General features: G+C 46.8%; 2 protein-coding genes across 2 annotated transcripts in view; one reads left to right on the top strand and one right to left on the bottom strand.

Annotated features, from left to right (window-relative positions):
- The window catches only part of WNT16 (Wnt family member 16), a 9525-nt gene extending 7836 nt beyond the window's left edge, over positions 1–1689 (top strand). Inside the window, exon 4 of the mRNA XM_077855944.1 lies at positions 1141–1689. Coding sequence (XP_077712070.1) covers positions 1141–1605 — 465 coding nt within the window. The 3' untranslated portion in view covers positions 1606–1689. The remainder of the gene's footprint in view (positions 1–1140) is intronic.
- Positions 1690–11673: 9984 nt separating this feature from the next.
- On the bottom strand, positions 11674–64299 carry FAM3C (FAM3 metabolism regulating signaling molecule C). The gene is made up of 10 exons (XM_077855989.1): positions 64172–64299; positions 50937–50991; positions 46786–46890; positions 39007–39036; positions 37680–37803; positions 27495–27553; positions 26321–26371; positions 24032–24116; positions 14883–15009; positions 11674–14090 (listed from the first exon to the last, which is right to left on the bottom strand). The coding sequence occupies exons 2-10, from the start codon at positions 50947–50949 to the stop codon at positions 14001–14003; spliced, it is 684 nt and encodes a 227-aa protein (XP_077712115.1). The 5' UTR covers positions 50950–50991; positions 64172–64299; the 3' UTR covers positions 11674–14000.
- Between the last annotated feature and the right edge of the window lie 7790 nt (positions 64300–72089).

Genomic DNA, 72089 nt, shown 5'->3' with positions numbered 1-72089 from the left:
CTGGGGATTGAAGGAAGCTGTGCTCACCAGCCTGGTGCGTAACAGATGAGAACCTTGAAATTCTTGAAACCTCTGTATTGCTTTTGCCCTGTTAGCCCCCTTTTACAATTTTCTCTCTGCTCTTCCTCTACCTTCTTCTTCAGGGAGAGGGGACATTTATTCAGACTCGGATGTGGGCCAGGCAGGGGGCTCCTACAGATCTATGTAATTTCATTTAATTCCTGAGTCTGAATAAACCAAAGTCAGCGCTTGGAATTGAAAAATTACATACATCTATTATCCCTCTTCTAGGTTAGGGTGGTGCTACTGATCCATCAAGAGTAGGACATATGTTTCGAATTAATTTTCCAGAAGAGGGGAAGAATGTGCTGGGAGCAACCACACTCTCCAGCCCCTTCTCCTTTTGACCAACTTAAGTTGATTAGTCAGGGTTTCTCACGTGGCCTGTGACCAGAGGATAACATGGTCCCCCCCACCCCCAGGCCCACGGTAGACTGTGATGAACCTGAGAGTGCTCAGTTCCACAGATGTCATGCTCGGATGCCCACCGGGGTCATCTGAGACCCCGGACGGAGGGGCCACGGCCTGGACCCCGCCTCGGCCTATTCAATCAGACTCTTGGGGGTTGGAGCATCAGTTATTGGTAAAGCTACCCACCCAGATGCTTCTATATCGCACTTGTGCGTCCGGGGCGACTGTCCTCCCATTGCCCCCCAAATCTTCACGTGCATACGAGTCACCCCGGAGTCTCCTTTTAACGCAGAGTCTGGGGTGGGGCCTGGGAATCTGCCTTTCTCCCAAGTGAGGTTGGTGCTGCTGGTCGGTGAGTCACACCCCGAGTGCAGGTGATGGCCTCGGGAGCACAGAGGTCGCACGAACATCCTCTCACAGCCAAAATTAAACGAAAAGGAATAAACGCGGCCTCCCTGGGCTGCCTCTGATACTCCCTGATGACAGGAGCCGCCTGGCCCACCCTAGGCCGGGGGCTGCGAGCCGCGGGGGTCAGCGCAGGGCAGGGCGGGAGCACCCTGAGCACCTGCGGAGGCCCTTCCCCGCCCGGGCGGCCGCAGGGGTGAGGGTGAGGGGCGAGGCCCCGCCAGTGCCCCGCGAGTGACCCCTGTCCATTCCCGCCGCTTGCAGGCTGTCGCCAAGCTCATGTCGGTGGACTGCCGCTGTCACGGGGTCTCGGGCTCCTGCGCCGTGAAGACCTGCTGGAAAACCATGTCCTCGTTCGAGAAGATCGGCCGGCTGCTGAAGGACAAGTACGAAAACAGTATCCAGATCTCAGACAAAATGCAGCGGAAGATGCGCAGGAGAGACAAAGACCAGAGGCGGATCCCCATTCGCAAGGACGACCTGCTGTACGTCAACAAGTCCCCCAATTACTGCGTGGAGGACAAGAAGCTGGGCATCCCGGGCACGCGGGGCCGCGAGTGCAACCGCACCTCCCAGGGCGCCGGCGGCTGCAACCTGCTGTGCTGCGGCCGCGGCTACAACACGCACGTGGTCAGGCACGTGGAGAGGTGCGAGTGCAAGTTCATCTGGTGCTGCTACGTTCGCTGCCGGCGCTGTGAGAGCATGACCGACGTGCACACCTGCAAGTAGCCGCCCGCAGCCTGCAGCCCGCAGCCCGCGCCCTGGGCCCCGCGGGGAGGGGGGGACGCGCGGCCGCCGGCGGGGCTGGGAGAGCCCCGCCCCCGCCCCCGCTGGCTGCCCGGGCCCCGCCCTCGGCCCCGCCCCCGGCCCCCGCTGGCTGCCCAGGCCCCGCCCCTGGCCCCGCCCCCGGCCCCTGCTGGCTGCCCAGGCCCCGCCCTCGGCCACGCCCCCGGCTCCTGCTGGCTGCCCAGGCCCCGCCCCCGGCCACGCCCCCGGCCCCTGCTGGCTGCCCAGGCCCCGCCCTCGGCCACGCCCCCGGCCCCTGCTGGCTGCCCAGGCCCCGCCCCCGGCCCCCGCTGGCTGCCCGGGCCCCGCCCTCGGCCCCGCCCCCGCCCGCCGCTGGCTGCCCGAGCCCCGCCCTCGGCCACGCCCCGGCCCCTGCTGGCTGCCCAGGCCCCGCCCCCGGCCACGCCCCCGGCCCCTGCTGGCTGCCCAGGCCCCGCCCCTGGCCACGCCCCCGGCCCCTGCTGGCTGCCCAAGCCCCGCCCTCGGCCACGCCCCCCGGCCCCTGCTGGCTGCCCAGGCCCCGGCCACGCCCCCGGCCCCTGCTGGCTGCCCAAGCCCCGCCCCCGGCCCCCGCTGGCTGCCCGGGCCCCGCCCTCGGCCACGCCCCCGCCCACCGCTGGCTGCCCGGGCCCCGCCCTCGGCCCCGCCCCCGCCCACCGCTGGCTGCCCAGGCCCCGCCCTCGGCCACGCCCCCGGCCCCTGCTGGCTGCCCAAGCTCCGCCCCCGGCTCCCTCTGGCTGCCCGGGCCCCGCCCTCGGCCCCGCCCCCGGCCCCCGCTGGCTGCCCGGGCCCCGCCCTCGGCCACGCCCCCGCCCCCACTGGCTGCCCAGGCCCCGCCCCGGCCCTGCCCCGCTGCCCAGGCCCAGGCTGAGCATGCGCAGTCCGGGGCGTGCCCCCGCTGAGGACCTGTGGGTTCCTCACTTGCTGGTTTGGAGGCATCGATCGACCTTCGGGACGCTAATCCGGCTCCTGAACAAGCCAAGCCAGGAAGGAGCCTCGGCGCAGGACACCTGGTCCAGACTCAGGATGAGGCCCTGGGCTGTGGGCCTGGGCTTGGAACCCTAGTGCTGGGCGGCTAGCAGGCATCTTAAAGACACCTCCTGTAGCAGCGAGGAGCAGCAAACACGAGCTCATGTAGTCTCTCGGTATCTTAGATGCAGAAACCGTACTGCTCGTGCGTACAGAGGATGAAGGGTTAACAGAAGTGGTGGATGCTTACTTTCATGCATTTCAGAAGAAAGGCGATTAAAAAGAATTTCCGTAAGTGATGCAGGATCCCTATAAAGTGTTTCCTAGAGATGTTCAGAGACAAAAGGGAAGACTCCAGACATAAAAAGTGAAATGTATGATTTGGATTTTAAGTGCCTTTTCACTAGGAACATTTATCTAGAAAAATCTCAGTAAGACATACAGCAATCTTCTTATCTTTGGTTTCATTGTTAAGATGTAAATTCAAGTTAGTTCATGTACGGCGTAGTTGGCTTCATTCTTCAGAGGTCGGCCAGTTTCTACTAGGAAAACCCCAGCTCGGAAATAATGGGGAGGAGAGGGATCTTGAAAGCAGGTGGGAAAATTAAAGGTAACAACACAAAGGGCTCTCATACATTGTAAGGTGAAGCACCCTTTAAATGTGTAAAGACAGTATTTTGTATAGTATTTTGCTAAAAAGAAGTTATATATTTTGTAAATACAGTATTTAAGTTATATGATATATATTAAAACTGAAGACATTTATTGCCAAAGCCCAAGAACTAAGGCAATAAAATTATCTCAGAAATAAGATTAGCTTCTGTTTCTTTTCATACTATTAACTCTGACTTTTTTTAAACATTGAAAAAGAAGTTGAGTAGTTAGTTATATGAACGTGTTTTTCTTGTCAAAATGACAGTTTTACATGTTATAGATTAAAATATGCTGCAGACTATCGAGAAATTGTGTTATTTCAGCAGATCAGTTAAGCTCTGCTTTTAATTAGTTATGTTTAACTTGTAAGGTTATTATAATAAATTATGCAGTAAAAGTGTTAACTGGATAAAAGAATCTAAATCAAAATAACGATCAATTTGTGGATCTGATATCCCGGATATTTATTATATTGTATGTAATGCTGCATTTCCATGTGAATGTTGAACGGGCTTTCTGAGTTTGGTATTCATGCATGTATATTCATCATATTTTACAAGGTTCCTGGTAAAAATTACCGGGCTATATTTAAGGTTGTGTTTTAATGTAAACACTTATGTTTTTTTTTAATGAATTGTTAAATATTTCAGTATTATATAGGAAAAAAATGTTTAAATTCAGAAAGGACAAAGGAAGAATATTCCTTTTCTTATAATGAGCTAAAGAAATGTTTCCTTGCCCAAAGGTCTCATTCTGTTGCCTTTCCATTTTTATTTACCAGGGCAGAGCAATTGTTTGTGAAAAAAAAAAAAAGAGCAAACCCATGGGAAATGTCTCAGGCCTGCCTAATCTTAAATTCAAGGCAAAACATTTCATTGTGACTCTTAAAGTTTAACCAGAAAGATATTATTTATAAACGAGACACTCAGAAGTGACAACTGAATAAATACAGCGCTTATTTAAGAGAGTAGTTTGCCAATCTTTAGCATCCGTTGATCAGAATGACCTGAGAGACACTTGTTTTCATGTCTTTTTGTGTGTGTGCAGTAAATCTACTCTGTGCATTGAAAATAAGCACTTTTTTTTGTAAAGGTAAAGAAGAGTTCCCATTGGCAACCAATTGTGTCTACTAACTAGAAGTGGCTTTGTGATTACCTTGCCAGCGCGTGGGGAGAACCCGGCGGCCTGCCGGCTCCGAGCGGGTGGCCCAGGCCGTGCTGATGTCCGGGCCGCCAGGCCGTGTGTCCGGCTTCTCCTTGTCCACCCCCGGCCCCCCACCAGCACCAGCGCCCGAGCCATCCTTGAGCTGGCCCTGCACCTGCCCTGCCCGTCGCCGCACAGGCCCCCGGGGCCACCAGCGAGAGCCCCGGCCTGCGCCGCCTGGGGCCCCGACCGCAGCCCGGCTCAGCGGCGTTGGAGGGACCGAGCCTTGGGGGGCCCTGGGGGGGCCCGAGCCGTGGCTGGCTGCAAGGGGGCTCCGCCGAGAGCTCGCGCTGGGTCCCCCGCCTCAGCCGCCAGCTGCACCTGCAGTGTCCCCCGCCCTGGCCGGCCGGCTCCCCTGCTCCCTGAGCCCCATGCCCCGTCCTGAGGACACGGCCACGTGTCCCTTCCCGGGCGCTCCCGGAGGAGACATGGAAAGCTGCTTGGGTTTTGTGGTTTTGCGGCCTCACCCCGTGCCCAGCGAAGGCCGTTCTGGGTCTCCCTGGCCCGGCTGGTGACTGTGTCGGTCACTAGGGCCCTGGAGGCCGGGCTCGGGGGCCAGAACATGAGCCCCGGGAAGGAAGCACGGGGCAAGGCTGACTAAACCCCACAGCCGGAGAGGAGGGAAGGGTGATCCACGGGGGAAACGGGGGGGCAGCGTCGAAGGGCGCCTGGGTGCTGGGCCGCATAGACGTGGCACGTCCCCCTCTGGCCATGTGCTTGACACCGGCCCCTGGGTTGTGCTTCCAGCCAGACGAGTTATGTACGACGGCGTGTACACCGCGGCTTCATCTGCTTAAATGCCCCTTGTGACAGGACAGGGGTCGAAGGGGAGGGCAGGTGCTCCGCTGTACTAACTCTCCACCTGGGAGTCCAGCTGTTTGCGAGCTGGGAACCGCCTCATACGGGCCGGGCTAAGAGGCGGGGATGCTGAGCTGAGCGCGGGCCGCCCCGGGAGAAACACCGAATGGCCTGTCACCTCCGGAGAGAGAGAGAAGTTTCCTAATTAACACATGTCGCTGACGGGCGTGTTTTACAAAACGTTAAAAACACTTTAACGTCTGGCTGGGGATCCCTGGGTGCCTCAGCGCCTGCCTTCAGCCCGGGGCGTGATCCTGGAGACCCGGGATCGAGTCCCGCGTCGGGCTCCCTGCATGGAGCCTGCTTCTCCCACTACCTGCGTCTCTGCCTCTCTCTCTCTTTCTCTCTCTCTCATGAGTAAATAAATTCTTAAAAAAAACACACACACAACACTTTAATCTGTCTGAATATAAACATTTGCATTATTTCCTTATTCACAATCTGGATGATAGTTGTTTTGTTTCTGTTTTGAAAGACACCAGTTATATTTACAACAACAGTAGAATTCAATGATTTCAGTTAGATGCTATGACCCTGTGTGTTTTTGCAGCTTCGTAGCCGTGTGACATTCACAGTAGGTATCTTAGAAACGCACTTGAACGTTGTGAAACTAGCACTGGTATGTTCGGTTTTTACTTAGTTTAAAATCTGGAACCAGGAAAGCTTTCCATCACAATATTTGTTTATAGGCAATTTGAGGAGCTGCTGGTACTTGTTGCATCACATCCCGAAGGCCCCCGGAGACTGCAGAGTCCCAGCCACCATTCGGAGTCACTTAGTGGTACAAGCACGAGGATCCACTTAGTTGCCTCCAAGAAGAAAACTCCAAATCCTATCTCCGGGAGCCCCGAATCCTCCTCAAGAGGAGTCCTTCTTAAGGAAAGTTGGCGAGGGGGCCTTGTTTCAGTCTTTGTTTTTTTTTAATTTCAGTTTCACTACAGACCAGATGTGATAAAGTCATAACATTTCTTGGAGTCAGGGTATGAGGTGAGCTGAGGAGGACAAATGCAAGTGGCCCAGCATCAAAGGGGGACACGGTGGTCCACCGGGGACTCATTTCCTTTGCAAAAGAAAATAACAGCAAACACTTTGCTGGCGCTCAGTGTTTGCCAGGCACTCCCCCAAGTGACTGCTACGTAGGAATCGGAGTCTAGAACTCACCGGGAACTAGAAGGGAGAGAGCTGCCTCTTGACTTCTAAGCTCCAAGGGATTTAAGATTCCCGGTGGCTCACAGTTGGTTTATGCGGGAGCCCAACCATCATCCCAAAAGGAAATGACGAGGGGTGAAGATCAAACTAATGTAGTGCGACATTAAATAAATGCCTACATCCTTTTTATTGTCGTGCTTACAGCCAATTGTTACATAAGGTGTCATTTTTAATACACCATGAAATTCACCGCGGGTGACGATTTACATTCAAATCCAAAGCAAAACCATTAGAGGTGGTTTGCATGATTAAGGGCAAAAAAAAAAAAAAAAAAAAAAAAAAAAACCTCTCGAAACAAAATTGAGATCGAAAAGACAGCCTCTGCCCTTGACTGTAAAGGGAAAGTAATAATAAATGTGGACCAAGGCAACACAGGCTGTAGTTCTATATGTGACTTCCTTTTTTTTTAAAAAAAATATTTATTTATTTATGATAGACAGAGAGAGAGAGAGAGAGAGAGAGAGGCAGAGACACAGGAGGAGGGAGAAGCAGGCTCCATGCTGGGAGCCCGACGTGATAGCCAGATGTGGGACTCGATCCCGGGACTCCAGGATCCTGCCCTGGGCCAAAGGCAGGTGCTAAACCGCTGAGCCACCCAGGGATCCCCCATATGTGACTTCCTAATTCGCAGAGTAAGTGAAAGCATCTGATGGACGTGTGAGAATGGAAAAACAGGAGAAGTGGGGGGTGGAGGGCTTCGGGGGCCCCTCAGTCCCACTGCCGTTCAGCCTCAGGGAGGCTCACCTCCATAGGGGCCAAGGAGCCTCCCCTTCACACGCTGGTAAATCAAACCGTCCTAAATATGCCCATAACCACTCGGTCCTGTTTAGCTAAGAAGAAGGGTGGCCTCTTGTCACCAATTTTCCTTTGATAAAAGAGGAGTCACCAGACGTACCTGCCCACCTGCTTTGCCTGCTGACCTAAGCCCCCCTGGCTGTGGCCCCCCGGCCTTCTGTCTTATTGGCTTCCAGCTGGCAGTGCTGCCCAGGTCCCCTGTCACCTCCTCCCAACTGTACCCACTCTGCCCCTGGCCCCTCTAACTCTGTCTATAGGACACTGACTGTGCTTAAAAGAAAAAAAAAATACACCTCCCACTCTTCACTAACTAAGGAAAGGTGTGAATGTACAAAGTGATGTCAGTAATTACCTATTTGTTTCCAGTACATAATCCATAGTTTTATTTTTTGGTGAGTTGTATGGTCTCTGTATCCCCCCAACTTTACTGAGGTATAACTGACATATAACATCGTGTGCGTGTAAGCGTCTGTCCGTTGAGGTTCATCTCAAGCTCCCGGGAAGACACCGCCCACGTGCTCCTAGTGGGTTTGTACCCGGCAAGCCAGCAAAATGGAAAACCTGAAAAAGTGCATATGATGAGGCCTCTTCAGCGTGCCCCCTACTTAAGGGTCCGGGCTAAATACCTTCACAAGCCCGAAGATACGTCTCACTGGCTCAGAATGAGAAGAAGTTCTCTGCTGTGGGCGTCAACCCTTTTTCTTTCCCCAGATGCCCACTTCATCATTTCTTGAGAAACCAAACTTTGTAGCTGGAGAACTGCAATGTCCAACGTTCAACTGTCACAACTGTAATTGTGTCCTTGCCTGACACACCGGATGCTCTAGAATTACAGGGAACTTCCCCCACACAGACGATTTCCATGACCGAATGTGAACATGCCCTTGTAAGGTGTTCACAAGTTCCGCAAGAACTGGCTTCCAACCTCACTCCTGGGTCACAAGTTTCCAATTTCTGTAGAAGTACGAGCTCACTGACTGATGTGAAGCCTCGGGGCCTGTCCCTCGGAGGCGAGGGGAAGCCCCGCGGGGCAGGCTGCACACCCACACCGGGGGGAAGGGGCCCGGTGCTGGCTCACCAGGCCTGAGGAAATTCTCACCAGTGACCCTCCCACGTCTGCTCCGCAGGCCCCACCGCCACCACCACCCCCACCGAGAGCGCAGCTCGGCACCACGGCCTTCTCCTCCGGCCCCGCTTCTAACTCTGTCAGCATCATTTGCTCCTAAACCTCCCCTCTGCTCAGAGCGGGGACTTCCAAGGCCTTTCCCTCACAGGCCCTCTCTGTTCTGGCCAAATAAGGCTCAGGGCACTTCTCTAATCAGGCTCTCGGTACTCGTGGGGACGCAGGAGCTAAACGTCTTTGGAAGCTGGAACTGAAAACAATCCTCAAGATTTCTACGTGAGGATGAGCATCTGGACGTGGTCGAACAAGCTGAGAAATTCACGTGCCGTTTTAGGATAAGAGAACGCCTCAGGCGCAGACTGGGCTCTGGAGCACAGGGTGGGCGTTTACTCTCCTCAGCTCTGAGGGCGTCCCCGCAGGAAGCAGAGCAATTCCGCTCGCATTCGGCTACGGGCACTGAGGCAAAGACGTGGGGGAATCACCGGCTCCGGTACCGAGCTCGTCCACCGGGCATGCCGCAGCCGAGGGGCAGCGACAGCAGCGCACCAGCAGGACAGCACACGGCGGCCCGAGGCGCTGCTGGAAACATGTTTGAAAGCCAAGTGTACAAAGTTCAAAGAGTGGATTTACTGTTAGAGGGAAAGTGTTGATCTCAGAAAAGCAAAAACGTTTCCAGACACCCGAGACATCCTTCTCTTCCCTGCCACACGCTGGTGGGTAAGAGCCTCGCGGCCCCTCCGTGCGGGAGGGCGCCTGCCGGGCCCCAGCGTCTCCTCCGACCCGAGGGCTGTCCCGCCTGGGCCCGCAGCGGGACTGGGCTGCACGGGAGCAGCCGCTTAGGAGCAGGGTCCCGGGTCTTATGTTCCGTGCTCTCCCAGATGGGGGCTTCTCCCCTGTGTGCCCCCCCATGAGGCTCATCGACCAGCGGCCTCCGCGAGAGGGAATCGGAACACACTCCCCGCCGCTGGCCCAAGTCACGCGCTTTTGCACACCTTGCCCTCCAGCTGGCACGGCAGGCGCAGCTCTTTCATGGGATCGTTTGGATTGGCAGCTGCCTGGAGCCGACAGAAGCCCCGACCCTGCGTGTGAGAAGGAGTCGGTGTGGGTGCGGGTTCAATGAGCGCAGGGGGGCAGGGTCAGAGGCTTAGGGCGGGGAGAAGCTCGGGCGAGGAGCGGCATCCTCGTGTGGCCTTCCCGCCCCAGTCATCCCGTGGCTCCTTTCGGGTGGGCGACCCAGTCTGTTCAGGTTGCTAGAATGAGCAAGCCCCCAAACTCGGGGGCTCATAAACAACAAGAAATTCAGTTCTCATGATCCTAGAGGTTGGAGTCCAAGATCAAGGTGGTCGCGGGTTGAGCGTCTGGCTTCTTGGTTCACGTGTCTTCCTGCTGTCGCCTCACATGGCACAAGGGGCAGGGAGCCTCTGGGGTGTCTCTGATGAAGGCTCTACCCTCCGCCCCCGATCACCTCCCAAGGGCCCCTCCACGCTGGGCGTTGGCAGGACACAAACATTCAGGCCGTAGCCTTTGGAAGATGGGATTGGGAAGCTTACGGAGGCTGCTTCACCTTTTGGCTGCAACATCACTAGCGTCCGAGAGGCGAGGGCAGCAGCAGTCCCAGCAGCGCAGCGGGCGAGCGTGTGCCAGGCACCCGGCGGGGGGAGGACGCGCTTCCGCCAGTTCCTCGTGGACTCGACGGCCAGAGGGCCACGCAGGCAGGCAGGTCTGTTCTCTCACCAGCCCCGCCACCGTCTCCGCACACAGCACACTCCTCTTCGTGCTTTGAGGCCTCTTTTCTCTGGCGACCGAGTAAAAGACGGGCTACTGACCTGGAACGTCAGGAGCTTGCAGGTTCATCCCTTTCCCCGAGCACAGGGCCACCTCTACCCACGTGGTCTAGCTTCCTTCCAGGCTCAGTGTGCCCCAGGGATGAGTACTTCATGCAGAGCTCAAGCGAGCTCTGTTTTCTGCTTTTTAAGTAATCCCTACGCCCAATGGGGGGCTCGAGCTCACAACCCCAAGGTCACGAGCCACTTGCTCTACTGACTGGGCCAGTCAGGCGCCCTGAACAGCGGTGAGTAAGGGCAGCCAGTTGTACCTCGAGCCAGCTGCTGGGAGGGTGGCCTCCCCGTGGGGAGTGTTTATGAAGTGCCCGGACACGAGGCAGGAGGAACCTTTCTTGCGTCTCTAACCGACGGCCAGCCAGTCGTTTTCCCTTCCCAGAGGAGACATCCTAGCGTTAAAAGCATTTCCTCCATGGAGGTGCCCTCCAGCCGTCGGTCACGCTCCCTGGATTGCAGGAAGGTTCTGGCCGAAGCAGCCCCAGGTTGCTGGATGGGGCCTCCCCGGGCCACTCCAGGCCAGGCCTGCAGCTGCGGCTCTAGCTAGCTCTGCCGTGCCGGGAAGCCCAAGAAAGGGGGTGGGGGAGAGGGGACACAAGCCGCGGGGTGGGCCTAGGGACACGGCGGTGGGGGGGTGGCTTTGAGAGGGCTGGGGATTAGCTATTGGCATGTGACGGTCAAAAACCAAGTGTGTGAGAGAAAAATCAGCCCACGTGAGGCAGCCAAAGCATTCCGAGGGGCGCGTTAGAAAAGGTAAAAGTTGGCATTTTATCCCGCTACTGTTATCTACAGTACGACTGCGGCCCACAGCCTCACTCAAGAGGTTAGGGGGCAAATCTTTTCCCTGAGCAACATGAGCATTTTTTTTCCCTTTTTTAAATTTTAAATTAAAAAAAAATTTTTTTTCCTTTTATACTCATTTTAAAAAGTATTCTAAATTTCTAGTCTTAATTGTTTTTAAAAGATTTTATTTATTCATTCATGAGAGACAGAGAGAGCGAGGCAGAGACCCAGGCAGAGGGAGAAGCAGGCCCCATGCAGGGAGCCCGACGCAGGACTCGATCCCGGGACTCCAGGATCAGGCCCTGGGCCCAAGACAGGCTCTCAACTGCTGAGCCACCCAGGGATCCCACTACTCTTAATTTTCTAACTGAACACACTTCTCATTCCTTCAATTAAAAATGGGGGTATGTCAACTGAATTGAAATTGCCATATTTTGGGGGGGGGGTTCAAATTATAAACTATAAAAAGTGTTAAAGTATCAAGGGCAATACAGGCTAAATGCTTTGAGCTTCACCTGCAATAAAACATTAAAATATTAGCTGATCCACTTCAAGACAAATACAAAAGGTAGACAGAACAATGATAAATTTTACTTTAATCAAATTAAAGTCAGGAATATAAAGACTCTGGCTCAATTTTTCTTTAATTTCCCAAATATCACTTATTTTCCTACTGTCATAGCTTAATTGTAATAGGCATACTATAATACATTTGTTCCAGAAAAAAAAAAATTGTGATTACAAATAAAAAATGCATCCAAAAGTCCTTATACACCATTTAATATACCAAAATGTCAATGCCAAATTTCTGATTTTAATGAAGAAAAGTCTTATCATTAAAGGAACATTGCTTCATTTATACTGTGGACTTTTAAAAGATATCTGAATATGAAAAGTAGTATAATTATTGCTTCCAAAGTTGGCACAATCTATACAAGACAGAACTGAAAGAGGAGCAAACTGCACCGAAGCTGCCACGGGATCCGTCCTTATCCCTTCTGACATTTTGTACAGCTTCACAAAGCTATCGTTTTGTAGTTTTTACCTTGAAAGGGATGTCTTGCCATCTGGATACTTAAATTCTATACATGTTAAGATATATCCTGAGGATATTAGTGTGTTTAAACACAGGAATGTCTTAAATTTTCCGTATTAACCAGTACAATAAATGCTTGACAGACGTTACTGTGAAGTTCCGTAGGTATATTACTTTGCCAGACAATACAAAACAATTCGCAATGCAAAACCGAGAGTATTTTAATCATTAAAAAAAAAAAATGCAAAAAAAAGCAACATTTATTTCACCATCCCTGGAACTGGAAAATAGCTATTCTTTTAATTTACAGAATCTAGGGAAGTATTTTAAATGTCAAAATGCACGCGCGGAATGTGGGTTAGCATATAAGCACCAGGAGTCTGAAAAGTTCACAAAAATTCTTTTAAATGTGTAAGGTGCATTTATCCTTGAATTACATTCAGTTTGAGAGAAGAACCAGTACCCCAAAGTTCATTAATATTTAAGAAATAGCTGAACAGCTTCCAAGTTGGTTTACAGCAAAATAAAAATACTGCCTTTAGGTTTTTTTATACAAGTTTTCTAAAATTTAGATTCAAAATTTAAGTGCTGCCTTTTATGGTGAGTAGTTTGATCATTAATTTATGTTCCAGTTTAAGATACTTCATACACCGTAGGTATTTAATGCCCCAACAATAAAACAAAACAAAAACAAAATAAACTAGAGTCATTTAGTGAACATCTCAAATGAACAAAATTTTATGCAGAACTGGGTATGAAGTCATCTGGAGTCAAACAAAATCACTTTTTTAAATGTTATCAGTCCACTCAGTAATGAAGACTTTCCTACATACGTCGTCGTATCTTCAGGCAAAAACTATTACGAAATTAGATGAAGTAACTACAGAATTGTGTTTCTTGGTTTACCATCAAAATGATGGTGATATTAAAGCATGCCTCTTTCCAAACCGCTTGGCCAATGCTGATAACAAGCAGGCAAGGAGACATCTGCCAGCGTTGCCCCACGGCCCCCGCCGCGACTGTCCCCCAGCAGCCGGTCCGGACGGGGAAGCCAGGCGGCCGCTTCCCAGGGGGGTCCTGGGGGCCGCGCACTACGCAGGTCTGTAAAATCCAGTTACTCACGCTGCCCACTCAAAACCCAGACTGCGCCAGCCCTGAACACCAGCTACCTCTACAGAGTTCCTTTTTTACTGGGTACGTTAAAAAAAAAAAAAAAAAGAAAAGAAAAACAACAACAAAAAAAACATGTTGTTGTGCTTTTCACACATCTGATACAGGTTTTCATATCATTTACTCTTAGGTTTTTGGGAAGAGAAGAGAAACACTAAGAAAATAGGTATGCCAGAGAGTCAGACTGCAAAATAACGCCGCACACACGCAACTAGCCAAGCATCTTTTTAATTTAAAAGATACTATCATTAAAAGGCAACATACATATATATATATATACATATCTATACACGAACGTATATATATATATACATATAGAAAAGAAAGTCTCCTCCTCAAAATCCTTATTACTCGACGATAGGTTTTCACAGCAACCAGTCTATGTATCAGTATGTTTTTCACCCTCTGTTCAGGTGGCACCGGGTACGCCTCCAGAATAAAGGCCGTCGTTCCTGCAGGCGTCTAACACTCTACTATTATTAGGGAAATGTGCTTAGAAATGGTTCAGTGATTTGCTCATTATGATGACTATTTACAAAGGCATCTATTTACGTCAGCAATAAATAATCCTGATATCAAAAGGGATGATGCTCATGCACACATCGAGATGGCCGCATGCTCCGGGAGTATTTACACGTGGCTTCTCCGTCTCAGCTCTGCCAGGAATAGTGAAAGTGCGTTTCCCTCAGCGTCCCCGGCGTTAGTCTTGCTTCTGGGGGATGCATCCTTCCATTTCGACCACCTCGGGCCATCCTTCGTATTTGTTTGTGTCCTTGTTGTTCTTTATGTGCTGTTGGAATACAGTAATACACACGGTTTAAAATTTTTTTTTTAATTTTTATTTATTTATGATAGTCACACACAGAGAGAGAGAGAGAGAGAGGCAGAAACATAGGCAGAGGGAGAAGCGGGCTCCATGCACCGGGAGCCCCATGTGGGATTCGATCCCGGGTCTCCAGGATCGCGCCCTGGGCCAAAGGCAGGCGCCAAACTGCTGCGCCACCCAGGGTTCCCAATACACACGGTTTAAAGGAAGAAAACGCTTTATGAACAGTTTGCCTCCCGTCACCGGCTTTGGCGAACTCGCTTCTGCGACACCCGTGGCCGCGAGGAGGCCACACATGTTACGGCGCCAGACAGGCAACGAGAACCCTCGGGCCGGGCAGGCTTCCGAGGAACAGCCCAAAGAACAACACAGCGGTCAGGCCTACATTCGACCGCATTCTGGAATATTTCTAAACTTAGCAGATTATAGAGTCAAAAGCCCGATTGGAATCGTTAGTGACGAACGCTTCCTAAATGGCCCGTGACAGCAGCAAACATATATGCCGGGAACTGTGTCACAGAAGGGAAAAATTTCCCATGCAGAACAGAATCAGACTATTTTTCAGGTTTGATTTTAAAACAGGGCCATGGGCATTCCAAATACCTGATTACCAGGAGCTTCCGAAAAATACGTGAACACACTTAATGGCTGCTTTGTCAAAGGGCCAAATAACCAGGAGAGGAATATACACGCCACACAGTTTCACGCAATTTCCTTTTGTCCGTTAATTCTGAAAGTCTAAGAGAAGACACTAACCTGTTCAAAGGGGCTCTTTGTCTTGATGCCTTTCCCACCACAGAAGACCCAGTTGTCTCTAAAACCAAGGTTAGTAATAGACGTACTCCCCAACTCAGCAATGAGCCGTCGTGCCTCATCGTTGAGTCTTGAAGAGGAAGAAAAAAAAATCATCAACACAGAGCACTGTATATTATCTAAGTAATACTGACGCACCAGTAGGTTAACATGCACCATGAGATAAAATGAGAAAATACCAGCTTAAATAAAGAAGAGAACATTAAAAAATACGGAATTTCTTTTCAGAGCACCATTCCTATTTGAGTTCTCTAGTGACAAAAGACGTGAAATCGAGCATTTCCTTTTAAGTTTATTCTATCAGGAAACACCTTTTGGATGTCTTTGTCTTACAATGATTCACTTTCATCTACATCCACCAAAAGATAAGGGATGCCGCAGCTAGTAGGTGCCTACCTCGGCGAATACAAGGTCTTAAAGCCACCACTGCCTTCTTCATGACATTAAAAATCACTTTGAATTTCCACTAATCCCTTGGTAAGTTACATTTGAATAAAGGTAGACGCTGGCAGAAATACAGGTGTTTCTAATACTATGTTTTATTTACATGAGCCTTGAGAATAGGTATATAAATTATACTTCAGTAATAACTGTCGAGTGGTTACTTAATAAAAATGAACGGAAACCAGACAGCGGTGAGGTACCTGCCAACGAGGAAGGGCAGTGGCTAAAGTCATGTGGCGAGGAAAGAGCTAATGAAAAATGGCATGAAGACATTTTGTGGGGACGCCTGGGGGGCTCAGCGGTTGAGCACCTGCCGTTGGCTCAGGTCATGACCCCGGGGTCCCGGGATCGAGTCCCGCATCGGGCTCCCTGCATGGAGCCTGCTTCTCCCTCTGCCTGTGTCTCTGCCTCTCTCTCTGTGTCTCTCATGAATCAATCAATAAAATTTAAAAAAGAAAAAAAAAAGAAATCTGCGTCGGTTATTATCCTAATGCAAGTATTCTCAATCTCCCCTCTGTGTCACTCACAAAAGAGAAGTTCAGCAGATACATGCTAGATGGAGAGGGGGGAAAAAAAAGGCAGTAAATCCTATGTATCTCCCAAAAGACGGCAGTTACAGGTCACTTAGGTTTATTCTGCTAAAATCTGAGGCAAGGTAAGTTTTATATTTGCAAACAGCTGGGGGATCGTTAAATGCAAACAGCACGAGGGTCGGCGAGGCAGGCGCTCCTTATCTGAGACAGCTCACGCTAACGTCAGTCTGCCCCCTTCCTCGTGAAAGAAAGAAATGCTACACGTAAGAGTTCTCATTTAAGCAACTTAAAGATGAACAAAATAATTTATATTTAAAAAAAAAAAAACTTCATAAAGCAAGAAAGAACAGGCTACGTGGTAGACTTCCACAATTCATGCGAATCACATCCACAGGCAGTGGAGCTGCTTTTGAAAAATCTTTTAATTTTAATTCCAGTACAGATACCATACAGTGTTCTAGTAGTTTCGGGTGTAGATATAGTGATTAACACTCCCTACGCCCCCCCCCCCCCGCGCCTCCTCCATCCTCATCGTCCAGCTCCCCATGGAGCCGCCCCTCTGGTGACCAGTGGCTTGTTCTCTATAGTGAAGACTCTGTTTCTTGGTGTCTCTGTCTCTCCCCTTCCTGCGTGTGTTTCCTAAATTCCACCTGAGTGAGATCATACAGCACTTGTCGCCTCGACTGACTTAGCACTGTACTCTCTAGCTCCACCGACGTCGTTGCAAATGGCCAGATTTCATTCTTTTTTTCTGGCTGAGCACTATTCCAGTGCATGCATGTGCACACACAGATACACCACCTCTTCTTAATCCGTCCATCGCCGGATGGACACGCGGGCGGCCTCCGTAGCTTGGCTATTGCAAATAGTGCCGCAGTTATAACCACAGGGGTGCGCGTGCCCCTTTGAATTAGCGTTTCTGTGTTTTTGAGGGTAAGCACCCGGTCGCGGAGCTGCTGTAACCCCAGCCGGGCGCTGCTGTCCTCCTGGACCAAACTCCCTAGGATCGCTGAGAAAACCAGCTCCAACCCTAGAACACTTAGACCTGACTCAGACTCAAGTCTATATAAAGTGATGCACTTATGACCTGGTGAAATAAAAAGAAACAAAATGGTTGTGCAAAAGGACCCTTGAAGTCCTGGCCTCTGAAGATTTTGAGTCCCCCGAGAGTCCCGTGTACCCGCTTCCCGCGCTCTCCCCGCAGTCGGGGGCAGGGTTTCCCCGCGCCGCGCTCACACGCAGTAGCCGCCGCTCTTCACCTGTCGGCTCACTCGGTAAGCGACCTGGGTGTGAGAGGGACACCCCTGAACGCGCTGCCTGGCCCGACTTCTTGTTTCCAAACGGTGTTTGCATGTCGAGGATCTGGAAGGTGGTCAAATCCCAGTCTTCAGTTGATCCAAATGTTCTGTTTCCTGGATACGTTCTTACAATATTTTATTTGCATCATCAACACTACCAGGTGAGTCACGCTGCTATCAGGGGAGTAAAGCCAAAGCGCCATCCAGGTGGGCGGCAGGGTCACCGGGCAGCCGGCCGAGGCTCTGCGGCTCCGAGCGGAGGGGAGCAGGGCTGCAGGCTGCGTGCGTCCCGAAGTCCTAGCGAACCGTCAGACCTGGGGTGGTGTGGGGCACCCCGCCTCCTGGCCCTAGGTGCATCTCACTACAGTTTTATAACAAGACAAGTTTCTCAACACTTTCTACAGTTGTCTGCTCCGCTTATGTAGAATTTGGAGGATTTCATTATTCCTTTTCGACATCGTTAAGTAAAAAAACGATTTGCTTCAAAAAGAGGTTTAGAATCATGCAACGCGGCCAGTACTTTCAATATTTTCATCATTCAATACACATTCGATATCAAAATATCCTCCTTTCTTTAAAAGCCAGTGTAACTAATGTACACAGGGTATAAATTCTAAAGACACAAGCTTTTATTCTACATAGGAGCACGTTAAGTTTGTTACATATACTTTAATCTCTATTAACGGTCTTAACTAGCTGAGATGCTGGGGCGCCTGGGTGGCTTAGTTAGTTAAATGTCCGACTCTTGATTTCAGCTCAGGTCGGCCCTCGGGCTCCACACTGGGCCGTGCAGCCTGCTTAAGACTCTCTCACTCCCTCTGCCCATCACCCCCGCCTTGTGTGCACTCGCTCACTCTCAAATAAATAAATAAATAAACAAATAAATAAAATGCTATTTATAAACTAGCTGAGACGATAAAAATTTCTATGGAATAAATTCTTTTAGCTAAGAATTTTCTTTAAAACGAATCAAAAATTATCCTGTGACAAACAAGAAAGCAGACAGGGACCAAGTCTTCCTAGAAGAGATTCTACAACTGCACGGAGGCCATCTGCAGCAGCGACGGGGGACGTGGGAGCGGGAGGGGGGTGGGGGGCGAGTCAGAGATCTGCCTCCAACTTTGCGGCGGAAGGTGCAGCATCTGAGAGCCCCACCGCCACGCCACCACGACGGGCCGATGCTCCCTTTCTTGAAAGCCAACACGGGAGGATTAATAGTCTGATTAACAGGGGAGGACCGCTTGGGGAGTAGAAGCAGAGGTGTCAACAGCTTTGGAAGGAAACTGCCTTATTAATTACTCCAGGACACTGAAGAATAAGCAACGCTAGGCACAGGTGACCATGTAGCCTAGACCTTAACGAGAGCACATTACAGATAGTTCAGGTTAGAAACTGAGAATAGGACTCTTAAAAAACAACCCAAAACCCCTAATAAGTCTCACTATGCAATTGCTAACGACCCCAGGAAAGAGGAGGATAGGTTCTGAACCAGTGCTGCTGGAGGAGTGCTCTGTGTCGGGCTCCAACTGAGAAAAGTGTCCAAAGATCTACAGCAAATCAGATTACTCGCGAGGAAACTCTGACTACTACTACCGGCGGGGCTCAGGGTAACACGAGACTCCCTAAAACTAGTACAGGCCACACAGGGAACTTTCGCTGCTACGCGGAAACGGCGAAGGGAGCCGCTGTTTCACAAGGACGGTCTGAGATCAGAGCACGCCTGCCTTTTCCAGGGAGGCAAACACTCTGATGGACATAAAAAGGGAAGAGTAGCTCAGGAACGTCCACACAACCGCTTGCAAGTAAACCGAAGCCTCCGGGCCCACACACATCACACAGTGAAATTCTAAGGAACTCTAGTAAAATCTTCAAGGTGGTGTCTGCTAGTTTAGAAACACGGAAAATGAAGAGGATGCTAAGTCATTAAACGGAATAGTCCACGCTCCAAAAACGTCAAGGAAATTTTTAGAAACGTTGGGTCGATAAAGCTACCTCCAGTTCTCAGCGAATTCTAGAACGGATCACACCACGGAGATCCTGTGAACAACAACGACCACCACGGGTGGGAGGAGGAAAAGAGGAGGAAAGGGAGGGAGTAGTGAGAAGGAGGGAGGAATGAATCACGCCACGTTGCGGTCATGTCAGCTACTTCAGCATCTGGAGAGGTCTGTGGGCAGGACATCGGGGCACTGCAATTAGCAGAGCCCATGGATTTCTTTTTTTTTTTTTTTTTTAATAAATTAATTTTTTATTGGTGTTCAATCTACCAACATACAGAATAACACCCAGTAGAGCCCATGGACTTCAAGTGAGCATCTGAGAGTCTCAGAAAACAGCCTCCATGAATAAAATAATGCCACCGCAGCTGGACGGCATGCCTATCAGGGAACGTTGGCAGCTGTTTAAAAAAACAGTTTCCGTAGTTGATTAATAGAGGACTCCCTTGGAAGAGGCTCCTGGTGAGGGTGGCACGCTGCCCCGGGGGAACATTTTTATCAATGTCTTCGATTTGGACACAAGAGAGACTTTGGAGACACTACAAAGCCTGGATCATGGAAATCTTGTAGGACGAATGTCAGAATCATGACCTAATGGGCCCAAATCAGCAAAATTAAATTTAACGAGGATAACAAGGATAAATGACTATAAAGTCCTTCATTTAGATTAGACAAAATCAAGTCCTGAAAGAGGAGGAAGACCTGACTTGGCAGTGGTTAAAAACAAAAGGGAGGGGGGGGGAAGAAAAAAAAAAAGTCTGAGATCAAACGCAACGATCTGAGAATCTAACTCAACCAAAAATTCAAGAGCCAAAAACGTGATGTCACCTTTTAAAGAAAACTAATACAATACCAGTCTGTATAAATGTCTAGAGAAGCGTGTCTCCAGGCTGCCTAAGAGCTCGCGTCCGCACTGCACCGTGACGTGGCCAGGCCGCCTCGGGAGCCCTGCGGGCCACTGGGCACTCACGTTAGGAGCCGACGGTCAGGCAGGGAAGCAGGGGCCAAGAGGTGCGGCCGGGAGGGTGCGCGCACCCACAAGCTGACCGCCGCCGAGGGTGACGGAGCCCTGCGTACTGGCAGGGAGGGGGAAAGAAGGAGAAATGCTACTTCTTAGTTCCAAACACGTCGAGCATCACCTGCCCCGGGGAGCGGATCCATGGTTCCCGCTAAGACGATGAGGCCTGGCAGGTGGCGGGGTGGGGGACCAGCGGAGAACAGGGGGTTCACCTGAGGATGGCTCTGGCCCTGTGCCGTGTCACCCGGAGAAACGGCGAGCCACTGGCGCCCTGTGAGGTGGCACATATGCGACACTCCGTGCACTTCTGCCCCCGGCAGGCGTCCGGGATGCCTCACCTGGGGCCACCCACCCTCCCACCTGTCCGCAGCCCGAGGCGACCCGCCCACCGTGCTGTGACCAGAGGCAGGACACTGGAGCAAGGCGGCCGGCTCGCTCGGTGATCATCCTCCCGCCTTGGGGGAACGACAACCAACTTCCTTAGCAGGCTCTGGCTGGAAGGGAGGCACCGTCGGACACCTGCCCTCTCCAATACTTAGGTTCTCTTCAATACAGTTTGTGGTTTTGTTTCTAGAACAGGTTTCCAGGGGCACCTGGGCGGCACAGCTGGTAAGCGTCAGACTCCTGACTTCAGCTCAGATCCTGAGATCCTGAGATACTCGTCGGGCTCCACACTCCACGGGGAGTCTCTTCTCTCCTCCTCCCTCTCCCTCTGGCCCTCCCCCTGCGTGCTTGCTCGCTCACTCTCAAATAACTATATTTCAAAAATAATACATTAAAATGGGCTTCCTTGTTAAGATCAAGAAGTCCTGGAATAAACAAAGGTAAAGAGGTTTCCCAAGAACCAAACTTCAGGGCCGTGCGCTGTGAATCCCCGGAAGAGGCGAAACGCAAGGTGCCGTCTCCAAACTTCTTCACCCAGCACAGGCCCGGAGGACTGGCATCCCCCAGAACACACGGAGACCAATCCCAGACACGCGCTGAGGGTCAGAGCACAGCCAAGGGGCTCACTGCAGGCAGCAGTGACCGGGACCAGACCGAGTAACTCCGGGGAGCCCATACCAGCTCCCTGTCAAGGAGAAAGCAGGCGCATGCGTTTCGTATTCTAAACTCTCCTGGGTGTAAGTGGGAGGACAAACCACTCCTTAGGAGGTGAGCAGCCTTATGTAAAGAAACCCCCAATGCATCAGTCGCAGCAGAGCTTCTGTTCCCCTATAAGCCTACGTCTCCCGCAGCTGAGGCGTCCTTTCAAACGTTCCACGACCAGATACCTGCCAAGGTGTACGCTTATATTTTGTCACATTTGATAGATGCCGATGGCCGTTTATAATGACCGTTTGTCCATTTTGTATAAAGGATATGACACAATTTATTTCACGAGTGTTTAGATGAAGGAAGCATTCGACATACAAATCTGTGTGCCCCAAACTGAAAAATGCAGACAACTGAATTCGTTTTAAATGCACAGAAATTGAAACACATACTGACCAAGTGTAAAGACGTCGAAGTTTGGGGTTTCTATTTTGCCTTACAGGTTGGACATCTTCTGAAGCTACTTTTGGTATATGTGATGGGCACTAACACACAGCAGTTAAAGAATAAACATCTTGCCTTAGTTCTTAGATTTGGTCACAATCTATTATTAGAAGAAGGGAAACAGGGGTGAAGCCAAGAAGGTATAATAATGAAACAACATGATGCAAAAAAGAGGTCCTGTGTGGCTATTCAGAAAAGCAGGGTGCTTTAAAATTTTAAAACCTCAAATTATACATGTAATATCCTATTCTATCAGCAAAAGCAAATAGCAAGTTACTTGTTTTTTTTGAAAATGAAAGCCTAATTACCCTGTTTAGTTCTACCCAGCTAAACGGCAATGGAGGCCTTTGCCAGTCTTATTTAACCCCCAATCTGTGGATTCAACACATCCTTAGCTGAACCAGGTAAAATGCATGTCAAAGAAAATACTTCACTTTAAAACATTTACAAAATAGCACTGTTTTCTTAGTGCAAATCTGCAATAAGGTAGTTACACATTAAATATGTGTGGGAAAAAAATCAATAAATAGAAAGACATGCCATATTCCTAGGTAGAACTTCAAGCCTTTTCAATTAAAATCTGTAGAGAATGCTTTCATTCTTGATAAAAGTATCAAACGTTTCATCTGGATAAAATATCATAGAAAGGATTTGAGAAACACTACAAAGGGGGTCTTAGCCACCCCAGAAAGACAGTAAACTTAATTTTTATAAAATACTTATAAAAAATTGTAATAGTGTCTTGTTGGGGCAGGAAAAAAATCGATGAATGGAACAAAACTTCTAAAAACAAAGTCAAATATACTTAAAAATTGGCATTATAAATCACTGAAGAAAAAATGAATGTATTTTTTAAAATACATGAAAACAGTAAAATCACTGGAAGAGTAAAATCAACTAAGTATTCAATTTGGAGATGAGAAAATACTTCTCAGGTACAGAAGTAGAAAAAACTAAAATGAAATACATAAATAAGAATTAGTCTAAACTTGTAAAAGTCAAAAAGCACCAGAAATTAACAAAAATAAATGCAAAATAAGGTATTTTTACGTGAGAAATGATTAATATCCTTAACAAACCAAGGGCCCTTCCTTACACATTGTCTGTCCTCTGTTGAGTCAACCTAGGAGTCAACCTAAATGGTCAAAAGACACTTTACAAGAGAAAGAGCCAAGAACACTTGTGAAAAGAAATGCAATCTCACCAGTAACCAAACAAAGGCACATTAATAAAATCCCTTTCCAAAATCTTTAGAATTAGTAAACTTCTTAACAACAGTCAGCGTCCTGGAACTTCTGAGAGTCATGTTAAATTGGTACAAACTTAAAAAATCCTTTTTAAAAAAACATACACATCCTTTAATTAAAATAAAATTGTCCTAAGGAAACAGAGACGATTGTTCAAAAACTTTTAAGACAGTACATTTTTGCTAAGTATGAAAATTTGGAAATAGCCTGAGGGTCCAGCAGTAGGTATTAAGTAAATTTTAAATTATGACACATGTTTGAGAACTATACGAGGCAGACATGAACAATTTTGTTATGAAAACTATTTATTGTTATGGGAAAATATTCACCACATAAATAAGTAAAAGAAACGCTATAAATACTAGTATTCCAAATGTTTAAGATGAAGAAAATACGTGTATTAAGAAAACCGGAGATGGAAACCAAATTATCAATGGTTATCACTGAGTAGATGAACTATAACTGGTCGTCTTCTTTGTGCTTTTCTCTATTTTCCAAATTTTACAACATAGACAATTTGAAGAAAAAAAGTTTTAAATTACCGTGTATTAAATATTATGAACAACATATCACTTATTCTTTCACAGTTAACTCCACTTCTAGGAACTTACCTACCCTAAGGACATAAGCAAAAGTGCTAAAACATCCATGGAAAAGGCTGTTTATCAAAATGTTATTTATAATACAAAACATGCGGCAATAATAGGGAACTGTTAAATAATGGGGGGGGCATACGGTCAACTGTTGGTGGGCCATGAAAAATGCTACTGAAGAATAGCAATGTCAGAGAAAACAAGGTTGTTAAAAAAAGAAGAGTATAACAAACTTCAGGTATGTGGCTCTAATTTTATGACAAGAGATGTATGATAACTAGAAGGAAGCAAATTAAAAAAATTTTAATAGTGTGTATCTGGAATGTGATTACTTGGCTCTATTTTATAAATTTTTTCATTGAAAGTGAATTGCTTTTATAATTAATCATAGTTCCAAGAATAATACAAACTTTTAAGTTTACGTACTTGGTCGCTCCATCATCATATGTTCCCATTAAGACTATTGTTCCATCTTGTATGGACTTGAGAAACTCAATAAACGGGGCCACATCTGGAAAAAAAGAAAAGATTGATGGGTTTGGGGATAACTAAATAGCTGTCATGATAATTTTTTACAGGTTCATATTAATGAAAATAGAAAGTATTTGCAAATCAGTAATGATTTACTGATCAGTAATCAGTAAAAGGAGACAAATCCTATAAATAGGTCAAGAATGAAGTTTGTCCCTTACTAGGATCCCATCATCAACTTAGAACTTCCCAATCCTTTCATCCTACGTGTCTTTTGTCCTGATACTGCAGGGGCTAAGGGAAAAAACCATAGCAAAGCTGTATTAAAAGTAGGACTTAATGATGTGAAGAATGAAACTTGACAGGGATGGGGAAGGGGGCAGAAGAAAGGCTCACGGAGTCTCTGAGCGGATGTAAAATTGTTTGTGTGGGTACTTATCTAAGAGGAGGAGACAGAGCCTTTAATTCATAAAAGGTTCTGTAAATTCTTAAAAAGTTAAATATATACACGCGCGCACACACACACGTATACACTCTGATTTAAGGGATCCGGCGGGCACGTCTAATCACTGTAACCTGGGGGAAGGAATGGAGGTTCTTCTCTAATTACGGCAAACCCGGCTCTGTGTGCTTCACCTGGTGAACCAAGACGCACAGGAGCTGACAAGAGACCATTGCGGGGACTACGGGCTGGCACTGCCAGAGGCACGCACGTGTCACCCATTATTTGACGTCTCGGACTCTGACGTCAGGTCTGCCTGTAGTCCCCACATCTAACCACTGCAGAGCTGGATCACTTCGAATTTACTCAGGTTCTTTCCACAGCAAAAATTCCAAAGCTGTGCCCAACTGAATTCTGTTTTACGCAAATAGCACTTCCAATTCTGAGAACAACGCAACAGAGCAGCTAATGAGTCTCCTCCTTCCCAACGCAAAGAGGGACGTCAGCTGCAACGCTCTTCACTGGAGGAGACTTTTGGCCTAATTAATCAACCGGTGATGAGGCAACAGAGCTTCTGGTCACGTGGCTGATTTCCACAAGGGTCGTGCGAGAGTATTTCCACGTAACAGGTGCTGGGAGGGCCGCCGACGCCGCTACAGTCTCAGGGTGACGGCAGCATTTAAGTTTACGCTGTCTGACCGCCACGAGAAGTCCTCCGAGCCTCAGGTGAAAACTAAATAAAACACTGCATCTCATTACAAGCTGAAGAAATATTAGAAAAGCTGAATGGTCTGAAAACTTGGGCAGCCTGGGTGGCTCAGCGGTTTAGTGCCGCCTTCCGCCCAGGGCCTGATCCCGGAGACCCCGGATCGAGTCCCACGTCGGGCTCACTGCATGGAGCCTGCTTCTGCCTGTTTCTCTCTCTGTATCTCTCATGAATAACTTAATAAAATCTTAAAAAAAAGAGGAATATAAAAAGAAAAATGAATGGTCTGAAAACTTGACAAAAATTTCAAGAACAGCAGCTATTGGCTTCCAGGAACTATATAAAGGGGATGGAAATGGGGAGGTGCAGGGGACAGCCTCATGCTGATAAATATCCCCAACCGGCAACTGAGAAAAGAATCCAAAGATAAATCAGTGTTGGCCTTGCTCAGATTTGAGGAAGGAATTTTTTCCAGACACACTCTTGTTTAAGATGCTAGGTCCTTGTTTCTGTCTGTGGGCGACGGACTCACATCTGTTCCTCCAGGAACATCACATGAGGAAGAGACCTGCGAATTGCTCTAAGTGCCCCAAACTATAAAGAAAACTCCTTCTCTCAAATATTCATGTATTTTAATATTAATCCTAGTTATATTTTACTTTTGAGATGAACAAATCATATGCAAAAAAATCATTTAAGTTAAAAATGCTTAAATGGCTTACATCCTTCTCCAAATGACTTATTTATTTTTATTTATTTATTTATTTATTTATTTATTTTTTTTTACAAAATTTCAGTTAATGACTTAAAGGATCCAAGGCTTTCAATTAGTTGTCCTGCAGAAAACAGGACTTGGATTTTTAAGATCTCAATTTTGATATTATTGCTCTTAATTACACACAAAATTTCTACAATAAAGCAAAGCACATGCAATATGACCAATGACTTAAATATAGCTGGATGTTCAGTGGAAAAGAGAAAATGAACTAACACAAATACACTATCGATCTCTCATTAATGGGCCACATTATATTGAAGAGGCTTAAAAAGTAAGTTGGCGCTGGCAACAGAACAGTTATGAGTTATTCACACTTACCTCCTCCCCACATGTCAAAATATTTGGTGTCCAATACTTCTCCTGTTTTTCCTGAAAGGGATGGAATTCATGTCAGAATATGCAATTGAAATATACAGCGTATATGACAAGTGATCTTATCCAATGATGGATGTAGATCCCTTAGCAGAGAATTATTTTAAGACTTAAAATCTGAATTGTATAAAATCTAAAATATATTTCTAAGAGTAATTTTTAGAAAAATTAAAATTTTTGACTTTCTCACGAATCTTTGAATCTTAAAACTGAGTGTAGACCACTCAAATTCAGTTAGGTTTCATCCTTTCATGTTACCACGTTTTCTAATTTAAGAATTACCAAAAAACACGTAAACCTTTTACAGAAACATGAACTGATCTTTTTTTTTTGAATTGATCTTTTAAAATGTTTTCACTTACTTCTCTTTTAAAATGTATTTTTTTTTGCTATCAATTAGAAAAATATGTAAAGAACCTTTTACTTAAGAAAACAAAGAAAGCAAAAATGCAGAAGCTTATTTTTTGTTGTGAAAGAAATAAAACACATTTTCCTACACTGTGAACTGGGTAAGGTGGCTGTGGTCCCTAATCGCACTATACAGCCTTACAGGGTTATTGTACCAGGAGGAAAAGACAAGCATGCATGCAGTTAGGCCTTATTTCACGGGTTCATATGTTCAGATTTGATTCTGCAAGAATACTTGAGACCTTCAGGATTTGATAAACTTATTTTCACTAATGAACTTGGGTGACAAATGCAGACGATACTGAAAAGTTACAATTAATTCTTATCCTTTAATCCTCTCCCTACTCCTTTCATAGTCTATCACCCTTTGTCATTTACACACCCTCATGTCATTCTATCTTTCTATTGTTAGACTCTAACATCTTCAGAATTCATCAATTTAATGTTAGGCTGGTTTTATCCTCACGACCTCATGGGAAACTCTCCACACACTACACACGTGGGAGGCTTTCAAGAAAGGATGCTATAATATGTAGACACCCAAGTTTCCACCTCCAGTTAGTTTTTAGGAGGATGTGAAGAAGTTGGACAGAGGGGTTTAGTGTCAAGCATAGCACTTTCTGACCTGATCCCTTGATATCAGAGTGCATTTTACTTTGGGCCACATGAGTATCCACTGACCACATCTGTAAGCTAAAATAATTATTCTTACCATTTACCAAGGCAACATTGATCCCTCTTCCAACATTATTCTTAACTCCACTCATTAAACTGAAAGGGAAAAGTCAAGACAAATTTAGAATTAGATTTTGTGCATATACATGTATCAGACCAATAAAGCTATGCCCCCCCCCAAAAAAAGTTGGGAATATTATATATACACACGATTGTTTAAGAACTGCAGTGGAGATTAAAAGATTTGTACCACATCACAGAAGACAGTCTACTATTAAATAACTTTAAAGCAATGTCCTTAAGTAAGATTTCACAAATCAATATATTTAAAAACATCAGGGCCCAAACGTCAGACTATTTTTAGCTACTCCTCTGTGTCAGGTTATAAAATACCATTTTAGAAAATCCGTAAAACATGTAGACATTATGCACATATACCGTCTGCACTGTTCTCAAAGGATCAAACAACTGATCATCTCTTTTACTTTCTGTGATATCCATCTGACATGAAACAGAAGTGAGACGCTCTTATAATCTGAAAGCAAGAAACGTCTCACCTACTTCACCTGTGAACATTCTCTCAGTGATTATCAATGTAAAATTCCTCTATACTCAGAAAAAGGAATCTTGTATTCATTTAATTGCTGCATCTAAGCACCATCACTTGTACTGTTACACCTGAGGTAATGACCATCCAGTGGCAGCTTACAGACCACTATGATTCTGTGAAATAGAAGGTATGAGGGGAATATTTGCTTCTTTCGGTTCAGTTTGTTGAACCAGAATTGTAGGTACCTACAATTCTAAAAATGCAAGGTCAGTAAAGTTCTTCTATAAAGAGTCAGATGAATGAATAACATCAAGAGCAACCACCAAAGAAAGCTATACACGAAATACACTCAAAAAACAATATGAATAAATCAAAAAAGAATTTTTTTTCTTTAAAGATTTATTTGAAAGAGAGAGAATGAGTCAGGGGGAAAAGGGGAAGGGCAGAGGGAGAGGGAGAAGCAGACTCCATACCGAGTGGGGAGCAGGATGAGGGACTCAAAACAAGAACCCCGAGATCATGGCCTGAGCCAAAGTCAGATGTTTTAATGGACTGAGCCACCCAGGTATCCTCAAAAATAAATTGTTAAAAATGTTCATGAACTCACAGATGCCAGTAAAAGAAAACGGGGGGGAAAAACAAAAACAGAAAGAACAAAAAATAATAAAATGGCAGGCTTAAGCCCTACCATATCAGTAATTACAACAAATGTAAATAGTGTAAACATATCAAATAAAGACAGAAATTGACACAGTGGATTAAAATATGACCCAACTATGTGGTGTCTACAAGACATTCTTTCTTTTATTGAGGATATTAACATATAGGTACACTAAAGTGTATCTTTAATCACAAAATCTGTATATATTTAAGTGTATATTTGATATACATTGTGAAACAATCACAAACTAATTAACACATCTATCACCTTAGTTACTAATATTGTGTGTTTTTATAGTAAGAGCATTAAGAGCTACCCTCTTAGCAAGTTTCAAGTATATAATAAAGTACTGTAATACAGTCAAATCATCACATATTAGATTTCAAGAATATAATCATCTTGTGTAACTAATATTTAGCACCCAGTCACCTGTATCTTCTCCATCTACTCCTCCCCTAAGCCCCTGGGACCCACTGTTCTACTCTCTGTTTCTATGAATTTGAATATATAAGATTCCACATAAGTGAAATCATGTAGTATTTGTTTTTCTACAGGTGGCTTATTTCACTTGGCCTAACACCTTCCAGGTTCACCCATGTTGTCCAGATGGCAGTCTCCTTTTAGTTGGCTCAATCATATCCCACTGCACATATATATACACATATACCACGTTTTCTTTATCCATTCATCCACTGATGGACATTTAAATTGTTTCCATCTTATCTACTGTGAATAATGCTACAATATACATGGGAGTAGATAGTTCTGTAAGATCCTGGTTTTAATTCCTTTGGATATACACCCAGAAGTGGGATTACTGGATACGATAGTTTTATTTCTCATTTTTTGAATAAACTCCACACTGTTTTTCATAACGGCTGTATCAATTTATAGGCCCACCAACAGTGTATAAGGGCTCCCTTGTCTCCACATCTTCAACACTTGTTCTCTTTCATCTCTCTGAACACTGCCATTCTACCAGGTGTGATGTGAGGGGATTATCTTATGGTGGCTTTGATTTGCATTTCTCCAGTGATTAATGACATTGAGAACCTCTTCATATACCTGTTGGTCATTTGTATTTCTCTTTTGAGAAATGTCTGTTTAGGCTTTCTTCTCATTTTTTAGTCAGGTTATTTTATTTTATATTTTTTTTGCTAGAGTTGAAGGAGGTTCCTTATCTATTCTGGATATTAATCTATCACATACATGGTTTGCAAATTTTTTTCCCCATTCAGTAGGTTGACTTTCCATTCTCTTGATTGTTTCCTTTCCTGTGCAAAAGCTTTCTAGTTTGATGTAATTCCATTTGTCTACTTTTACTTTTGTTGTCTTGGTTTTGGTGTCTTATCCAAAAAACCCATTGCCCAGACCAATGTCACAAAGCTTTTTTCCCTAGATTTTCTTGTGGTTTTATGGTTTCAGGTCAAGAAACTCACTTTAAATATGATGATATAGGTAGGTGAAAAGTAAAAGAGTAGAAAGAGACAAATCCTATAAACAATCAGAAGAACACAGGATTACTACTCAATAATAAAGAAACAATCCAATTTAAAAATGGGCAGGATTTGAACAGACATTTCTCTGAAGAAGATACACAAATAGCCAATAAGCAAATGAAAAGATGTTAAATATTATTAACCACCAGTGAAATGCAAATTAAAACCACAATGAGATACCACTCAACACCCACTAGGATGGTTGTCACCAATAAGTCAAATAACAAGTGTTACGTGGAAAAACTGGAACCCTCATACACTGCTGTTGAAAGATAAATTGATGCAGCCACTTCAGAAAATAATCCGGCAGCTCCTCAGGTAGCTATACACAGAATTACTATATGAACCCAAATCCACCCCTAAGTATGTATACAAGAAAAATAAAAACATGTCCATACAAAACCTATACACAAGTGTTTATAGGAACATTATTCATAATAGCCAAAAAGTGGAAACAAACCAAATGTCCATCAACTGACGAGTAAATAAACAAAATGGGATCTATCTCAATGGAGGATTACTCTGTCAGGAAAAGGAATGAAGTACTGATACATGCTACACGGATGAACTTTGAAAACACTATACTAAGTGAAGAAGCTGATGACAGAAGAACCCCTACATACTACATAACACCTTATATATAATATGTCCAAAATAGGCAAACATCTAGAGAAAGTAAAATAGTGGTTACTTTGGGCTGGTTGGGTGGGAGGGGCAGGGGAGAAGGGAGTGGAATGGGATGGGAATGGGGTAGTAGGGTAACAGCTAAAGGACACAATTTCCTTTTGAGATCTAAAAATGTTCCACAACTGACTGTAGAGATGGTTGCACATATTTGTGGACATACTAAAAACCACTGACTGTATATGGTAAATGAGTGAACTGTATGGCATGTGAATTAGATCTCAATAAAGCTGTTTAAACAAAAAGAAGTAGGAGGGGCTATATTAACACCAATTAAATAGACTTCAGAGCAAAGAAAGTTACAAGAGGGAGATTACATAATAATGATCAAAGGGTCACTTCAGCAAGATGGAGTAAACCGAAATGTGTGCAGATCAAGTAACTGAAGTACAAACCATGTGAATCAAAACCAGATAGAACTGACAGGAGAAACAGACGAATGTACGATCACAGCTGGTTATGTCAACAGCCCCCTCTCAACAACTGATAGACAGAAAATTACCAAATGTACAAAAGAACTCAACAACCATAATAAACAACAAGGTCTAACTGACATTTAAAAAACATTCTACCCAACAACAGCAGAATACACATCCTTTTCAAGTGTCCATGGAGCATACACTAAGGGCAGACCATGTCATGAGGTATGATAATAAACCTCAACCTTTTTAAAAAATTGAAATCACACCAAGTGTATTATTCTCCAACCACAATGAAATCAGTAACAGAAGGATAATAGGAAAATCTCCAAACACTTGGAAACCAAACAATATACTTCTCAATAATCCATGGGTCAAAGAGGAAATCAGAAGGGAAATTTAAAAACACACTGAAATGAACAAAAATACAACTGATTAAAATGTATGAGGCACAGCTAAAAGAGTACCGAGAGAGGAATTTATAGCATTAAGTACTTACGTTAAAAAATAAACTTAAAAAAAATGCCATAACCTTAAAGTAAGCAGAAGGAAAGAAAAACAGAAATCAATTAAACAAAAAGCTGGCTCTTTAAAAAGGTCAGTAAAATCAACAAACCTTTAGTAAGACTGACAGAGATAAAAGAGAAGACACAAATCACCAATATCAAGAGTGAAATGGGTTATCACTATAGACCCTACAGACATCAAAAAGATAAAGGAATATTATGAACAATTTACACATGTAGATTTGATAACTGATTAATTAGACCAATTCCTCAAGAAGTACAAACTAACACGACTCATCCATTATGGAACAGATCATTTAGGTAGTCCTGTAACTACTAAAGATACTGAATTCATAGTTTATAAACTTACCTCACCAGAAAATCTCCAAGCCTAGACAGTTTCACTGGAGATGCCTACCAAATGTTTAAAAAAAGAAATAACAGTACTTCTACACAAACTCTTTCAGAAGACAAAATACCTCCAACTTTATTTTATAAAGTCAATATTATAAAAATACAAAAACCAGAATTAAGGCTTCACGAGAAAACTACAAACCAATAGGCCTCATCAGTGTACAGTCAAAAATCATCCTGAACAAAACATTAGTAAATAGAATTCAGCATTATATTAAAAGAAGGTCATAAACCATGACCGAGTCAGGTTTAGCCTACAGACACATGGTTGTTTTAATATTTGAACAGTTACTGTAATCCACTGTATTAACAGGTTTAAGAAAAATCACATGATCATCTCAATACAGAACATTATTTGACAAAATTCAACGCGCATGATGAAAAGTCTCAGGAAACTAGTAATAGAGAATTTCCTCAACTTGATGAAGAACATCTACAAAAATCTACACCTAACATCCTACTGGATGGTGAAGGAAAACACTTTCCCCATAAGATCAGGAACAAGTCAAGGGCGTCCATTCTCATCATTACTATTCAACACAGTATTGGACATCCTAGCCAACACGGTAAGGCAAGAGAAGGAAATAAAGGAACAAAAATTGGAAAGGAAAAAATAAAGCTGTCTTTATCTGCAGAGGACATGTTTGTACAGATAATCTCAAGGAATTTACAAAAACAAAACAAAAAAAACTCCTAGGAGTAATAAATTAATTTAGCAAAGTTATAAGATACAAGACGAACACACAAAAATCAATTGTGTGGCTATGTACTAACACTATAAAAACTGAAACTAAAAATACAATGTCACCTACAATTGCTCAAAAAAACGGGATACTTAGGTATAAATCTAATAAAGCACGTATAGGACCTATAAGCTGAAACCCACAAAGGTTAAGGGAAGATCATGAAGAATATATAAAGAGAGAGAGGAAAAGAGCCATATTCATCAACTGAACAGTAAAGATGGCCAATTCTCTCTAAATTAATATACAGTTTTCACACAATTCCTAATAAAATCCCAGGAAGATTTTTCTAGAGATGGAGGCAAGGTTATCTAAAATGTATACGGAAAGGCAAAGAAACTAGAGTAGTTAATTCTGAAAAAAAAAAAAAAAAGGGGGGTGGGGAGGACTCATTCTACCCCCATTTGAAGACTTACTCCATAACTAGCATAATCAAGAACATGTGGTATTAGTGGACAGATCAATGGAATGAATAGAGAACCCAAAGCCAAGTGGAACCAAAAAATGCACCAGTTGGAAGTATAGCCAACTTATTTTTTTAACAAAAGAGCAAAAGCAATTTGATGGAGGGAGGACAGTCATTCCAACAAGTGGTGTTGAAGCAACTAGATACTCACAGGCCAAAACTAAACCTCAACCTATGTCTCATACTTTATTCAAAAATTAACGTGGGATGAATCATAGATTTAAATATGAAACATAAAACTATAGAGATTTTAGAAGATCATGCAGAGGAAAATCTTTGAAATCTACAAACAAAAAAACCAGACCCACACTAAAAGACGTTCAACATCGCAAGCAATAAAATGGGAGTATCACCGCACATCTGAACAGCTAAAACAAAAAATGGTAACATCGCCAAGCTCTGACACATACACAGAGAAACTGGATCTCTCATATGTTGCTGGTAGAAATGTAAGACGGTACGGTCACGCTGGAAAATGTTTGGCAGGTTTCTTACAAAATTAAACACATGCTTACCACACAACCCAGAATGCCCGAGGATTTTACTGCGGAGAAATACAGACGTAGGTCCATACAAAAACCTGTACACGGTTGCTCACAGTAGTTTTATTGGTTAGCAGCTAAAAACTGGAAACAACCAAACTGTCTGGTTGAGGACAACAGATGATGGATAAAGTGTGGTATGGCCCTAACACAGACTATTTACTCAGCCAAAAACATAAAAGAAAAAAGAAAAAAAGAAAGCAGCAATTATTAGGCATCAGTATTTCAAGAGCATTATGCTGAGATGCTGAGTGAAAAAAAAGCCAATCTCATATGGGTCATATGTTGCATGATTCTGTTAATCTAACATTCTCAAAACATCAAAATGATAGAAATGATGGAGACGGGTGGGTGGTTGCCCGGGGTCAGGGATGGCAGGGGTGACCAGTAACGGGGTAGTGTGAAAGATCTTTGCGGCGACACAATGATTTCGCATCCCAACTGCTGGACGGGCTACATGTCTCCACACTTGTGATAAAATGACACAGAACCACACACACACACACATTGTACCAACACCAATTTCCTGGCTTTGGTGTCGTTCTCTGAAAGATACAGTCAAGGGAAAACCAGGTACAGAGTGCACAGGGCTCCTCTGTACGGTCTTTTCAACTGCCTGTGATTTCTATAATTATTTCCAAATAAAGAGTCAAAAAAAAAAAAAAAACACCTGTTTTCGAAGGTCCACTAAAAGAGGAAAAGGATAAAAATCTGATTTTGAAGCTCAGTAGCGTTTGATCATCTACCCACCCATATGGGTTGCACTATCTGCCCTCAACATCTCGCTTATCCTTCTAAAATTTACACGTGATAAAGCACAGGCTTTTTTCATGTGTGTTCAAGAGTAGTTCTGGAAGGTGACCCGTTAGGAAACCAACTCAAGTGCTACTACTCCAAAGAGGGGAGCTTCAGAGCGCATCTGTCTGCTCCTACGCTAGCGAGCTCCGTCATTAATGCCTCGAAGCAACAGCTATGGGAGCCCGTTCCCTAAGACCAGGCTCTAATCCTTAAGGCCTCACGGTGGCTCCTCAGGGACGGAAAGGCAACCCGGAGGCCCCGTGGCACAGGCTTCCCACAAGAGGGCAGCAGCTAATCGGTGTTTAAAACCTGGATTTCCAGCAAGGAAACCTGTAACCAGCAAACGACAAACTACTCCACACGTTTAAGTAGATCATGAACCAGTCTCATTAACACAAGTGAAATGTTTGATCTTTCGTGAAAATGAAGGTTCCCTCACGACCCTGCCACACCTCCAGACAAAAACCCAAATGTCACATAATCTAGACAGATTACGTAATACGTCTTTGATCGAAGTTTTGTTTCAAATACCTGTGCCGCTCGCCACACGTGTTAACTACCAACATCTTCAAACGATTCGTGTAGAGCAGGGTTTCACACACTACAGCCCGTGGGACAAATCTAGCCAACTGCCCGTTTTTTCTGGTTTTATTATTTATAAGCTTACAGTGGTCTTTATATTTTTAAATGGTTAATTTTTTTTTAAGATTTTTATTTATTTATTCATGACAGACACGGAGAGAGAGAGAGAGGCAGAGATACAGGCAGAGGGAGAAGCAGGCTCCATGCAGGGAGCCTGACGTGGGACTTGATCCCGGGTCTCCGGGATCATGCCCTGGGCTGAAGGCAGGTGCTAAACCACTGAGCCCCCGGGGCTGCCCAAATGGTTACATTTTAAATGGTTCTAGAAGTACTTATACACTCTCCTTTACCTCTTGACCCTCAGAGTCAAAGATACTGTAATAAATGAATAAATCCCTCAAAATAGTTTGCCATATATTCCTATACCAAACATTAAGATTATAATAAAAGGTGAAGTATCACCCGAATAGCAAGTGCATATAAACGGAAAGCAAGCGCACACATGCGTACAAGAAAAGGCATGTGTTGAACATAGGTAAATTCTAGTGGGTGCTCTAATGCAAAATAAAAAGAAGCCACAGTTCCACACTGTGTGACACTTGATGTGTATACCCAGGATTTTTATTTTTCTTCCCCCCCCCCGCCCCCCGCCAGGATTTTCTATCCCAAACTAATGAGAGGTTTGAAATCCACATTAGTCTGGCACAATATACCTCGAGGCATCTGACCTGTCCTTAAAACCATAACCACCACCCTAATCTTAACCATCATCTTTTGTCCGTATTGGGGTTTCTCAAACTCCATCTACGACGACATTATGGGCCCGCTAACTCCCGTGGAAGGGCTGCCCTCCGCGGGGGGACGCGCAGGAGCATCCTAGCTCTTCTAAGTTGTGCCATGACAGCTGGGACACTACATGCCGGTGGCCCTCGGTCAGCGTGCCCGGGGAGCAAGGTCCCACCCGCTGACAAGCACTGATGTGGGCCGGCAGTTGCCAAAACGAGGGTGCATGTACTCAGAGCATGTGTGGGAAAATATTGAAATTTCTACTCACATATTTCTAGTATCCACTCCTACATTTAGTGAATGCACATGAAACAACCCGTTGGGACCGTGGAGAGGGGCAGCGTCGAGGAGCCTTGGCAGCAACTGGTGGCGGCCTTCCAACGCTTCTATCCCGCTCCTCTCATCATTTTAAACATCTGATGATTTTTTTCGACATAAATGAAATCACAACATGCCCGAATCTGAAACCCTTCGGTGACTTCCTCGCTCAGAAAACGATCTCGCCCCTCTGCGCTCAGGGCCCGTCAGCTCGTCCTGGCCTGGCCCTTAGCCCCATCTCATGTCACCACCCCCGGCGCCTTCATCACACCTGCTGCCTGCACAGCTCCTGCGTCTGATTTTCCGGGGCAGAGCACATGAAAGGCAACCGACTAAAGGTGCAGCTTGCGACCTCCACACACCAACCGCACGTCCACGTGATAGTCAGCTCGGGGTAGGAGGCTGCAACCTCAAAAATTGTCCTTGGGGGGATCCCTGGGTGGCTCAGCGGTTTAGCATCGCCTCCGGCCCAGGGCGTGGTCCTGGGGTCCCGCGATCGAGTCCCATGTTGGGCTCCCTGCATGGAGCCTGCTTCTCCCTCTGCCTGGGTCTCTGCCTCTCTCTCTCTCTCTCTCTCTCTCTCTGTGTGTGTCTCCCATGAATAAATAAATAAAATCTTAAAAAAAAACTGTCCTTGGCAGAGCATCTCGGGATAGAAAACCACTCGGCTTCGTGGCAAACGGTTCCGCAGCACAGCAGGGGGAGGCTCCTGCTGGATCACTGCACAGGTCACCAAGCAGCGTGGAGACACCGAGAACGAGCTGCCTGCAGGGTAAAGCATTCATTACCTAGGGCGCTGCTGTCGATGGGACTTCGTGCAACGGCGGGCACACCTGCGGTGCTCGGCTGGGCGGGCACAGCCACGGGCAGCTACTGGGCACGGGAAACGCGCTGGTGTGACCGAAGAACGGAACTTTCAGTTTCAGTTAACTTACATGAATTAACGTCTCTCCTATTATTTAAGAATCAGAATTAAATCACCGCACGGGTCCACGGCTACCAGGTGGGATATCACACACCAGGAGGATTCGCGAAGCTGGATAAGTGCTGTGCTCTTCGGTCACTCTAATGGAAATTTCAGAATTGTAAGGCTCTTTAAATGCATGGGAGAAGATAACTGAGTAATGAAAACTGAGATCGCTCTTTTTTAATAAAACATGCCCAATACATTTTCAAAAGATCCATTAAAACTCAGGGTCAATTTGCTATAATTTAATAGCACACCATATACTTCCAAACTGATAAAATACTTACACATTGTCTTCCAGACAGATTTTGGGTCCCACCACATTGGCTGCTCCACTTGCCATTTTAAAAGCGAAATGCTTCTCAGGGCAAGCTTTTGAGATTCCACATTTATATCTGGGAGGTTTTGTAGCTTTGGGGAGAAATTTTTAAAAAATATTAGTAGACTCTATAATCAGTTTCATACCTTAAACCAGAAAGAGCATTATGTAAAAACACACACACATATATATATATATATATATATATATCTCTCTCTCTCAAAATACATGCCTTTTTCCCCCCTGAGGGTTTCATAGAACCTCAAAATAAAACACAGAACCTCCTAGGAAACAAGCTAATAATTGACATAAATGGATCAAGTAGTTGATTTTGATGAGGCTATATATATATATATATATATTATGTATATATATATATATATATATATAATATATTCTATTTTATTTTTTAGTTTTTTAGTAAACAATGTTACATTAGATCCAGGCGTGTAACGCAGTGATTCAATGACTCTCCGTGTTATTACACTATGCTCACCACAAGTGTCACCATGTAACACTATTAAAACACAACCGATTATTTTTTTTTTAACACAACTGATTATATTCTTTATGTGATAGCTTTTATTCCTATTACTTGTTAATTTTTAAACTGGGAGCTTACTTCTCCTACCCCCTCTTCCCCATTTGGCCCATCCCTCAACCATCTACCTTCTAATTATTTTTAAGTTTATTTTTAAAATTCAGGATGGAGGAGGGGCGCCAGGGTGGCAGCGACAGACTCTTGGTTTCAGTTCAAGTCCTGATCTCAGGGCTGTGAGATCGAGCCCTGTGTAGGGCTCTGTACTCAGCCCGGAGCCCACTTAAGATTCTCTCTCCTTCTCCTTCTGGCCCTCCTGCTCATGCTCGCTCTCACTCTCTCTCTTTCTCTAAAATAAGTACATACATCTTTTTTAAAAAAATTCAGGATGGCAGAGGTTTTGAATTGCTACTTTACATTTCTAGTCCATATGCACACAGCACATGGTTAACTCTAGAATGAGTAAAAAGCCTAACACATCACTGAATATCTGCTCACATTCTAGTTTTCACAAGGAATTCTTCTTTTACACGTGTTCTGTACTTAAACTACTGAAGCCAAAACAAAATATCCATTATGAATACTGTTATATACCAAGAATATTGACCTGTCCAGTCAAAGAGCATCCTTTTACCTTAAAAAGTTCTAAATCAATTTTGCTCATGTTGAAATCTCTCCATTGTTTGAATGTAAGTGCTCATATGCCTAAGATAAAACAGAATAAACCATCTGCAAAATATTGAGATGAAATACTTACAACGGGCAGCTGTGTCCAATGCTGACCTTGCTAGGAAAAACAAGAAAAGGTCATCTTTGTTAGAAGGAATAAAGCTACTGGCAAGTATCTACTTTTTAAAACATATTTGAAACTTAAACATTAAATATATTTGGAACTAATAGGCCTATAAATACTATACAATAAAAAAACCCAGAATATGGCTCTAGAGAAAAAGTACAAAATAACTTTAGGCTACAAAACTCACTATAAACAATTACATAATTATGGAAGGTAGCATTTTATTACCGGTAGAACATTTTATTCTTTACATTTTATATATATTTCTAGTTTTTATTTTTTTATTATTATCTAGTTTTTTTTATTTCATTAATAAATCTCAATCAGAAAGATACTCTACAAATTTAATTTCTTTTTATACTTATTTTTCAATGTTTCCAGCCTTCTTAAGACATAGTTGATATATAACATTGTGTAAGTTTAGGTGTATAACATGTTGACTTGATACAACTATTAAATTGCAAAATGATAACCAGTATAGTATTAGCTACCACTGCCACCCCACCACATAGTTATCATTTCTTTTTTGTGGTGAGAACATTTAAGATCTACTCTCTAATCAACATTCAAGTATACGATACAGTATTATCAGCTATAATCACCATGTTACATTAGATCCCCAGACTTGTTAATCTTATAACTGGGAATCTAGACCCTATGAGCGAAGTCTTCCCCGTACCTACCTCCTCAACCCCTGGTATCTACCATTTTACTGTTTCTCTGAGTTTGTCCTTTTTAGATTTCACATACAACCGATTTCATGCACTATTTCAAATTTTAAATCACTTTAAATATATATTCGGTGACTATTATGATGTTTCAAAGTTGATGCTGCTATACGGCGTTGTGTACACACACATATAAAGTCTTGGAGATTATAAATAAACGTATCTTGGTGGTTAGGCTAGGAGGTTGTGGGGGGGATACAAGAGGGATGACAGTGGTGAGGAGTTTAATTTCTCTAAAACAGAAATGTATTGAGTGTAATAAAAAACCATAAGGTCAATTACAAAGACTTTTATAATTTATCAGTTCAAGGAAGCCAGAATCTTATGATCGAATCTTAACTTCAATGCAGATCTCAACCTGGCCATCTACACGGAGAGCTTTATAAAAGCACTAACATCTGACCCCAGCCTAGGGGATTACAGTTCAGATCATTGACAGTGTTGTGGGTAGCCATTTCCTGATTTGGCTAATAAGTTTGCCAGCTGTTGGACTATAAATAGTCACCGGGTTTTTAGTTCTGTTCTATTTTAGATAATTGAGAATTTCCTGTAAGTCCAGAACTCAAACTGGAGAACAGAAAGTTAAAGTTGAAAAACAATATGTAAATGTTTAAAAAGAGGAAAATGACCAAGTAAGTGAAGTCTCATGAACTCTATAAAATACTCAGAATATTATGCAATATTGTCATAAAGGTAATGGAATAACATGGAGAAAGTCTACTGCATGAAATATAAGCAAAAAAAAAAAAAACAAGCTTTATCTAGAAGTACGAAAAATATTCATGGATAACAACAAAAACCTGACGGAAACAAAAGAATGACTACTTAGTAAATCAGAGTGCTGGGACTACTGGGCTCATTCTTTTAATTTCCTTAATCATGTTATAAAAGGGAAACATCAATTCTAGAGATCATCTGGTCCAATGCTCTCACTTTTGTAAATGAGAAAATGAAAGCCCGGGGAGTGATTAGCAGCATACACACCAGACCTTCTCAACACCACTTTGCCCTGAACAAACACAGACCATCAGACGCAGCTGTTATGTACAGAAAAACATTGTTCAAATCAGGAATTTGGTAACAAGGTATGGAGAAGACAGTGGGATCAGAACGGAGGTGATATAATACAGCTCATTCACACATGCTGGGTACACTATCAAGTAATCTTACATGTATTACTGATTTAATCATCATCCCTGTTTCAAAGAGCAACTGGGAACTGAGAGGTTTACTGATTTGATTTGTTCCAAGTCACAATTAATCACTGGCAGAGCTAGTTTTCAAGGTCATATCTAGCGCCCAAACTCATATTGCCTTGCAAAACGGGAAATGTCTGTGGTCTTCTGATCACATGTATAAACATTGCTCAAGAGCACGAAGCCAGAATAGGGAGCTTTTAGAATAACCCCTCTGAGGGTTCAAGACTCAAAACAGGGAGTCCACAAGGCAAGGATGCTGCTAAAGCAATCCAGGTTAAAAAAACAAAAGGAGGTAGCAGCCGGAGAAAAGGGTGTGGGTCTGAAACAAGTAGGCCAGTTCAGAACATCTAAGGAAGCGACACTGATGGGACCGGGAATGGACCAGATGCAGGGTCAATGGAAAGGGAGGAGTCAGGTTTACCTCTTGGAATCAAGTTTACCTTTGGCTTTAGAAGCCTTCATTTATTCATTCACATGAACCAATGAACAAAAACACCGTGCCTGTACTCAGATGCTCATAATCTAGTGAGGAGATAGGGGCCGGGGATGGGTGATGAGTTCTATACGCTGGACCTGTGAATTTTAGATACTTGGAGAAGATCCAAGCGGGAAGATCTAAAAGCCAGTTCTAAGTGAGATCTGGGATGAAGACATAAACGGGACAGTTCACAAAAGATGAGGCCACCAGAGAGAGGTTTCGTCAGGGGGCCGATGAGGGACTCTTAGAGACATCAATAATCAGCTAATGGTCAGAGAGGAGTGTGGCTGAGCAAAGGGAGGTAGAGGCAAAGCCAGGTAGGAGCCTATAGCATGGTCAAACTAGTTTGCTTGTAAAACTTAAGAGACTTAAAAAAAAATGGTAAATGCTATTCAATTCAAAAAATGTTCCTGGGATAGGATTTGGGAAAACCAGTTTCTGAATCATCAGGCTTTTAAATACATAACGTCACCTCCATTTACTTTGTATAAGAATAAGGAGAGAAGACACTAAAGCTTTAAAAACAAACAAACAAGGGAGACTGGGTGGCTCAGTCAGCTCAGTATCCAACTCTTTGGTTTCAGCTCAAGGTATGCATGACCCCAGGTCGTGAGATGGAGCCCCACGTAGGACTCCACACTTAGCTCAGAGTCCACTTGAGATTCTCTCTGTCCCTCTGCGCCTCCCCCACCTGAATGCTCTCTCTCAATAAATAATCTTTAAGCATCATCATCATCAACAACAAACAAGAAAACTCTTGGAAAGACTTTTCTTTCCAGACGAGATGAATACTCCTTTTTATTTAATGTTTATTAAAACCAAAAGCCCTCTACTAAGCCCTCAATTCTGAGAGGATTTTAACACCTGGAAGCCAAATAGGTAAATTTTCACAAATAAAACAGGATTTTCCCACACATACAGTGTGGGCACAGCATATCAGCAAAAATCCCTCCTTCCCTGCAACTTGTCTTCCTCCAACTAGCTTCTTTAATTCTTAATTTATTTTTATATACATACAACTTTTCACTTTAAGGAGCAATAATAAACATTTTTGATTCAGTTGGTATTTTTTTTTAATTTTTAAACTTTTTATTCTAAGAAAATTAACCGCCAGGCATCATTTTATTTTTACTGTGGAAAGATTATCATGAATTACTCAAGATTTAATTGCATCAAGATAAATTGTGCTTTGGTATGATTTAGATATAACCTATCTTTGCTGAATCTTTTATATTTACTGAGTTCAATTTTCAAATCACCAGTTGTTTTTATGGCTTATATAATCACTGAACAATTTTTTAAAAATCATTTAAAGTGACTGGAAAACAAAGGTCTCTAGTATCTATGAAATAAGTAACATCAGATAGAGTTAAAACATTCACCTTCCTCAAGGAAAAGGTTAATGCCTTAATCATTATTATCTATTTTTATACTGAGTTAAGAAAATGAATTCACTTGGAATTTTTTTTTCAGACTTGGGTTTCATCAATGAACGCCGTTAAACAAGCCAAGCGACAGAAATCAGAGCTGTTTCATACTCTAGTTTGTAATAACGTCAAGTAATCTATGTATATTCTATTTCAATGGTATAAATCCGAAAGGCTAAAAATAAATCCACTCAACAGAACAGTAAGTACTTACTGCAGCCAAATATGCAAAAATAATTCAGATTGTGTTTTAGTACGTTCACCAGTTGCTAAGTATCCACGCTGAAAACTAATACTGTGTTAAAATGCAATCATAACTAAAACTCACAGATTATATCCACATTGATATCCTGGTTGTGATAGTTTTATAAGATGTAGATGGTTTTTTGCAAGATGTTACCCCTACAAGGAACTGTGTAAAGGGTACACGGGACCTTTCCATATTACTTCTCACAGAAGCATGTGCATCTACAATCATCTCAAAAAGTTGCGTTGAGAAACTTGTTTTTAAAAAAAATCACAATGTATTTTAGCAATTTCATCTAACTGTGGGCAAAATTTTTCATTCTTCTATTCTAGAAATAAGTTCATTTTGTTTTCCTACAACAGTAGTATATAATCAGTCTAAAATCTAAATGTATAGAATCTAAAAGTAAGCTAATATATCAACAAGTAGGGAAAAAGGAAAAATTCACCACCAACAGAACTATATAGTTCACCTAATATACTAATTATAGAAGTAATTCTAATGTAGAGTTAAACTTACCACCCTTTGGTAAATTGAATTAGAGGCGAATAAATAAATAAATAAATAAAGTTAGAGGCTAAGCAGATGGCAAACACAACTATATCCATCTTTGCTCAATTATTCTGAAATGAGAATTAAAATATAACAAACAAATTTTCACCAATGCAATAAACTGGAATCCACTAAGGCTTTGTAGATACAGAGTATGACTTCAGTTACGACAACAAAATACGCCATCAGCCCTACGAACGTGTAAATCAATAACTAAAAACAACAGAGCTTTGCAGATTCCAACACTGGGATAAGTCAACACGAAAATTAAGAGACAATAACCCTAAAGTAGCTCAGCGTTTGTTCATGGTTGACTACCAGTGGCTTTTCAACTAGCACAGCTTTAAATGAACCCCACTAATCCTAATCCTCAGCCACCGGCATTCATTTTCCGTCCGGTCAGCACGTACTGTCCACGCGGACAGCCCGGCCCCAGAGCCCCGTGAGGCACCGAGGTGTGGCCGCCCCTCGGATTCGTTCTCCAGTAAGGGGAATGAATAAAAGACCTTACAGGACGGAAGGCAGGACGGCCAGTGCCCGACTGACACACAGGTACCATGGGGGAAGCACCACGCTCTAAGAGGAAAGGGGAGGTTCAAACAGTTTCTGGCACGAAGGGGCACTTATGCACTTCTGAAAAGTGAGGCGCATTAACGGAGGAGGGGGGCTGAGGAGACGCGCCCCGGAGGAGCCAGCACGAGCAGAGGCGGGCGGTGTGTCTGCAGACGCTGTGTGGACGGCCCGGCGAGCGGAGGGGCAGGGAACAGGTGTGGGGCAGGGGGCAGGGGGCAGAGGCCGGTCGGCCTGGAGGGCGCCCCGACGCAGGGCCGTGATCTACTGGGCCGCCGTCAGAGGCACCAAAAGCCCAGGAGGGTTAAGAGCGCTGCTCAGCCACGGGGGAGGAGAACCCGACCCGGACATCCCTGAGCCGTTCACACGCGGCCGGCCTGGGACGAAGGCCCAAACCGGGGCAAGCGCAGGCTGCGGCTTCACCCAGGCCCCTTCTCTCCGCAAACACCGGGCCGCTTCCCAAAGTCGTTATTTTACGTGTACCAAGGGTCCCATCGTCTCCCTTCTACCAAGGACCCTGCTTTTCCTGTTGGTTCAGTCTCGTCCCATGGACTCGTAATTCCCCAAATCTTTGCTCAGAGGCTACAGACAAGTGAGTCTCTATATCCTTCAAAAAAGAAAAAAATACTCCACTTGCTTCTGCCTCAAGCTACTATCCCGTAATCGTCCCTCACCATCAACCTTTTCGTAGCTGACCTGCTCATACACATTGCTCCCCCAGGACAGTGAGCGCGTCCTCAACGCCTTCACCGCTTTCCTGTTCCATTATCCCACTGGCAACCGGCTGTACTCTCAAAGGACACCAAGCTGGCCCCGTCGTAGTACCAGAAGTAGGTAGAAGTCAAACGTCCCTTACTTTGTAAGGTCTACACTAGGCTGGATCCTGGATACTTTTTTTTTTCTTTATGGGGAAGGGTAGAGGGAGAGAAAGAAATATAAGCAGACTCTGGGTCCAGTACGGAGCCCAACAGGGGGCTCAATCTCACAACCCTGAGATCATGACCTGAGCCAAAATCAAGAGTCAAACGCTGACCACCCAGGATACTTGGTTTGTTTGATTGATTGATTGATTGATTATTTTTTTTGATACTTGGTTTTAAAATGGATGCTGAAGAGATGCCTGGGGGGGGGGGCTCAGGGGTTGAGCATCTGCCTTTGGCTCAGGGCGTGGCCCCGGGGTCCTGGGATCGAGTCCCCCATCAGACTCCCCACGGGGAACCTGCTTCTCCCTCTGCCTGGGTCTCTGCCTCTCTCATGAATAAATAAAATCTTAAAAAAAAAAAATGTAAGAAAAGAAAAATGGATGCTGAAAACCAGATGGTTCAGGAGGAAAGTGGCCAGGACGTTGAGTGGAATGGTTGAAAGGGGGGAATTCCATAACTGGAGAAGATGAAAACTTATAAAAAGGATGGCCTGAAAGAATCTGACTGCAGTTTATTTGAGAAATCATTGGCGTGAAAGAGAACTCGACCAGATAGAAGATCAGTGGGTTGATACTACTCGGGAGTATAAAAGAATTCAGTGCAATAGAAAGGCTAGTTATTAAGGCAGTTCCTGCAAGAAGAATCACCTGAAAACGTCTAGACAGAAATTGATGATTACACATCAGAATTGTCTAAACCTCGATACTCAGTATGTGGGGAGTAGAAACGTGTGCATCACCTGGGAGTTTGTTAGAAACGCGGACTCTCAGGCTCCCTCCCAGACCCTGGATCCCAATCTGCACACCCAGATTCCAGGGGGATTCCTCTGAGGACCGCCGGTGTAACCCAGTCTTGAAACTACATGTGAGAAGAAGTGAATGAGGTCTTGGGATCCCTTCCAAATACTAATTCGTGGAAAGCAAAACTCGCTGCTCCGGAGATCTCAAGGTTGTTCCGTCCGACTTCTGTCTCATGCGTCAAAATACTGTGTCTAGGTTTCATGCTCTCACTTTTCACGCGTCATTTTTTAATACCTTAATGCTTCATTCAGCCAAAGCTTATTCAAACATTTCAGAAGTTAACTTATTAACTCAAGAATTTTGTTAAAAGGCCGAGTTAAGGAAGTTACAATGGTATGTTTATAATACGGCATTAAATAAATCGGTAAGGAGAAAAATGGTGAAGAAGGAAATAACGGTAAGAAAGGAAGATGGATTTTTGTGGCTGGTATTTAAAATGCATTATTATGACTCCACTTGCTAACCGGGGCTAGATTTGGTTCCGAGTTTTCTAGCTGCCAACTCAAATAGTGTGTGATAGCTTCCAGAATGTTCCTTCAGGATGCCACGATGAATGTCCCAGGCATCAATGAAATGGACCCCATTAAATCTATTCAGAAGGTTGAACAGAAGAGTCATGCTTTATACTGTATTGATTTTAAGCCTTCCTGCTGTGTATTTTAGGATATTCTAATGGATCGCACTTATTGACATAATTACATTTTCCTTTCTAGGCAGACTAAACAGCAGAGTGACTCGGGGCTGATAACTGGTAAAAATGTACTGACAATCAATCAAAGGTAAGATTTAAGAAAGGGGGAAAAAAATGGAACTTACCAAATAGATTTCCTAAACTTGCATCCATTTTTATTTCAAATACTTGAGAAATAACATAAAATGTCAGTAGAAATACTGCCACAGCTACCACCAACTTTGCAGCACCTAGATGAAGGGCAGAAGTAATTCGGCATGAGCGTGAGACCACAGAACTTTTATGAATGCATTTTCATGAAAAATTGAAGTTTATTTTAAAAAAATCTCTCAAAACTAATATATTTTATCTATTGGATCTTAATTTTACTTGAATTGCAATAAAAACTGTATCAACAATCCATCAAAATAAGGGATTTTCCTGATTGAAGACGTATCAGACCGGTTAGCAACCCAAACACGGGACTGCTTGATGCATCTGCCTCATTTTCTCATGAAAAAAACAAAATGAAAACAACAACAACAACAAACCTGCAATCAAGGGCTGGTGGGCTACACAAAAGTACCATGGCTAGTGGGACACCATCACGAGGATGCTGGGTAGCCCATTCCTAATCCTTTCCCGGTGTAAAGGGTAATACCACCCGGGGCTACCAACACGCTGGACCTCATGGAGACACTAAGGCAACCACCATGACGCTCACTAAGGAGGTGTGAGCGTCCCCAGTGAGATTTTAACAGGTCTACTGTCCTTCCACCGACCGACCTCTCAGAGCACGCAAGTGCTCCCGGCATGGCGAACAGCAGAGCATTCACCTCATACTTGATGCCACTTTAAGACGGGCCCCTGGAGTCTAGAGGACTTAATTAGGCACCAGCACGTACGCCCCACAATGCAGTCACATAATAGGCTCCATCAAGACACACTTGTAGACTTTCACACCTTTCCGTCTCCAACCATTCCTGAGCGCCTTCCAAAGCCAGTGCTGCCAACTATTAGCTAACTAACGGCTTAACAGGAATCAAGGACTTGTCTTTTTTTTTCTCCGTAGCTAGGCAAATCTAGGAAAGGGAAAAAAGTGCAAGACACAAAAAGAAATGGAAAATGGTAAGGAAAAGACATCCTCCTCTTTCCTCTAGGATCTCAGAGCATCTCATTATGTTATTCAGGAACAATACCAGTATTGGCCCGTACCGTCTCCATTCCCCGCTCTTACCAAAAGCTGAATGTACATTGATCTAAAACAGGTAGATGGGATCAGCAGGCAAGACTCTAACCTTAGGGAAGCAGAAGCCCAGAGGTCAGGCAACTGCCCAAGATTACAAATAACTGAACAGGAGAAGGCCCAGAAACCAGGGATCCTGACAGGCCCCCGTGCTTCCTACGGTACCGCGTTCTAACACCGATCACCACGTTCTCCTCAAACGCTACCAAATCTCCACCAGTAGGTAAGGAGGAGTGAAAAAGAACTACGTTCATTCTAATTTCCTAAACCTAAAGACCCAGGACCACATCCTTTACGGAGAAGGACTAGAATGAACTGCTGATGCTTGGGAAGGGCCAGTGCTGCTTGGGAAGGGCCGGGGATGCTGAAAAGTGCTCTATCAACACAGAAATGAGAGAGCAGTGAGCAAGCCTCGCGACTAACCTAATTGATCTCCCCACATCTTGTTTCTGACATCTCCCCTCCAAAAATTACTTATTTGCAAAAGCAACTACAAGTTGCCTACGTGTTTAGTGCATAAGAGAGCAAAATTCCAACAGGCTTTGACCTTTGCCCCCAAGGATCTAGCAGAGTGCCTGGACACGGTCACGCTCTCAACAAGTGTTGGCTAAACAGATGGATGGTTAAGAGGTGACACATTCCTTCTTGATCACTTAAGACCGAGGACTTGAAGACTGTGTATCACAAACATCTTGATGACTCATCTTCTAGTAATCATGGGCACGCACAACCAGAGCTAACCTTTCCCTGCCCCTTACAGCAGATACACAAAACCTTTACAGCTTCAGGTTAGAATACTAAAATGAGTAAAATATCAAGGTTACAATGCAGGAACGTTCCAGACTAGATGCAATACCAAGTTAGACCTGAGGCCACACTAAACAAGCTATGCACATTACACCCCCACATGTCCACACAGACACCTGTGTACACGGTACACACACACACCGTTCACTGAGTGCCTGCTATAGAGCTAAATATTTTACAAGCATAATCACATTTGCACAGCTTTCCAAGGTGTTATTTTTTTTTTCAAGGTGTTATTTTCATTTTACAGACCAGAAATCAAAGCTGAACATTTTTACATCACTTGCCTAACATCGCTCGCCACTAGTCAGTGGCAGAAATAAGTCTTCAGCCGAAAGCTTCCCTGACACTGGACCAAGGAGGAACTTGGGGGAAATAAAAGCTCTAGGGCAGAGGACACTTAGAGATGAGAGACGTGAACTAGTGACAGACTAAACAGATGGCCGCAGAGAGACGCAGGCAGGTGCAGACTAGTGCAGCCTCCATCACGGTAGAGTTCTAGGGCTTCCATTATGGATGGGTCTCCCCCAGAGCCGGTCACCACCCGACTCTGGACAGGACACGGGGGCGGGGGGCGGGTCTCCCCCAGAGCCAGTCACCACCCGACTCTGGATAGGACATGGGGGGGGGTCTCCCCCAGAGCCGGTCACCACCCGACTCTGGACTCTGACCGTACCACGCCGCAGTCCCCGTTCTTAACTTTCCGTGAGATTCTCTCTTCCTTCTAGCCATGGGGCTGCACTAATCTGAATGCGACCCTATTTTTCACAACCAAAAAGCATACACTTTAGACACTGTTGCCTTGCTGTAAGAATAAAGGCTGTAAGAGTATTTCAAAGCAACCAGATTTTCTTAAATTGGAAGGGATTAATCACATGGAAGGCAATAAATTAACAGCTAATCTTCCTTCTTCGCTCATCAAAGCCAATCCCTTTAAGACCTACACTAGGAACAGTGCCAAAAACACAGTTAAGTACTCAATGAATAATTACTTATCAATTAACCTTGGAATTAATCGTCCGAATCAGAGAAATGAGCTAAATGAAAATTTAATTTCAAGTCGAATGAATGGAGAATTATGTGAGGAAGAAACTTGATTATTTCAATCACTATGTTCAATTAATGTATTTTTAGAATCATGTGGAAACATGTGATCACCAATAGGCAGTCCTGCCATATTCAAAGAGCATTTGGGAAAAAAAAAAAAAAAAGACATCATAATATGTTTTTTACACCACAAACAAGCTCTAAGTTTCTGGGAATATTTTCCTTCAATAATTAAATAGCTGCTCCATAAAGGATAATTTCGTCAGTTCACAACCAAAGGGTCCAGATTTTTCACATTTCCACAAGGGCAGCTGTGGACAACCCTGGTGTCTCTGCTGCATGAGCAAGATGCTTCATCACCTGTACCCGATTCTACAGAAGGATGATGACTGAGGCACAGACTTGTCTGTTCGCCCACCTTGACTCTAGGCCCTTCTAAGAGATGCCCCGTAGGAAAACACGTTGTGCGCTGGTGAGAAGATGATAATTACAAGAACGACTACCTCGATTTTGAGGAATTACAAGGTATCTTCTATAATCTTCCGGGAAAACACGCTGATTTTTGGGATAAAGGCAGCAAGAGGTCATCCATCTCTCCCGTTACTTACGCACCTTTTTTTAATGTTTAAAGATAGTTACCTTAATGCTATGAACATCGCTGTGCTTTGCAATTTCCTCCATATGCTGCCAAAGGAACAGATGTTCTTACACGTAACCTCACCTACGCAGACCGAACTCAAACAAGCCAATAGTCCCTTAAGCAAACCCACATTTTACTGATCCGTCACATACACTAGTTTCCATTTAAGTACAGAAACAGGAAAGAGAGAAGCTCTTAAACTTTACAGCCTATTTTTCTCAAAAAGCTAGAATTTAGCCAAAAGAGAAGTCTCCCTAGGCGATCAAAACGGTTCTTTACACGGGCATTTGATGTGTATTAGGTAAATAAGCTTAATGTAGAAGGGCAAAACATTACAGTAACTTTAAAAACTCTAGTAATAAATAATCCCAACAAAAGTTTGTTCAATCTGTGATTTGCCAACTATACAAAAGAGCAGACAAAGCAGTGATTTAGCTTGTTATATACATCAGCTCTGTTCTTAATATAGAAAAAGATTATTTGGCCTCCCCTTTAGCCACTTAAATAACCAACTTACACAAAAAGTAAAATTATTTCTACTGAATTAAATATCTTACCTGCTACCCTCATGTTTCGTGTTTCAGTCTCTGTCACTTTTCATTAAATAATCTCCTAAAATCAAAAGAAAAGGCAAACATTAGGTCTAGAACGAGCATTCCTGCCTAGATGGAGTTTGACTTGGAGTATACATGATAGACTAAAGCAACAAATGTCATGACATCTCTAAGAATTCTCCTAATATGGACACTGAATGAAGAAATTCTTATCACTGGGACATAAGGCTCTTGAGAGGAGGGTCTGTGTTCGATCCTGTTGTGTCTCTAGCTCCCTAACTTCGGTGAGCAGAGGCACGAAATTCCGCCATCAAGGGTGTGAATGGAGGATCCCGCCCCTCGTTATTCTCGGTGACTCTGCATTTGGCATCTTTGGGTACTGAGTTCCAGACTTCCAGTGTGCTGGGGAGGTCCAGAGAGGGGAGGCTGCTTGTCCAGTCGTGAATCAGATGATTTGCAGAAACGGGGCTAGGATGCAGGTGCTGGCTGCTACTCGAGGGCTCACGCCAGGCTGCGATGCTACTTCGTTTTTAGTAGGATCTAATTCAGGTGTCGCTATGACAAGCCCTTAGAGCAAAGACTTATTTTGATACCAGCATCCTCTTCCTCTTCATGTTTTATTTTTTTTTTTTAAGATTTTATTTATTGGGATCCCTGGGTGCTGCAGCGGTTTGGCGCCTGCCTTTGGCCAAGGGCGCGATCCTGGAGACCCGGAATCGAATCCCACGTGGGGCTCCCGGTGTGTGGAGCCTGCTTCTCCCTCTGCCTGTGTCTCTGCCTCTCTCTCTCTCCTCTCTTTCTGTGTGACTATCATAAATAAATAAAAATAAAAAAAAAAGATTTTATTTATTTATTCATGAGAGACAGAGAGAGAGAGAGAGAGAGAGAGGCAGAGACACAGGCAGAGGGAAAAGCAGGCTCCATGCAGGGAGCCCGACGTGGGACTCAATCCCAGGACCCTGGGGTCATGCCCTGGGCTGAAGGCGGCACTAAACCGCTAAGCCATCCGGGCTGCCCCATGTTTTCAATTTGTTCGTAAAAGAATATATTCAAAAGTATGGAATTGCAATTTTAAATATTACAGTAATTATCATTACGGGCAGTATGTATTATCAAATATACATCAAATAAAGAAACTGATCTTGAGGGGCTGGGGTGGCTCAGTCGGTTAAGCATCTGCCTCTGGCTCAGGTCATGAACCTGATGTGGGATGTGGGATGGAGCCCCGCATTGGGCTCGCTGCTCGGCAGGGGGGGAGGGGGTCTGCTTCTCCCTCTGCCTCCCTTGGTTATGCTCTCTCTCATAAATAAATAAAATCTGAAAGAAAGAAAAAGAAAGAAAGAAAAAGAAAGAAGAAAGAAAGAAGGAAAGAAAGAAAGAAAGAAAGAAGATCTTAAAAGAAAGGAAGAAAGAAAGAAAAAGAAAAAAAGAAAAGAAAGAAAAAAAAAAAAGAAAGAAAGAAAACTATTCCCTGATATTATTCTAAGAACAAGAACAAATAGATGCAGGAAAAACGATTTCACAGATGTGTGTTTCCCCCCTAGGAAATAACTCTAGCTAGGTGAAATATTAAAACGAAAGTGAAAAAGCAAGTAAATGAGCTGCAGAGGAAATTCATGCACAAGTCTAGCGAGACAGCTGTCCCGGTCCACTCAATCTGTGGTGCAGGAGAGGAATTCGAAAGAAAATTTTGATTAACGAATCACATGGATAACTGATGCATTAGTTTCCCGGTTCTGACGTTCCACTGTTGACGTCTGATCTGGTAATTCCCAGAATGTTTTAAATAAAAACAGCTGCACACCCCTGAAGGACAGACAGGGAGCGAGACGTGCCGGTGTCTCATTCAGCGGCCACGCCACGGGCCGGGGGGGGCGGTGAGCATCCGAGCACCGGAGCTGAGGCGGCCCCTTCCTGCTGCCCAACTCTCCCCGAAGGAAACATCAACATTTAGGCTAACAGTGATCTGAGCATTACCGATGCCTTCTCCTCTGTTATCTGAGCACCTCGCACGTAAGACGAACATCCGGTGTTACCATCTACTTACGCCACTTACCCACAGGCCACCAAAATACTAAAAGGAAACAACGGATGATACTAAGGGCTCCACAGGCCATCCCGTAAAAGCAGGGGGAAAAAATCCTTAGCTCTTCAAACGACATCCCTGACTCGTTGGTTAAATCCTCTTTGGACTTCCTGCAAAATGGAACACGATGCTCACCCCCCCCCCCCCACACACACGCCCTCCTCCCCGTTAATATTCCAAAATAACCTCACTTTTCTCTGAACGTGGCCTGGAAAGTCCCGTCGGAGGTGGGGTAGCAGCGGGGCAGACGCCTGCGGGCCCATCGCTGCTTCCACCACCTGCGGAGGAGGCGCCCCTGGTCCACCTCGCGCACCTGCCACCTGGCTGCACCCTCCCCCACCCCCGGCTTCCAGACAGGTACCCCGAGGACCACGGCACAGCCGCCGGCGATGTCTCCAGGCCTTCGGGTTTCCCGTTAGGTCTCCGGGAGAACATTTCATAAAATCTCTAAATTAAAATCTCATCAAATCTCAGCCATAACGTATGTTTAATTAGTTTGCTTACGACAAACTAATGACGCAAGAGCATTGATCAGCATAAGGAGAAAGCACTGGATGTACCTGAGAGCAAATCAAGGAACGTGTTTACAACGTGCGTTATAACTGCAAGGCGCTCCTAACTTGTCTTCTTAGGATGACGTTTAAAAAAAAGAAAAAATAAATAAAAATAAAAATAAAAAAAATAAAAAACAGGGAAAATCATTACATATACTTGCCTCAGGGAGAAAAAAAAGCAAAAAAAGCAGAAATTTAGTGGAATGCACCTGGCATAAGCCTCAGGCTGAGCCTCCAATGGTCAGGCGGGGGTGAAACGGCTTCACAGAAAATTCACAACAGTAAAAGGGTTAAAAAAAAAAAAAGGTACAAATTCACCGCTCTCAATCCGGGAGCAACAGGTGAATTTATAGTTTTCCTTACACATTCGTTAAAAAGGTAGAGATACAGAAATTAGGGCTATTTAGCAAAACTAGATTACTGGTGGTAGGAAGAGGAGTTGAGGATCCACTAAAAAGGAACAAAATCAGAAAAGCCTCTGCTAGCACATTTGCTCCCCAAAAGGGTGGGAGAAGTCAGAGCCAGTTCCACCGTCCTAAATGAGCACGGAGACGCAGGGGGGCTGGGAACGCGAGATGCGCACACCCCAGAGCCTGCGGCAGGGAGAGCCCCGCGCTGCCCGGCAGTGAACCCCAGGGCGTGGTGCCGGCCGAAGAGGGGAGCCCCAGCTAGGGGCAGGGGCTGTAGGATCGCGGGCTGGCACGGCCAGTGCCTCGGATACCCTGCAAGTCAGACACTTCCTTTAACCCAACTACCTCCTTTGGTCTCAGGCGGTGAAGCTTCATTCAAAGCAGAGCCGAGTCCGGAAGCCTCGACGTGGGATCAACCACCATCAGGACAAGAGGGAGACACAGGCCGATGGGGACTTCCACGGTGTCCTCGAGAAGGCGACTCGAGCTGGGACAGGCGAGTGACAGGAGCACTGTCCTACACCAACAGATGAGCCGGGACAACGACTTCCCGGGCGGGGGGGGGCCGCCAGCAGGAAGAAAGCAGGCAGGAGAGGGCCGCAGCGCGACGGCGCGGCCGACGGGGGGCAGGTGTCCAGCGCGAGGAGCGGAGGCGCCAGGCTCAAGCTGCGAACCTCCCTGTCACCTCGGTGGCTCCCGACGCGCTCGCAGGAGCGGCCACGGGCCAGGGTCCACGCCGGCCCATGCAGGGCTCGCAGGCTGCTCGGGGCTCTGCTCGCCTGTGCTGCCCACGCCCACTCCAGGCCCCGAAGGCCGCGGGACGAGGCACCCAGGTCACAGCCCCCTGGAAACCACAGGACATGACCAGGCTGCGGGGACACCCACGCGCGGCCAACACCTCACACTCCGTAAACCAGACGAAACGCCTGGGTCACTCTCCTCAGCTGCGAAGGGGCATCGCTGGTTCAGTGCAGCTGCAGCTCGGGGGGGCCAACGGCAAGGTCACGCCAACCGCGGCTGCCAGACTGGTCCCTGTGGGCCCTGCATGAGGAGGCAGGTGGACGCCAGACGGGTCCCCGCGGGCCCTTCGCAAGGACAGCAGGTGGATGTGAGACAGGTCCCCACGGTTCCTGCACAAGGAGGCAGGTGGACCAAGACGGGTCCCTGCGGGCCCTCTGCAAGGACAGCAGGTGGATGTGAGACGAGTCCCCATGGGCCCTGCACGAGGAGGCAGGTGGACATGAGACAGGTCCCCACGGACCCTACACGAGGACAGCCAGTGGCCGCGAGCCCGGAGAGGCCCGTGACGGCTGCGTCGGGTCTGCGCCGCTCCGCGCGGCTCCACAAGGCTGTTGCCGAGGAGCCCGAGCACCGCCGATTCCCATCGCCCGCCTGCAGCCTCGCCCCGGAGCATCCGCTCGCCACCCCAGAACCTGGCCTGAACCCCCAGCCGCGGCTCCCCTGGCCCCAGGCCTCTGATCGGAGGAGCCGCCCCTGGTGCGGCCACGGCCCGGGCCTCTCGGCCTCCCCGACCCCGCAGGCCGGCTCGTGGGGACACCCCGCGCATCTCAAGCTCATCCCCTCGCAGCCACGGTCTCTGGAGCCCCCGGGCCAGGACGTGAGGCTTTCGGACTTAGAGCCGTGACCAGGGAAATGAGCTAAAGCTGAAAACAGGAGGCCACGGACACCTGAGAGTCATGGGGTGACTTGTTCCCGAGTCGTTTACAAACAGACGTGAGGCGCTGCCAACCATCTGCAGGGGCGCCGGGGGTCTCAGTGTCTGAGCAGCTGCCTCGGGCCCAGGCCGTGACCCTGGGGTCCTGGGATCGAGTCCCGCATCGGGCTCCCTGCAGGCAGCCTGCTTCTCCCTCTGCCTGGGTCTCTGCCTCTTTCTCCGTGTCTCATGGATAAATAAAAATCTTTAAAATAAATAAAAATAAAAACAATTTGCAAAAGATACCTACACTTATGTGAAGAAAACAGAGCAAACGTCAGCAAATTTTCTCTGTAAAAGGGCCAGATGGTAAATATCCTTGGTTTCGTGGCCCATACACAGAGTCCCCATAGCAACCACTCTGCTCTGCAGTCGTAGCTGGAAACTTGCCGTAGACAGGACATAAACAGACGGGCCCAGTTGTGTTGTGATAAAACTTTATGAACACTGAAACCTGAATTTCATAAAAGTTTTCATGTAACCAAACATTACTTTTGATTTTTTTTTTTTCCCAATCACTTAAAAACACAAAAACCTGTCTTGGCTCCTGGGCCACCCTGACCCATGGGTCATAAGAGAGAAATCAAAAATAAAATTTAAACTACAGACGCCCGGGTGGCTCAGGGGTTGAGCATCTGCCTTTGGATCGTGAGGTCGTGACCCCAGGTCCCGGGATGGAGTCCCACGTTGGGCTCCCTGCATGGAGCCTGCTTCTCCCTCTGCCTGTGTCTCTGCCTCTCTCTCTGTGTCTCTCATGAATAAATAAATAAAAATCTAAATAAAAAATCTTAACCAAAAAAAAAGACTTAAAGTAGACCAGTCTCCAATACTCCAACACTTCTTGCAGGATTACTTGCAGGACACACGTTCTGCAAGGCTGCTATTGTCCTCGGGGAAGTACGACTACAGATGTAGGACAGTCGAGCAGCCCTGAATTCCATGTGCAGTACGTGTCCATCACACGTTTCCATACTCAGCTGCTCTCCGTGGGATGAGGCATAGACTCCACAATGAACAACACAATGGGTCCTCTTCAAAAGGAAGGAAAAACCTTCCCTTCCCATAGATGAGGCGGTCCATCTACGGCAAAGACAGATCTAATCTAGACTTTGGAATGTTTTCCAAAGCAATCCCAGCAGGTAGACAGACATGAATAAATATTAATATTATTACAATCCACTTCATTAATTGTAAATTATGTTGGTGAAGAGACACGCTTCTGTTTTCCTTACATGGGTATTTAAAAGTGATTCTTTTTGTGATAGCTCAAGGGAGGGTTATCTGGTGTTTGATCATTTTTATTTATTTATTTTTAAAGATTTTATTTATTTATTCATAAGAGATACACACAGAGAGAGAGAGGCAGAGACACAGGCAGAGGGAGAAGCAGGCTCCATGCAGGGAGCCCGACGTGGGACTCAATCCCGGGACCCGGAGTCACGCCCTGGGCTGAAGGCAGGTGCTCAACCCCTGAGCCATCCAGGCGTCCCACAATATTACAAATTGAAGCTTTCAAAGATCTTTACTTTAAAAAAGAAACAAAAAACAAACCAAAAAAACCATACAGTAGCTGCCAACTGCTATCAGGTACCCCGTCTCACCCAGATGCTACTGCACGCTCACCCCTGCCGGGCTGGATACATTTTTGAAATAACAAAATGAAGAGAGGTGAGAGAGGGCTGCATTCATTTGAAAGAATCAGAACATTTAAAAACAAATTATGATACCTGAGCGGCTCACTGTGTCATAAATATTATGCACCTAATAGAATTTGGCGTTATTAACACTAAATGCTTAATAGAAAAAAAATCAATTGCTAACTTCGGAGAGCATCGGAGTACGCACGGGCCACTCTGATGGTCAATCATAGAACATGCATCTGTTTAAAAGAATCTAACGCTTGAACAAACACACGTTACACATCTTTAAAAACTGGGTATATAACCTGGTAATAATTAAATGAAAAAAAAAATCTGTTTTTTCTTTTATAGAAAAAAGAGCGCATACAAGCAGAGGGAGAGGGAGAATTTGAAGCAGGCTCCAAGCTCGGCGCGGAGACCGACGCGGGGCTCGATCCCATGACCCTGAGATCATGACCTGAGCCAAGGTCACGAGTCAGACGCTCGGCCACCTGAGCCACCCAGGTGCCCCTAAAGGGGAAAACTTAAGTGACCACCTAACAGAAGAGTATCCCGGGTCTCTAAGGGACTGGACTAACCTTCCTTAGACTAGAAGAAAAAAGGAGCAAAGAAACGAGGTCTTGCTTGCTTTGGGGAGCGGGATCTGCGTGGAGTGTGCATTGCCAAGGCCCACAAGTGCTTCAGGTGGTCGCGGGAAGGACACGGGCGGGCGGGACCACCCGACCCGCAAGGCGGCTTCCAAGGGGAGGCTGGGCAGCAACGGCCGACACTGAAATCTGAGTCTCAGAGCCAGGACGACGGTCGGAGGATAGAATCTTAGTTCGCAGGGACCCGGAGCCCCGCCTGCCGGCACGTCCTCCCCAAACTACCCTGGACAGAGGCCCGCGCCCTGTCGGTGGCCAAGGAACAAAGAGAATGGGAAGCACCGGATGGAGGAGCCAGAGGCTGCTTCTGACTCCGCGCGGGACCCGAACCTGCCGCTCGCCCCTAAGCACCTGCACCCTGCTCCCGTTTGGCTCTCCAGGCAGGGGCCGGGGCTGCAGCGACACCCCGGGAAACTCCTCCGTGGCCTCCACCTGCCAGGATGTGACAAAGTCTGGGACACGGAGCTGCCAGTCACGTGCCTGCCCCTCCTGCACCGGCTCTGCCCCCACAGACGCCACGCAGGGAGCTGCAACCCCACCCTGCCAGGAGCCAGGATACCTCGCATTTCTGGGGGAAGCCCCATCCCCCTGGTGACCAGCTTGGGAGCTCCAGTCCCTGCTTCTTTGGGACCCTGAGGTATCAGGCTTGGGAAGGATTTCAGTTGGTTGACAAGCTCTCCAGCCACGTTTCCTGCAAATACTTCAGGTGATTAAAAACGAAATGGACACGTGCTCTGCTTCCTCTCCCAAGTCTAACAGGGCGAGACAACGTCTTCCTGAGAAGGAGATTTCATTTTTTCATTTTTTTTTTTTTTTAAAGATGTTATTTATTCATTCATGAGAGACCCAGAGAGAGAGAGAGAGGCAGAGACACAGGCGGAGGGAGAAGCAGGCTCCATGCAGGGAGCCCGACGTGGGACTCCATCCCGGGACCTGGGGTCACGACCTCACGATCCAAAGGCAGATGCTCAACCCCTGAGCCACCCGGGGCGTCCCAAATGTTTCATTTTCTAAGATGACACCACCCGAGGCAGGTGGGATTGCTCTTTGTTGAATCCTCATTAGGCCAAAAGACGTGCTCCGACCCCCGGGCACTGTGTCACTCGGTCCCTGCTATGCCACCAAGGCCCGGCCCGAGCTGGAGCCGGGGTCCGGGGCGGCTCAGCCACAGTGCTGTCACCTGTCTCCTGCAGCTGCTCCAGCAGCAGGGAGAGGAGCGGGCTGGTGCACACGCACAGCGGCAGCGCCCGGCATCCATGAGGGGAGAGGCTACCGGGAAACACGGGACCGACGACGAAGCCGTCCGCGAGGCCACCGTGGCGTTACGTCAATAGCTCGGTGAACTGTAATCGCAAAATGGAAATCACTCAAGTACAAAGAAGCTAGAAGTAAGACTTCTGAACTCTCAACACGTACACGCCTGGGGACTGAGGATGAAGGTGACGCGGGGCCCCACTGGAGGCCGGTACGCCCTGCCAGCTTGTGTTTTACAACAAGTCATCGGTAGAAACCTCGTCACCAATCGACACCGGTGAGGACACCCGGCACCGAAGCCATGGTAGACAAATAGTTTACGTGGCGAGAGGTCCGAAGAAATGCTACACTGTGGTTCTTGTACCTCGTGGCTTCTAGGATTCCTAGACCACTGACCCTAAGAGGGGCTGTGGCTCCTCGGGCACCTGGGACAACTTCCCGATTCCTCGGTGCACACTACTCTCCTCGTTTTAACAGGTCTCAAACCGAGACGAGATTTACAACCACGTTCTTCCCCCAGAGCAGAATACGAAATAGCGGCCGAGGCCTACGCTACCAACAGCCCCAACAGCCCCAACAGCCCCGATGCCCTGAGACAGCAGATCCGGTCCTCTGAAGCTCTAGCTGGAGGGGACCCACAGCAGGGCCACCGCAATTACTGGTGGGCTTTTTAAAATGCAAATTCCTGAGCCCAGAATCCCTCAGGAGGATTAAAACCCCGCATGTTTAATGGGCTCCCCATGTGGTTCTCACCCTCCTTCAGATCTGAGAACTTCAGAACTCCCGCACAGCGGAGATCCAGGCGCATGGAGAAGTCTGGAGAGGCGAGGGGGAGGCCTGGCCGATCTAGGCCAGAAAAGCCCAAAGGTAAAACTCATAAAACAAGAATTTCATTCTTTCCTTAACAATGAATGGAAATCAGCCTGACTCGGGGCCAGGTCTGCAGCAGGGGAGAGGAGGGAAAGGCGGCCAGTCGATCCGTCTGGAGACTTGGGATCGAGGAACAGCATAGAGCAAGCTCCTGTTTGCAAAGGTTATAAGAGTATTCGCCTCAAAATCACCCCCACGCTCTCTTGCAGTTTTTCCTCACCTACCAAAGCAGAATTTCGCGTAAAAAGCTATAATCCGGCGGAAGACATTAAATGATCAGGTTTCTGTAACTGAGAGCACCAGCAGGCCAAACACAGAGGACAAAGTGACATCGAGCTCTGCGAGCCCCGTCGGACTTCTACAGCCGTGCGCGCAACAGGTGTGCTGGGAGCCACTCACTACCCTGCTGTCCCTCCGGGAAACCAAAGAAGGACACGCAGAGCAGAAGTCGGGATCGCTGAGAACCACGGCAAAAATAAAATTAAGTAAGCTGTAAACGTAAGAAACTCAGTAGGGCACGCAAGTGTCCAGTTCACAAACTGCAACAACCAAAAAAGGATTAGAGAAAGGCTCACACTTACAATCAAACCATCTCCCTGTCCTACAGCTAAGTTAGGTGGGGCCAGAGGAGCACCTACAAGTTCTTGCTCCGGATGAAGGTTTAAGGATTCCCCTACAGGGCTCGTCGGCTGAGCCTGAACCTAAGTAGTGTGCAGAATTTAACTGAGCCAGAGCGGACGTCATTCTGTTGGTCGCACCTCCCACGTGAGGAAATGCAGGAGCAGAGCCGTCTGCGCGCCCCGGAAGGCACACCGCTTCCACCCCAAAGGCCTAGCGAGGCTTAGCAGCTGTTTGCAAAGCACAGGTAGCAAGAAGCTGCTCGCGTCAACTGTTCTGAGCCCGTGGAGAAATCCGTCTTCGCCGACCACAGGACACGTCCAGCAATCCCTTCGCTGCAGGTGGTGAATGGCAGTGATGACAGTCCTGATGCCCTACTGGGCCTGGAGTTGGCTAGAACCTAGGATGAAGTTCGCCTCGGGACCCGACCGCGGCAGTGATGTCCACGGAGCTGCTTCCCCCAGCACACAAACACCACCAGGGCGTCATCGGCGGGGGGAGGCCTAGACAAGACGCGGAATGCATCGGTCCCTGGACTATCACTTAGTCACAAAGTGATCCCAGTGCTCTTACGCGCTGTCGCGGGTGACCTTCTAAAACACCGTGCACAGTGGAAGCGGCCAGACGTAAGCGATCACCTCTTGTAGGACCCATTTGTATGGAACACCCAGAACGGGGAGACCAACAGGGCCACAAGGAATAGCGGTTGCCAGGGGCTCAAGGAACGGGGAGAGGGGAGTGACTGTTTAACGGACAAGAGCTCTCCTTCTGGAAATGATGAAAACGTCTCAGGACTACACAGCGGTGACGGCTGCACACCACCGTGAATGTGCTACACGCTACTGAGCCGCACACTTAAAACTGGTAAATGCTGATGTGAAATGAATTTAATTTCCTAAAGAAGGAAATTAAAAAAAAAAAATCAGAGTAAAACTGTAAAAATCGTAAACAGTAGAGTAAAACTGTAAATATAAACAGTAGATGAAAAAAGTGATTGGATTAGAAATCAGGGAGATGTTAAGTCATCTCAGAATCGCTTCAATCAAATGGAAGAGGCCACGGAAAAAGAGATTGAAAGAACACCAGTGGGGTAAGCGGTGGAAACGGAATTTCCTCCTCTGAAAGAAGGTCAGCTGACTGTATTTTAGGAGCTGAATAAAAATCACAAAAACCTCCTAAAGCTTAAATATCTTGAGGATCTTGCTCAATCTCCCCAAATTAAGGGGGGAAAAAAAGGCACTGCACGGGATTCAAGAATTCAGTCAATGCCATTCATGAAGCACCTAATGAAGAATTACTGCTTAAACCCAGGCTCTGTGATCCCAAGGAGGGAACCCTCCTGGACTAAGTACAAAACAAATGTTTGCTACTGTGTGAAGCTCTGAGCCAAATGGATTTCTGTGCGACCTCGGGGCAAAATTTGTTGGTTCTTGGGTCTTGCATCTTTCAGCTTTAAGAAATGGGTATAAAAATGAAAAAAAAAAAAAAAAGAGAAAGACTCACTGCCTCAAAGAAAACAGCTTTGTGCAGGCCCAGGCTGTCTTATATCTTAGCATCCGTGATACCTATAATAATTGGCACATACTGGGCACTTGAATATTTTTAAATGAATATAGAAATTTTTGAACAGGGACACCGTATACGATTAAAATATGTGTGTGGGGGAGGAAAAACCAAAAGGTAAAACTCTGATGATCCAAAAGTGACAATACTACTTTTTGCCATTCAATAATCTCTTAGCCCTTAGCCCCTTCTCTGCAATCACCTTCGTTTTTAATGTATCTTCATTCATTATGAAATATTAGTTACTAATGCTTAAGGTAGCAATCCAAAGTTGGTGATTGTAACAAAGTATCTTCTAAGTCCATTCTGAAAGTCGCTTTTGCACAGTCTCATTGTGATTCCCTTTTGAAACCCAAGTCCCCCTACCATGGGGATTCTGAAGGAATGTGGCCTGTGTCTTTTTTAAAAACCCTCATTCGTGTTTGATTCTAAGAGATCCCCAGGTTGAGAATCACTCCATCGAACTCTTTTTATTTCTCACTGTCAAGAAATGCTAGCCTTGGGTGAGCTGGGAAGACATTACATGGAAATTTGTGAAACAAAGCTTGTAACACCTGCATAAGATTGGGGAGGGGTGTGTGTGTGTGTGGGGGGGTAACCTCAGTCCACTGCTAGAGAACTCAAGAGACTGGCAGCCTTTAGAAAGAGGTACAATTAACGATATGACCCAACGGACTCTGATTCTGCCCATTTCTTGTTGAAGAGCCTAAGCTAGCAACTTTATTTTCTAACTTAAATGGAGCTCCCTTTGCACCCCGTACAATGCACAACATGAATATCAGTGATGTTTCCCAAACCCTGTAGCATCTAACAGTATATCACGGGCGCCCCAAGGCCGGGAAGGGCCCAAGGGGGTCCCGCATCGACCGTCACCATCGACCTTCACTTAACCTCTAGAGCAGCCCCCCATTTTCACCTGCAAAAATAAGAAAGATAAAAGGACTAACTCTTTGGCTTGTTGGGAAACCAACAGGTATGAAAGCATTCGGCACAGCGCCCAGGAAGCAACCTGGTACTACAGTGTCCTACCTTGTATCCCTAGATTCCTGGGAAAGGGAGAGAAAAAGGTTCTGTGGGTTAGACAGCAGCTCTGTATGACACGGAACTGGGGGGGGGGATGGTGACACGCAGGGGTAGGTCGCTACCTGGAGTCCTCGGTTGGACACGTGTGCTATTTGGGTGTAAGGTCCCTAACCCTGGCCCCCTGGGAATTCTGCGGGCAGCAGCCGAGGAAGGAGCAGCACGTTCCTGGGTGGCACCGGGTGTCCACGAGCTCGTGCCGGAGAGAAGTGCCTCCAGGTCGGGAGACCTCAAACTTTGCAAGGGAGCCAAGCCCCCCCTTCCCCTCCTCCCCGGGGCCGGGCCGGGCCGGGGCAGCAGCAGGTCCACTCTCCCCGCCCCAGCAGTGGCCCGGCCCGCGCTCCCTCCCCCTCCTCGAGCCGAGCCGGCCTCCAGCCTCCCCCCACCTCCCAGGCCCCCAGGCGGGGGCGCCCACCGAGGGCCAGGTGCAGGCCCGGGCAGGGGGAGGTGCAGCGGGGGTGCAGGGGGGGAGCAGGGGGGAGGGTGCAGCGGGGGTGCAGGGGGAGGGTGCAGCGGGCCGGGAGCAGGGGGAGAGCAGGAGGGAGGGTGGAGCGGGGGGGAGCAGGGAGGGAGCAGGGGGGAGAGCAGGGAGGAGCAGGGGGGAGAGCAGGGGGTGCAGAGGGAGGTTGCAGCGGGGGAGCAGGGGAGGGTGCAAGGGGGAGCAGGGGGTGCAGCGGGGAGAGCGGGGGGTGATGGGGGGTGCAGCGGGGGAGCAGCGGCCTCCACCCCCCGCCCCCCCACCCCCCCCGCGGGATGCGCCACGACGCCCCGGGCGAGCGCCCCGCCCCCGCCTCCCCCTCCTCACCCGCCGCGACTCGCCCTCCGGCGGGGCCTTCCGGCCTCTGAGCGCCGAGTCCTGCCGGAGGCCGCCCGCACCGCCGCCGCTCGGCCGCCGCTTCCTCCCGGGCTCCTCCGCGCCCCCGCCCCGCCCCGCCCCGAGGAAGCCCGCCCGCCGCCCCCCCGCCCCCGCCGCCTCCGCGCCCCGCGCCGGGGAGCCGCGCCCGCCCCCTGGCGGTGGAGGACCGCGCGGCCCGCGGGAAGGGAGGGCGGGAGGGCGCGGGGAGGGGAAGGGAGGGGGCGGGGCTGCGCGGGCGGGGGGAGGGGGAGGAGGGGGGCCTGCACCTGCCGCCTGGGGACCCTCCGCCCTTGCTAACCCCCGGGGGGGGGTGCCCTGACCTTGCCTCCCTGCAGGCCTCCTGCCCTTACTGCCCCGGAGGGGGGTGCCCTGACCTTGCCTCCCCGGGGTGCCCCTGTCCTTTGCTGGGGGGTGCCCTGCCCTTGCTGCCCCAGGGGGGTGCCCCTGCACTTGCGGCAGGAGGGGGTCGTCTGCCCTTGCCTCCCCGGGGTGCCCTGTCCTTGCTGCCCCAGGGGGGTGCCCCTGCACTTGCGGCAGGAGGGGGGCCCCTGCCCTTGCTGCACGGGGGTCCCTGCACGTGCCGCCTGGGGGCTGCGGGGCCCGGGGAGGGGCAGTGCGAGGCTAGGTCCGCCGTCCTCCCCGTCACCGCATCCGACCCTAAAGGCCGGAGTCTGCAGAGAAGCGGTGAGGGCGAGGGCGTGCCGGGCAGGTGCCAGGGCCAGGGGACCCGGGCCCGGGGGAAGGCGGCGCGGTGTGCGGGGCCTGCAAGGACGGAGCCCCGGCTCCCCGGGTCAGGCCCCAGGGTCGGGCCCCAGGGTCGGGGCTGGGTGAGCCCCAGGCCCCGGCCCTTGGGTGGGGCCCGCACATCCCCTCCTGCCGAGGCCCAGGCCCAGGCCTTGCAGTGCCGGGGAGCGGGGTGACTGTGAAGGCCCCTCGGCCATCAGGACAGCACGTGGCCGGGGAGACCACACTGCATTGGGCTTAACAGGGCTTCACGGTGCTCAGTGTCCCACGAAGCCTTAGCTTTTCTCCAAAAGTATAAAACACGGAACCTAAACAATAGCTGGGAACCTGCAGGGGGAGGCGACCAGGCCCTCTGGAGCCCCGCTGGTGCCCAGGACTTTGCACGCCTCTTAAGGGCGTGTTCTCCCTTAAGGCTCACGACTCAGGCAAAATAGACATTATCTGCGTGTCACTCTTAACAAGTTAAAAAAAAAAAAATCACAATTCCAAAACCCAGTTTGAATCACTTGCTCGCAAGTAGGAGGCAGTGAGCTGTGCAGCTAGAGCTCCAGCCTGGGTCCCTCCAGCTCCAAACAATGAGGCGCTTTGTTTCTTTTTTAAAGATTTATTTATTTGAGAGAAAGAGAGAGAGCAGGGTAGGGGGAGAGGGAGAGAGAGGGAATCCTCAAGCTGACGGCCAGCTGAGTGGGGAACCCCTTGGGGTACAGGCCCAGGGCCCTGAGATCAGGACCTGAGCGGCAACCGGGAGTCCAGTGCTTAACCGACTGAGCCCCCCAGGCTCCCCGAGACGTTTTATTTCTTACGGTGCCTAAACCCACAACATGTACTGTACATGTGTTTCCCCCCAGACCCCCCCCCCCCCGTCCCACCGAAAGAATTTCTGAAACCTCTTGAAAAGGATGTCAGGCCTTATTTATGCAGCAGCTTTCCCATCCTTAGCTGAATTGGCCCGTGTAGACGTGACCCGGGCCGTATTCTTACAGCAACCGTACTTGGAACAATTTGTGGTTTGAAATTGCATTTAATAGGCTACGTGCCCGTGGCCACGATATACAGATTAGAGCCCCTCAGTAGGTAATGAAAATAATACTAGTGGATCACAACCAATATTCTGTTGTCAAATTGAACGGAATAGGACAAAAGCTTCAGCATTCACAGCACAAGGTGACGCTAAGTGTCGGTTCATGAAACATTTGTTCGTTTGTATCAAGTGTGGGTGAGTGTCTGGGTGACAGTGTCCTGTGTTGCAATGTAAACTATATTTCTGGGATCCCTGGGTGGCGCAGCGGTTTAGCGCCTGCCTTTGGCCCAGGGCGCGATCCTGGAGACCCGGGATCAAATCCCACATCAGGCTCCTGGTGCATGGAGTCTGCTTCTCCCTCTGCCTGTGTCTCTGCCTCTCTCTCTCTCTCTGTGACTATCATAAAAATAAATAAATAAATAAATAAATAAAAAAACCTATATTTCTTCACATGAGCTGCAATGGTTAAAAGTTGGTGGTTTTTTTTGTTTTTGTTTTTGTTTTTGTTTTTTTGGTTTTTTTTTTTGGAACACCTGTTCAGCAACCCGGTGTTTCACCTACCTTTTTTACTTGGCAAGAGGTAGGAGAGTCAGGAAGTAATGAAGATTAGTGATTAAGTTTAATGAGACTACAGAGAACAGAGTTCTTTGCAGCTCTGGGAGGTTTAATCCAAACAGGTGTTGTTGCTGTGTGACATGATAATACGCATTAATAATTTGTATTTTTACAGCCAATATTTATTACATATTTACCGTGTGCCAGGCTCCTTGCTGAGTAGCGCAGCTATGTTAGCTCGTTTAATCCTCAGGACAATCCTATAAGTATAGAGGAGAAAATGTGAGAGGGAAAGGGAAAACTGCCCGAGGTCCCCTTGCTAGTACGTGATAGAGCCGAGATTCGAACCCACATGTTCAGCCTCAGAGCCCAGCCCACCTCATGTGTACTTGGGAAGAAAAGTTCATTTTCTCTTCGATGATGGCAGAGATTTATGTAGAGCCCTAACATACTACACTATTTCCCATATACGGATTACATAATATTGTTAAATATAAAACTTGATGAGGGCAGCCTGGGTGGCTCAGCGGTTAAGTGTCTGCCTTCAGTCCAGGGCGTGCCCCTGAGGTCCCAGGATCGAGTCCCGCGTCGGGCTCCCATGGAGCCTGCTTCTCCCTCTGCCTGTGTCTCTGCCTCTCTCCCTTTCTCTGTCTCTCATGAATAAATAAAATCTTAAAAAAAAAAAAAAAAAAGAAACTTGATGAAAAGCCTCAGAACTTTAACCGGACCCATCCTCACATGGGACCCATTTTGATTCCCTTGGGCATCAGTCTCGTCTACCTGCACTAGTGCACTGCCCGCGAGTCCAATTCCTCCCATCCCTGCAAATCACGCCACTCTTACCGTCGAGGGGTACAGTCTGCCTGCCTTGCTCTCAAACCTAGGCTGGCCCTGGGACTTTTTTTTGATACACAGAATATGCTGGAAGCAATGCTGTGTGACTGCTGAACCTTGGAACTTCCATTTCCACTGCCTTGGGAGCCAGTCACCATATAGGGACGGTCGGACGAGGCTCCTGGAGAAGGAGAAACCGCAGAGAGAGACCAAGACCTCGTGCGGCACGACCCACCCCAGACACCCTGCCCGAGGTCCTAGGTGTGGGAGTGAAGTCATCGGGCCCGTGGAGCGCGCCCCATGGGTGACCCCACACGGTGCCGCCTGGGAGCCTCCTGGTTGAGACCAGCCAGCACCACAGAATCCTGGGAAATAGCTGTTTGCTGTTGTTTGGAGTTGCTGAATCATGTAGTATTTTTTTTCACATAGCAATAGAAATCTGAAACGTGGAAAGAAAAGTTTGTTAAAACAACAACAACAACAACAACAACAACAACAACAAAGCTGACCAGCTCAGGGAGTAGGATTACTTTGAAATATTAAGGCATGTTTATACTGGATCATAAAGTCGACCCCGTAGAGAGATGGCCAGAAACTTGCGTAGCTTTTTGAAAATATCAGAGAGGGGGGGGACGGGAAACAGAGGTAGAATAATAAAAACAAGAATAAAAGCGTCAAATCTGATACCTGTCTGGGTAACATCCCACCCACCCGGGTGCGAGTTGGAGCCCCCTCTTCAGAATGCTCCCAGAAGTGTGCCGCAGGCCTCCCGGGCCGCGTGGGCCTGGTGGTGTAGGCCCCGCACCGCTAGTGTCACCTCGCAGCCCGCCGGCCCCCTCCTGCGCGGCTGGACGGTCGCCAGCTGACCCCGGCTGAGCCCTAGGTGTCTGTCTACGCAGACTCCACGCTTCCCGACGGCGCTTCTCACAGCCTGTGCAGGCCCGGGTTGCCGGCTGGCCCTTTGCTAGATGCCTCGCCCTAAGTGCCCCCCCTTTCCTCTCCCGGGTGTTCCTGCCAAGGACAGGCCCCGGCCCAGGGCCACGTCCCCAGGCCTGTCCCCGCTCTCACTGCCTTTCGTGTTGCAGCCCTGACATTTCTCTGGCTTTACCGACGTTCTCACGAGGAGAAGTATGAATGGATCCCCGAAGGGGGCCCGGCCGTGACGCGCCTGGACACCCGAACTCAAATTCAAGGACGCGATAAAGGCTTTCTTCTGAGGACCCTGGAGACTCCCAGATGATCATTTTTGTATCTTAAATAGTGACTGCCCAGGGGTATCGTGTGCAGGGGTACGTCCGTGAAAAAGAAGTGTAAGAGCTGTGGGGGAAGGAAAAGCATCCTCCTTCCCGTCAGTGAGGGGTTCTCAGCTCGGGGGTCACCGTGCTCTTTTTGGGGGGAAGCTAAAACATAACCCTCTTTGTTCGTCAATAGTTGTGTTTTTTTCTATTTTCTAGGAACCTGTGAGGGCAGAATAGTTAAGTTTTAGAAGGCTGGAATACCCACAGATCCCATAGCACAGTTGATGTACATTTACGATTTTAACACACATTTTTGCCATTTTAATCATTTTTAAGAGCACAGCCCAGTCGTATCGAGTACATTCACATTGTTGTGCGACCCACACTACCATCCATCTCCAGGACTCTTTTCATCTTGAAAATCTGAAGCTCTGTAGTTATTGAACAATAATTCCCCATTCCGTGGTCCCTCCAGTCCGTGACAGGTACCGTCCTACTTTCTCTTCCTGTGAGTTTGACTTTAGATGACTCATATGAGCAAATCAGTGTACTTTAAAAGCCGGCATTCTCCTAGATTTCATGACACTATATTTGATACATAAGCACACAGTCTATACAAAATAAGTGGGTTTTTACATTATAAAACATATGTAAGATACAGTGAAATCATATCACATGTTTCTGCTTAAAGAAGGACTCTGGTTTTCCATCTATTACTACTTTTTTATGGCAAAGTACAAGAAAACTCTAGATACCATAAAAATTTGGGTTTTTAAATATCTTCCTGATTTTACTCCCTAGGAGATTCTGGTTTGGATTAGATCTTTTTAGTAGATCTTCCAGTGTGGCGAAATTTGGCGTTTTCGTCTTGGTGATAAATCATATTAAATGATGCAGTGACTATGGTAACCCACATCTAAAATACGTATTGGAACCATGACTACAAAGTGACTTCCCTTTTCCTGAAATCATGCACAAGTGTGTATTATAAGCAATTATTAAGGTCACTGGTGGTTTCTTCAGAAGAATCGTTTATTACTCTGTTTTATAAAATATTACCTCCTAGGAAAATTTCTGATTCGGCGCCAGAATCTAAAAACTACTTTTTGAAGTCTCCTATGGCAGTGTTACCTGTTTGCAAGGCCAAGGAAAGGTGAAAAAAAAAAAAAAATGATGGATCAGCCAAACACACACACACACACACACGCACACACGCACGCACATCACATCCCTTGCAGATGCATAACATACACATAGTCCATTAGGTATTTGTAAGGCCAAGCAAAGGTGAAAAAAAAATGATGGATCAGCCCAAATACTTTCTTTTCTAACTACCACACACTGAATGGGAAAATGTGACTACACCCCTGACATTCATAGAATTCTAAATAAACGAATGAATAAGCCTCACATGAAGTCATCCAAAAACACTTCTTTCCACATCCCATTAAAAAAAAAAAAAAAAAAGAGTCCACCAGAAAGTCCTCCGAGAAGAAGCAACCGAGCATCTATGTGGAGCAAAGTCTGTGTTTCCCTAAAATACGGTCGCTTCCGTCTGCAAGCTCAACTCTGATTAAGAACCAAAGGTGGGAACCCTCTAGGCTAAGCACCAAAGGGTTCACTGCGACGGTGTTTCTTTTAAACGTTAAGATCTCTGGTTACATCCAACTGGAATGCGGTGTTTGCTTTGAAAAGCAAGGCCTTGGGAACACCAGCGACCAAACTCCGTCCACCTTTGAGGATCCCGTTAACGTCTGTCCTCTGCTGGATCTCACGGCCACTGAGGGTAATCCAGCAACACTCCAAGATTGCAGCCGACCTGAGAAATCCAGGAGTCGCAAAGCAAACTAAAACGAAACGAAACCCATTCCATGCACCGTTGCCATCTTTGTTAAGAATTCCGAGGAGCCAGATTGACAACCGTGGAATCCCAGACGAAGCCGTAGCCCGTCGGGCCTCGCGGACCCTAGGATTTCTCCAAGGCTGTCCGTGCCGACGGCCGTTCCTTGATGTCCCCGCCGCCTAGGCAGGGAACCAAAATTAACCTACCCACCCAGATTCGTTTCCCCAGCCGTGTTTCCCATTTCAGGCCGATTTCTACTGCCGTTTCCCCACTCTCACCCCAGCCCTTCCTAAAGACACCACATCTGAGCTCTTCCGAGATTGTATCCTGATTACATTTGAAAGGTTATTTGTGTGTCCCTAGCTGTTCTTTTCTTTTCTTTTTTTCTTTTCTTTTCTTTTCTTTTTTTTTTCATTTGCACTTTTATTTTGAAATGTTTCTTGCAGAACTGTGGCCTCCCTGAGGTTTGGTACATGTTTTTAAGTGTAATTTATTTACCCCGAGAAGTTCTGTTCAAATAGAGCATCTGGTATTTTGTAGAGTTCTATCCAATAGTCAAATTTTCCATCTCTATTCATGAAGCAAAAGCCAGGGAAATTGCTCACTTCGCTTAAAAAAAAAAACAAAAAAAACAAAAAAAAACCAAGAGTGGGAAATTGAACCTTCAGTTTCTGGAGGTTCCAAAATAATGTCACCTCCCGCCGACTCCGCGTGTCCTCTGTCCCCGTAGGACGGCCCTCCCGACGCCGTCGTTGCTTAAGTCCTGGGCGGGGCCGGTGGGCTGATGAGGAGTCAGGGAGAAAGCTAGGCCCTGCAGGGCTCCCGGGGTCACCGGCTGCGGAGGGGCCACCGGCAGGGCTGCGAGGCCGTCGAGGCCACCCTGCGCCCTGGGGTTGGAACGAGAACGATTCCCTCGCAGACTTTTGGGTTTGGTCTGGGTTTTCTTCAGTGGTGGAGTCTCTAGAGGCGGGGCTGAGACCCTCCCACGGTCGGTGGTCCCAGAGAATTCTGAATCCCACCCCCACCCCCCCAGGCCCGCAGGCCCCTGTGAGCTCCGGCCTCCTCCCGCGGGCCCACCCGGGCCTCCCCGCGCCGGGCGGCCACCAGCCCAGGGCAACGGCCTTCCTCCCACCTGCAGACCCTCCGAGGGGCTCAGGCTGGTCCCCAGAAGGTCCCCTTACCGGAAACCCAGAGGCCCATGCTTGGTCCCTCCCTGTGGCCTCAGCTAAGCTGCCCACACTCTCGGAGCCTCTCCTGCGTGGCACGTGGCTTGGCCCACCGTGGGGCTTGGGGTGCGGTTACACGTGTAGGGGTCCCCCCCGGCACCCTAGCGCATCTCCCCAGGCAGCGACCCAGGGTTCCCGGCATCAGGATGGCCCCGGGCTCAAAAACAGATTTCCCCAAACATTTTGCGTGAAAAATTTGACTCCCTGTATAGGACGCCTGCGAGTCCCTTGACTATACGTAGATAAACTCCACCTTGAGGACAGTGCACGGCCCCCGGCAGCCGGGACCTGTTGTCCATCTCCATGATTTTGTCATTTCAAGAATGTTACATAGGATGCCCGGGGGGCTCAGCGGTGGAGCACCCGCCTTCGGCCCGGGGTGTGACCCCGGGGTCCCGGGATCGAG

This window comes from Canis aureus, chromosome 18 (genome assembly GCF_053574225.1).
Source record: "Canis aureus isolate CA01 chromosome 18, VMU_Caureus_v.1.0, whole genome shotgun sequence".
In the NCBI taxonomy this organism is placed as follows: Eukaryota; Metazoa; Chordata; class Mammalia; order Carnivora; family Canidae; genus Canis; species Canis aureus.
This window is presented reverse-complemented; position numbering and strand designations above follow the sequence as displayed.

What these genes read in the sequence shown, in the direction of transcription:
- FAM3C (XM_077855989.1), bottom strand. An exon ending in CAATGTTGCCTTGGTAAATG is followed by an intron (nt 26,372 to 27,494) that starts GTAAGAATAATT and finishes CATCCCTTTCAG; the next exon opens with GAAAAACAGGAGAAGTATTG. An exon ending in TTTTGACATGTGGGGAGGAG is followed by an intron (nt 24,117 to 26,320) that starts GTAAGTGTGAAT and finishes CTTTTTTTCCAG; the next exon opens with ATGTGGCCCCGTTTATTGAG.